Source organism: Spermophilus citellus (genome assembly GCF_964194105.1).
Source record: "Spermophilus citellus genome assembly, chromosome: 15".
In the NCBI taxonomy this organism is placed as follows: domain Eukaryota; kingdom Metazoa; phylum Chordata; class Mammalia; order Rodentia; family Sciuridae; genus Spermophilus; species Spermophilus citellus.
In genome coordinates, this window is record NC_138195.1 from 77,665,808 (window position 1) to 77,737,896 (window position 72,089).

Genomic DNA, 72,089 nt, shown 5'->3' on the forward strand with positions numbered 1-72,089 from the left:
AAACAATGTGTTCTTGTTTTATTTCGTTTTTGTTTCAAGCTGCCTGTCCCTAGAAATTTCTCAGGCAAACTGGGAAAAATGGTTAGCTCAAGGTTTGAAGTTTGTCAGCCCGGAGAAAGAGAAAATTGATACAGCGAATTTTTATTCAGTTTTTGTTTCATTCAGTTGCGGTTTTGTTTTGTGTTATCTTATTGGGTTGTGTTATCTTTATAGAAGATTAGAAATTAGTAAAAAAGAAACCGAAAAGGTGTTAAGTAAATTGTTAGAGATTCAGACCATGGAGAAAGACATTTTAGATCAAGCAAAAGAGAAGGTCTCTCGAGCTAGTCAGAGAGAGGAAGAAAATTTAAAGGAATAGGGGTTATTAGGAAAAAGGCCATAACAAGAGGCTGTTACTAACTCCGTTTTATTACCAGAGGGCGTAATTCAACCAACAGCCTCACTGATGGAGACAGCTGAGTGGCCCTCAAACCCCGTAGTTGATAAGTGGGATCCTGAGACAGGACCTCAAAGATTAGCATGCCCTGTACTTGAACAGGTAGGAGGGCAGCGAATTCACTGTGCTTTAGATTTTAAAACAGTGAAGCAGTTAAAGGAGGCTGTAACAACCTATGGTCCTCAAGCTCCCTTCACGGTAAGCATGGTCGAGTCCATTACTAACTTGGACATGACGCCAGCAGACTGGGCTAGCATGTGTAAATCTGTGCTAAATGGAGGACAATATTTGTTATGGAAGGTTGCCAATGAGGAATTTTGCACGGAGACAGCTAGGCGAAATGCAGAAGCCGGTTACCCTCAAAGAAATCTAGATATGCTGTTAGGAAAAGGACCTTATGAGGGTCAACGGCAACAAATTGAATATGATCCTGCTATATATGCACAAATTGCAACAGATGCAGTTAGGGCATGGAAGACTTTACAAGGACATGGAGATTTACAAGGTCAGCTATCTAAGGTAATACAGAGACCTAATGAACCTTACGCTGACTTTGTAGATAGGCTTATTCAAACAGCCGCCAAAATTTTGGGGGATACAGATCAAGCAATGCCATTAATAAAGCAACTGGCTTATGACCAAGCAAATCGTTGCTGCAGAGAGGTTATTAGACCATGGAGACATGAAGACTTAAATACATATATTAAATTATGTAGAGATATTAATGAACAAGGGCAAGTCTTGGCAGCTGCAGTACAACAGGGTTTAGATACCAGGCCAGAAACATGCTATAATTGTGAACAAACAGGACATTTTAAAAGGAGTTGCCCCATAAGAGGAGGTTTTAACAAAACTAGAAATCAAAGGAATAGAATACCGGGTATTTGCCCACAATGCCGTAGAGGGAGACATTGGGCTAATGAATGCCGTTCTCAAACCACCATAGAAGGTACTCCCTTATCAAAAAACGGACAAGGATCAGGTATTTACCCACGATATCGTGGAGAAAGGCATCAGGCTTCATTGCCAAAAAACGGACTGGGGGGCCCAATGCTCCGGGGCCCACAACCACAAATATACGGGGCAGTGGAGGAACCCAGCAACACAATCAGGGTGGTGCCCAGGACACATTGTCCATTAAATCCCTCATCAGACAAACCCAAGGGAGTGCAGGGTTGGACATCTGCGCCTCTGCCAGAGCAGTACTAACTCCAGAGATGGGAGTTCAAATCATTCCTACAGGAGTAAAAGGACCTCTTCCCCAAGGAACAGTAGGCTTATTATTGGGACGTAGTTCATCTACATTAAAAGGACTTATGATAAGTCCTGGGGTAATTGATCCCGATTATGTAGGTAAAATAAAAATTATAGCTAGTTCTCCAGGAGGTATATCAGTAATTTCACCTGGAGATAGAATAGCACAGTTGTTAATAATACCCAGCCTACATAATAAGTTCTCTAGTCGTAATATAGAAAGAGGTTCTAAGGGATTAGGCTCCACAGGTGTAGATTGGGCTATGTTGTCTTTAAATTTAGATTCTCGCCCAATGCTAAAACTAAATATTCAGGGTCATGAGTTTAATGGGCTGCTGGACACAGGTGCTGACCTTAGCATCATATCTCTTCAAGAATGGCCAAAACATTGGCCATTACAACAAGCCACTCAAACACTTCGAGGCCTAGGAGTGGCAAAAAATCCCCATAGAAGTGCTATGGTATTAGATTGGAAGGATCCTGAAGGATATGAAGGAACTATACAGCCATATGTATTAGATCATCTTCCCATAAATTTATGGGGACGAGATGTCCTAGATCAACTAGGTTTGATATTAACAAATAACATCAATCCTAATGCGCCCACTACTAGGGCTAGACAAGGTGTTAGGAAAGAAAAAAGATTAGGAAAACAAGAACAAGGTATAGCAGCACCAATTCAATTAGATCAAGGAACAGACAGACATGGGTCGGATTTTCAGAAAGGCCCCTGAGACAATCAAAATTACTTGGAAATCAGAAAGACCAGTGTGGGTTCCTCAGTGGCCCCTGACTAAAGAAAAGATACAAGTAGCCCATGATCTGGTCAAACAACAATTAGCAGAAGGACATTTACAACCTTCTATATCTCCCCATAATACTCCCATTTTTGTCATCAAAAAGAAATCTGGTAAATGGAGATTATTACAAGATTTAAGAGCCATTAATAATGAGATGGTTATTATGGGACCTGCTCAATCAGGGATTCCTCAATTGTCTGCTTTACCAAAAACGTGGCATGTTTTAGCTATAGATATTAAAGATTGTTTTTGTTCAATCCCAATTCATCCCGAGGATAGTCCACGTTTTGCATTTACTATCCCTGCATTAAATCATGAAGGTCCTGATGAGAGATATGAATGGAAAGTACTCCCTCAAGGGATGGCTAACAGTCCAACTATGTGTCAAATCTATGTTAATAAAGCAATCCAGCCACTTAGAAATCAAAAACCTGAACTAAAAATATTTCACTATATGCATGATGTATTATTAGCACATAAAGATAAAAACATATTGCTGGAATGTTATGCCACACTTACGAACTTGTTAAAAAATTATAATCTAGAGATAGGAATAGATAAAGTACAATTAAATTTTCCAATTAATTATTTAGGAGTTCTATTATCCTCAACCATGGTCCGTCCACCAAAAATTCAAATACGAGTAGATCAACTCAAATCACTTAACGATTTTCAAAAGTTATTGGGAGACATAAATTGGATAAGGCCTTATCTAGGCATACCAACAGGAGAGTTGGGACCTTTATTTGATATTCTAAAAGGTCCATCAGATCCAAATTCACCCTGAATGTTAACTCCTAAAGCTAGAAAGGCATTAAAAATTATTGAAACATATATGGAAAATATGCATCTAGATAGAATTGATATAAGTTTGCCTTTATTATTTATTGTACTACCAACAAAAAATATTCCTACAGGAGTATTTTGGCAAGAAGGTCCATTATTGTGGATACATTTATCTTATTCTCCTAATACTATTCTTACTAGGTATCCTGAGGCTGTAGGACAATTAATACTCAAAGGAATAAGAGCATCAAAGGGAGTGTTTGGAATTTCTCCCAATAAAATTATTACTCCATATACTATGGATCAAATTGATGAGTTAGCTAATGAGTTAAATACTTGGGCAATAATCATGTGTAAATCTAATGTTTCATTTGATAATCATTTACCATCAAATCCTTTGTTGTCTTTTTGGTCTAAGCATCCTGTAATTTTTCCTAAAATGACAAGGAAAACACCTATCATGAATGCTCCAAATATATTCACTGATGGGTCTGATAATGGCACAGCAGCCGTAGATACCCCTGATCAAACTTTTACATTTTTAGTACCCAAACAATCAGCTCAAAAGGTAGAGCTTAATGCAGTTTTACAAGCTTTTGTGATGTTCAAAGATTCTGTATTTAATTTATTTTCTGATGGTCAATATATAGTTAATGCTATTATATCCCTTGAAGATGCTGGTAGGATTTCCCCTTCCTCTACTGTTTTCTCTTTGTTTTCCACTATACAAAGTCTAATCTGGGAAAGAAAAGATCCATTCTTTATAGGACATATTAGGGCACATACAGGATTGCCTGGAGCCCTCAGTTTGGGCAATGATGTAGCAGATAAAACTACACATGACGTACATATTTTCTCTACACTAGAAGAAGCTACAAATTTTCATAAAAGGTTTCATGTTAATGCTAATACTTTACAAAAGCATTTTAAAATAACTAAGGAACAAGCCAGGCATGTAATAAAACAATGTCAAAATTGTGTGACCTTTTTACCCCAAGTTAATCTTGGAGTTAATCCTAGAGGACTGATACCTAACCATATTTGGCAGATGGACGTCACACACTTGCCAGAATTTGGAAAATTAAAATATTTACATGTTACAGTTGATACTCCTTCTGGATTTTTGATAGGCTCCCTTCATGCCGGAGAAAAAACTAAAGATGTTATAGCTCATTGCTTACAAAATTTTGCCACTGTGGGTGTTCCTAAACAGTTAAAAACTGATAACGGTCCTGGTTAGACTTCTACCTCTTTTAAACAATTTTGCTCATCATTTGGTATTACTCATATAACAGGAATCCCATACAATCCACAGGGACAAGGCATAGTTGAAAGAGCTCATCAAACTATTAAAACGTACCTATTAAAGCAAAAAGAGGGAATTGGAAAGGGGTATATATCCCCCAAAGATAAACTTAAAATAACCCTTTTTACTCTAAACTTTTTAAATTTGGATTCATCATGACTTAGTGCTGCGGAAAGACATATGTACCCGAAAAATGTACATAAGCCTAAGGTACTTTGGAAAGATATTCTAACAGGACAATGGAAAGGTCCTGATCCAGTTATTGTCTGGAGTCGGGGTTCCGTTTGTGTTTTTCCACAGGGAGAACAGCAGCTGATTTGGATTCCAGAGAGATTAACTAAAGCAATTTCTACAGAAAAAGAAGATGATTTGACTCAAATCCATAACAGCTGATATCCAGAGCTCCAGCTTGGCTATTCTTACATCTGCGACAGTGATTAACCATGGTGCTTTTTTCAATATCTATTTTATTATTGCATTTTTCCCACATCGTAAAGCTCTATTTTATTTTTTGAGCTCATACAAACCTAGGTTAATGTTTTTCTGATCAATTTTATTTTTTGACTGTGGAGTTTTTAAACATTGCAATGGAGATTTCACCTAGGTAAAGCTACAAGGCCTTTATTGTCTTATGTGTTGTATGTTATGTGTGCACTGTTTTGTGTTGTATGTCTGTATGTGTGTATGTCCATATTTCATATATGAGGAGCGCTCATGAAAAAATGGATCTGAATTTTTTTTTTATTCACATGATTTATATGTTTTAATTTAATTTAGGTAAACAGCTGTTAAGGATTGTTTTTAAAGGTGGTTAACAGATCTGTTTGTTTACTAATTTAAATTAGGTAAACAGCTGTTAAGGATTGTTTTTAAAGGAGGTTAACAGATCTGTTTGTTTACTTTCACCTTCCTTTTTCATTATATTTAATAATTCTGTTCAGGATAATGTCTCTTTAGTGTCATTGCCAGAATTCCCATCTCCATCCCAGTGCCGGTGAAGACTAAAACCAAACTACAGCTTCTATGATAGCTATCACAGTAAACTGTATAAACTGATGCATCAATGAATATAACTCAACAAGTAATGCTCAATCAAGGACTCGATTTACTTTGGGAAGAAATGGACATATTGATAGACTCCTCCGATTTGAACTGCTTGCAAAACTTGCCTGGACTATATATCAGTTGCATGCATTGTGAACTATCGTCTGGTGCAGCGAATTGTGGTACTGCTGGCATATCTTTGCTGATGGTGTCACCAGTGATGCAATTTCCTTGCCAGCTCACCCCATGTTAATTGTGGTAGTGCTGGTATATCTTTGCTGATGGTGTCACCAGTGACGCAATTTTTCCAAAGGAGCCATCAATTGGCTTGGTGTCGTGGCATTTCTGTATCCTCCTCCCTTCTACTAGTGATGGTCTAAAATTTGGGGGCCAACAGAGGTGAGGCAAGAACCTCACCCCCCCACTGGTGCATAGGCCTATCCACAAGCATGGCTGAATGCTGGACCAGTAGTCAGTGACGAGTTGATCTGATTGCAGTGGTATCAACCTAAGACAGGAAGCTGACGCCTAAACGTCAGTTCTCCCATGACGGGTAAGAACCATATGTTGAATTGGACAACCTACCAGGCACGGTCCTTAAGCCACATTGCTTGTTGTTTAATTAATCAGAAGGGGGGAGATGCTGAGGGCCATTGCCAAGTAAGAATGACGCATCAAAATTTCCTGCTAGCGTACCCCATGTTAAATGGATTTCGCTGTTGACATTGCATGTAAGGTGACCTTGCTCAAGGACCAAGGCGGATCCGGGTTTAGAGCTGATCAGGTTTGAGGAAGTATCCTGGTCCTTGGGTTTAGGGCATTCCGGGTTTAAGACAATAGGGGTTTTAGGGAAGTTGGAGGTCGAAGATTATTGCTGCTGGGATTAGGGTGTTCCTGCTGCTTGTTCCCGTTGAGTTCTTGTGATATTCAAATGGGATATTGGAAAAAAGCCTCATGGAGTAGGTGAATTGGGCAGAGGAGAACTGGGATTGCCCCAGAACGTGTGTGTAGAGGCCGGTGTGAGTTGGGGAATAAAGAATTGCTGTTTGAATCTACAAGGTGTGTGGTGGCTCGTGATCTTGTGCCCAGCTAAGACATTGGCACACCACAGCGGGAAACAGGCAAAAGGGAAAACAAGAAGCACAGGGAGCGTGAGTCCACACACATCAGAGTCCAACAGAATGCCGTGGATTGTGTGCCACCCCTCAAAATCCAAGTGCAGAGCTTATACATGATGCAAGAGGGCAGCCTCTGAGAAGTGATCAGCTGGGAGGGCAGAGCCCTCATTCATGAGATGAGTGTACTTATGAAAGGGACCTGAGAGAGCTTATTACCCTCTCCATCATAGGAAAACACAGCTGAAGGTGCCATCTGTGAGAAGGAGGGCCCGAATCAGGCTGGTCCTGGTACTGAATGTACCAGTGCCTTGACCTCGAACCCTGCAGCCCCCAGGACTGTGAAAAATGAACTTCTATTTGTTTATAAGTTTTCCAATTTATGGTGTTTTCATTAGAGCAACTTATACAGACGAAGACACACAGCTAGGTTTGAAATACTACCTTGTAACTAATCAGATTATAAGTTAATGTGCAAATTTATTATTTTGGGGTGTCTGCACAACATTCCAAAGTGCAACTGTTCTGTGACTAAGCCATTTACCATTGGAACAAAGAGCATGATGACATAGGAATGTCACAAGAGAGTACTTCTGGCACACTCCACTGATGGATGCTCACTTGTGTCCAGTTGTTGGCCAAGAAGTACATGCTATAATAAACCTCCTTGTGGATACACCTCTAAAAACCCAAAGCTTTCATTTTCGTGGGAGAGATTCAAAGAGTGGGCCTCTTTGGACAAAGGGCTTGTGTAGTTTTGAATTTTAACAGCTGTTAAACAATTGCTTTCAAAAAGTTCTGAGGCAGTTTGCATGCTCATCAGAAAGTATGAGCATTCTTCTTCCCAAATCCTGCCACCAGTGTTAGCCTTGTCTATTTGTTTTTGTTTACTTTTTAAACACCTACATAATATTTAAAAAGCAATATAAAAAAGCTCTCAAACACCTATTGCCCAGTTTTAGCAATTATTAATATTCTGCCATCCTTTTAGACTTTAGCTCAGTTTGTTGAAATATCATTTATATCTTTAAAAAAATTAACCTTTTGAGTGTACATTCCATAAGCCTTGAAGAATGCATATTGCTATATAATAACCATCACTACAGTCATGACAGAAGCTTTCCATCATACTAGCAAGTTCCCTCACCCCCTTTGTAATCAAGCATTCCCCTCCACTCCAGGGGCTGGCAAGCCCTGATAGGCTCTTTCCCGCTATGTTTGCGTTTGCTGAATGGTCATATAATTGCAATCATAGAGCAGGTAGTCTTTTGAATCTGGCTTCCACAATTGAACACCATGCATTTGAGATTAATTCACAGCATTGCATAATCAGTAGCTTATTCTTTCCTCTTGCTGAGAAGTATCCAACCATATATGTGTTCCAAGGTTTTCCCTTCTTTTGCCAGTTGAAATTTTGGAGGGGTTATGAATTAGCTTCGGTAAATACTGATAACCATGTATTTGTGAACAAAATTTCTACCAACATCTCAAGAGAGTACTTCTGGCAGAAGTAAACTCTTGGTGGAAAACAAGAGTCAATAAATGGGACGGTATCAAACTAAAAGCTTCTTCACAGCAAAGGAAATAATCAAGAATGTAAACAGAGAGCATACAGAATGGGAGAACATCTTTGCCACCTGCACTCCGATAGAGCATTAATCTCTAAGATATAAAAAGAACTCAGAAAACTTAACACCCAAAAACAAATAACTAAACAATAAAATGGGTAAAATAAATAAACAAGCACTTCAGAGAAGAAAGAATACAAATGGTCAACAAATATATGAAAAAATGTTCAACATTCCTGGCAATTAGAGAAATACAAATTAAAACTACACTGAGATTCCATCTCACTCCAGTCAGAATGGAAAGAATACAAGTAACATTAAATGCTAGTGAGGATGTGGGGGAAGAGGTTAATTCTTACATTGCTGGTGTAAAGGCAAATTGGTGCAACCATGCTGGAAAGCAGTATGGAGATTCCTCAGAAAACTTGGAATGGAACCACCATTTAACCCAGTTATCTCACTCCTTGGCATATACGCAAAGGACTTAAAATCATCATACTATAGTGATGCAGCCACATCAATGTTTATAGCAGCATAATTCACAATAGTAAGCTATGGAATCAAACTAGGAGCCCTTCAACAAATGAATGAATAAAGAAAATGCAGTACATATATGCAATGGACTATTACTCAGCCATAAAGAAGAATGAAATTATGGCATTTATTGGTAAATGGATGGAATTGGAAGTATCATGCTAAGTGAAATAATCCAATCCACAAAAACCAAAGGCCAAATGTTCTAATATGCAGATGCTAACATACAATAAGGGAGTGGGAAGAAGAACAGAAGTTCATTAGATTAGACAAAGGGCAATGAAGGGAATCGGGATTGGGAATAGAAAGACAGAAGAATGAATTGGATATAAATTTCCTATGTTCATATATGAATACACAACCAGTGAAATTCCACATCAAGTACGATCACAAAAATGGGATCCTAATTAAAATGTAATACTCCATGTATGTTTAATATATCAATATACACTCTATTATCATGTATATCTAAAAAGAATTAATTTGCTAAAAAGTTTTCATTCCCATCAACAATTTATGAAGGGCTCCAATAGCTCCTATACTTTATCAGTTCTTGGTATTAATGCCAAATGTTCGAGTCTTTCTCATAGATATGTAGTAGTTTCTCATCAGGCTGGGGAGATAACCCAGTGGTAGAGCACACACAGAAGTCCTGGGTTCAGTTCCCAGCACCAGAAAAAATAAATTTTCTTGATTTCAATTTGAAATTGTTAATGAACTTTGTTTTTGATTCCTCTCTAAATTGGTTATTCAGGTGCAGGCACAAGAGGAGACAGAGATGAGGCTCAAAACAAACAGTCATTACACAGAGCCACACGGGGAAGACACCAGGGTAGCCAGGAAGCAGAGGACAGGAGTAGGGGTGGGGTAACAAGGGATGGAGCCACTGTGTTTATTAGGGTTGTCACTGGAAAGGCATGACAGAGAAGAGTAAAGAGATCAGCACTACCTAGTAGGAACTTCAGTGGCTTTCTTTCTTTTCTTTTTCTTTTTCCCATACTGCGGACTGAATGCAGGGTACTTTACCACTGAGCCACATCCCCAACACTTCTTATTTCTTTGAGATAGGGTCTCCTGAAGTTGCTGAGGCTGGCCTTGCACTTAAAACTATACTCAGGCCCCTGAGAAGTTTGGATTACAAGCAAGCATCACCTTGCCTGGATTTTCAGTGGTTTATAAGCTATAGAGATGGTCCACAGTTTGCTGATCTCAGACCCTGAGATACTCAAGGTGGAGAATATTGATTCCTTGGTAGTGGGCGATGGGTCAGACAGAGCTTTGACTCTGGATCAATTGATCTGTATTAAAGGCACACTCCTGGCTGAGATCTAAGTTCTAAAAATTGACTAGAGACAAGACAGATAGCATTTTCTCAGTAAAGATGTCAAAGTATCAAATATTCGAAAATTTTCAAATATACAACTGTTAATAGCTTTGGAAATGTGTATTTCTTCCATATTTATGTTTTCTCTGGAGAAGGAAAAGTTCATACTATTTTCCCATTTTAAATTGTTCTTTTATTTTCTTATTGAGTTTTGAACATTCTTTATATATACTGGTCAAAATCTATTGTAAGATACATGCTATGCAAATATTTCTCTTAGTACATAGCATACCTTGTCACTCTCTTAATAGGATCTTTTGCAGAATTAACATTTTTAAAATTTTGATGGAGTCCAATTCATTATATTTTTGAGTGCCATGTCTAAGAACTCATCACAAAACCCAAAGTCGATCAGATTTTCTCTGATGTTTTTTTCTTCTAAAATCTTTACAAGTTCACATTTTACATTTAAACCATTAATCCATTTTGAGTTCATTTTTAAAAATTGTATTGGTTCTTTTCAGCTTAAAGTATGAGATTTAAATAAAGGGTTTTTTTGTTGTCTTATTTTTTAATTGCCTATTGACATCTAATATTCAGCACCATTTCTTAAAAATGTCATGCTTTTAGTTGCTTTTATAATTTGGTCACAAATCTGGGGTCTGGCAAAGTAGATCCAGCGCTTGCCTAGCATGCATGAGGCTATGGGTTCAATCTTTAGTACAGCTTAAATAAATAAATGGAAAAATCTGCATTTCTATGGATTTATTAATGGGGTCTCTTTTCTGTTTTATTGAGCTAAATGTCCACCTCCATGTCACTACCACACTGCCTTTATTATTATAGCTTTATGGTAAATCTTAAAATTTACCATACATTCTTTTCCAAAACATTTTTTCAAATTTGTTCTATATATTCCAGTTCCTTACCTTTACATATAAATTTCAGAATTAGCTTAATTATATTTACAAAATAAACTATTGCTGGAATTTTACTGATATTGAGTTAAGCTGACAAGTTCATTTGGTAAGAACTGACCTCTTTCCTATAATGATTTTCCAATTCATGAAGATACTATGTCTCTCCATTTATTTAGAGTTTTTGATTACTTTCATAAGTGTTCTGCAGTTTTCAGCCAAAATATAAAATTTTTGTTAGATATATGATTAAAAATTTCACTATTTTTCAGCTATAGTAATTAGTATAACTTTAATTTTGGTTTGAAATATACATTGCTAATACATAAATAAATATCCAATTGGTTTTTGCACTTTGACTTTATCCTGGGACTTCACTAAACTCATTAATTCCATATCATCTTTTTTTTTCCTTTGTAGATTCCTCATAGATTCATATTGTCTACTTTTACTGTCTTTCCAATTTATCTGTTTTTTTATCTCTTGATGTACTACACAGGATAAGACTTTCAGTTCAATTTTTGAGTGGAATTGGAATAGGCTTATGTCTTTCATTAAATAATGAAGATTTAAGGCAAGAAAGGACATCAAGTACATTGGATAAGGCCCTTTTGGAGGACCAATCTTAAAAACACTCAGAACATAGTAAGGCCACCTGCAAAGGACTGTCTGAAATATGCAACAAAAATTAGGGGGTAACAAGGACATCCTGGGTGCCAATTATGGAGAGTATACAGGGTAAAGGACTCCTGCTGTCAACACCAGCCTCCACTACTGTTGACTATGGGCAGCAAAATATTCAGAACACAGGCAAGCAGTCACACAAGGTGGCTTGTGCCCTGTGGTCAGTGGTGTATTCCTTATAGCCCCAAACTGAAGTCCTCTAGTGTTCAATAAAAGCAAAAGTCAACGAACAATTCCACACGTTCAATGTGGTCAAGTCAACAAAACCAAGAGTCGGGGTGTTGGCACTTTGCCAGAAGCATAATCTCATGTAGTCTTGTGAAAGACATAGCATGGTGTTCAGTAGAACATTTCACTTGCCAAGTTGCTTTCCTAAAATCTAACCCTGACTCTTGACATTTGGAACAATCTGGCCAGTCCAAGTTTTGGGAACTGTGGTCAACCTCCCATTCAGGGAACAAGGTTGTAAAGTTTCCACAATTAGAAAGGATGACAGCCTGCATGGGTCCCAGTCCAGATTGGAGCATCCTTTCTGGGTGGTACTACTGCATTGGTTGATGCTCCGCATCATGCTTGAGCCTAAAGGTGACCCTAGTTCCATTTTTGAGAGTTCCAACAAGATCATATACAATGTAGAATTCATGACTGGCCCCTAAAATTAAAGATTATTCCAAAGCAAAGGGAGATACTTGGCTGTCATAAACAATAGAGATTGACTGCAGAAAGTAACATCAATATGATGATAATAGCCAACATTCATAGAATAAAAGCATTCATTCTGTGCCAGGCACTATTCTGGGCACTTTTCATGCATTAACGCTTTTGATATCAAATATTGTGAGGGAAATAACAGAACCCATTTATAGCTAAACAAATAAAAGCACAAAGAAATAAACAACTCATTCGGTGTCATAGGTGGTACCATTCAACTCTACATTATTTTAAATCTATGTTCAGTGGAGGAGTGGAAACTATGTTCAGTGGAGAAAGCAAATGAAATAGTTTAAAGAAAAGGAAAGAAAAACATCAAAGCATTGAGTTTTTCCATTGTACCATTTTTTTTCTATCAACTGAAAGATATTTCAAATCATCGTTTGATAGATTAAAAGCAAATTTATGATCTCACTTTCACTGAAGACTGGGAGATTAATCCACATAAATGCAGTCACAGAAATGGAGTAGTTTTTAATCATTTCACACATGAAATAGGGATTTCGAAATCTGTTTTCTAAAAGTTCACTATCTTCTCCAAATTCTGAGGGTGACAATGCTGATGTCAGCACAAGATTTCTTCTTTTTATCCAAAATCAGAATCTTCTTGAAATCTGGTGTGATCACTAATACCATGTTAGTTTTAAGTCTCATCAAAGTATTGTTAGAGTCACATAAACGAGCAGTTAGCCAAACACCACAGGAATTAAATGGTGACAGTAAAATCGTATGCCACCATTATCTCTGTGCTATAAATTAAGGTACTTCACACGGGAAAGGACTGACCAGACTTCAGCAGGACAAAGAAAAGATGCCTCAAAAATAGAGTATTTGCAATAGCTGGATACCAGGACCCTTGAGAGGTTGCACCAATAATCAAGATTCAGTCAACATATGCCAAGGACACACAAAAAATAATATCAAAAAGGCAATTTTTATTGGATTGGGCTCTAAAACAGATTCTTGATAGCACAGCTGATATAATAACATAATCTATTATCTCTAATCTTCTAGCAGTGAGCACTCATTATAAATTGTGACCTAAATTTTGTACTTGCTACTCCAATTAAAAATCATCTTTACACATGGAAAGCACTGATATTCTTGCCCCAAATCCAAAAGCTTAATAATAATTCAAAACAACTTCTGTTCTTTTATTTAAATGCTATTCACCTTCATGATATTTCAAGATCATTATATATCATTATATTCATATTATCCTATTATGATTATCATCATAACAAAAACCACAGCAGAATCCCCATAGACCTTAACTAAATCTGCTTACTTGAGAGAAAATATTTAAGAACGCTTAGTGCCAAAACATCTTCTCAAAGTCATTTCCATATCCATGTAAATCTCCTCACTTGTACCCAGTGATATGTGTCTTGGAGGGCAGAGTCAGCAATGTTTTAAAAATAAATGTTAGAGAATTGCAGTGCAGATGGGGATAGAATGATGGAAAGAGGATAGCATTATGTTGAAAAGCACATTTCATGTAAGATTATAGAAAACTTATCTGACACAAACATACACAAAGGTTGGGAGGGAGAAAGATTAACTTTGGTTTTTCTGTTATTTTTCCAAAAGATTTTTTTTCACACATATAAAAAAAATCTTCCCCAATTGGGGAGCAAGAGAAGATCTCATTTTTGGAAGACAGAGTAACTAGTTAGTTAGCACAGGAAATATATTCCATTGGTCTGACATAATTCAAGGAAACCACACGATCAGGTAGTATTTTCATTGTTTGGAGTTTCTCATGTTATCAATGTAAGCTCATTGGAATCTAGATTTATATTCTAGAAAGAAGGAAGATGTGAAAGAGAGAGGAAGGAAATTCAATGAGTCATAAGTCTAAAACTGGCAAAAAAGAAATGCAAAATTTTATAATACATTGTATACATGATACACATATTTATTAAAAGAAAGTGTGTCAGAATAAAAGCAAAGACAGGGTCAGGAAAAAAAAATTTAGATAAGAGATGCAGAAGAAATCCACAGGATAAGGAGTGAATAGATATTGGAAATGTTAGGTTGGACATTTAATGAATTCCCTGAGTAACTTAGTAACCATAGAGAAAACAGAGTAGGAAACATTGTCATCACCCAGTGTGTAACATCTTAAAAATCAAGGGGGAAAAAAGAATAAATCACCTTTAGGAGCATCTTGGCTCCTGGAAGCAGAAGTGCCCATTCATTCAACTCACATGATGTTATATTTCACATTTGTCAGGTGGCAGCCACCATGTTAGACACTGAAGATTAAACAATAGAAAGGTCCAGATTTGCAGTCTCATAAGATTCAGAAGAATGGCCTGATTGTAGATAGGTTAGCTATGGGAATACTAGAAGAAACAATGGGATGGAAAAACAGATTACAAATGGAGTCCATTCTCTGCCGTTTCCCAACAGATTCTATGAAGGGTGTGTCAAATCATGTCATTTCTCTGCTCCAAAACCTCCAGTGGGTATCATTTTCTTAGAGTAAAATGTTCTTTCTTTCTTTTTCTCTCTTTTTTTTTAGTACTTGGGATTGAACTTAGGGGCACTTTACCAACCACTGAGCGATATCCCTAGCCAGCTATTTTTATTTCTATTTTGAGGTAGGGTCTCACTAAGTTGCTGAGGCTGACATTGAACTTTAGCTCCTCCTGACTCAACCTCCAGATTCACTGAGATTATAGGCATGCACCAATGCACTTAGCTACAATGTTCTTAAAGAACTTAAAATGAACAAGAATGAATGCCTTCCCCAGCCTGGTCCTCTGTTGCCCCTGTGGCTGCAGCTTTTCCTAATCTCCCCTTCACTTATTTCACCTCAACCACGTAGGGCAAACTACACACCTCCATATTTTATCTGGAACACTTGTCTGCTAGACATCCCCATGGCTCCCTATATCTCTGTCAGGTTTATGCTTAAATATCACAACTTAGCATTTACTGAAAAGCCCACTATAAACTCTACACTCTCACCATCTAGCATTTCTCTTCCTTTTACTCTTCTCTGTTTTCACAATGTGTTAGTCAGCTTTCTGTCACTATAACAAAATGCCTGATAGAGCTAACTTGTAAGAGAAAAGGTTCATTGTGGCTCACAGCTTTGATGGATCCACTTCATGTTGGGTGAATCCATTGCTTTGGGTTGCCAGATGACAATGGCTAGGAGCCCATGGAGGGGCAAACTCTTCATCCCGTGGCTAGGCGAGAATCCCAAAATCTCCTTCAAGGCTATGCCCCCAGTAACCTACCCACAATGAACTACCTCAAGTCTCTACCTCTTACAGGTTCCTTCACTTCCCAGGCCTGCCACTCTGGGAACCCAGCCTTTATCACAGGGGTATTTAGAGGACATTTAACATACAAACTACAGCAGTCAGTATCTTCTAGCACAGTACATGCACGTGTTCATCTTCTTCTTACCATCCCCTACCTGCCTCCTGTCACCGGAAGGCAAGGTTCAAGACAGCAGAGGACTTTCTGCTCCTTCTCCTCCCACCACAGTCCTGTGAGGACCCTTATGGTTCCCCTTTCACAGATGAGAACACCAAGACTCACTGGTATGGAGGGACTTGCCCACCAGTCCACAGGCAGAAAGCAACAGAGCTGGGAAGTGCACTGTGGTTTTCCTGAGACCAGAAATAGAAAATAGAGACAAAAGTCTACACTGTGCTTCAGAAGCCATTGTGCTACCTCCATCCACCTTGGGGTTGAGAAAAACAAGCTTGCTTTGAATTTTTTCTCCAAAACAAACTACATATAAAAAGACCCCAATATAGTCTTCAAACTCTGGAGGGGTATTTCACTCTTGCTCCCACCAACTTCCTTTCATCATCTGTTTTGCCCCCCATTATACTGAGTGCTTTCAACCAGAGGTGTCCGTTTACCGTTCTGGTTCATCAATTTGCTTCCTTCTTCCTCGGCTACTTCCCACCCCATTTCTTGACAAGTTCCAGGTACAGGGACGCTCTGAGATAAAGCCATGTGCTCCTGAGAGGCTCATAGGGCCTCCATTTGTATTTGAGCAGAGTCACTTCTGATTTTTAAATTCTGCCTCTCAGTGCTCCTGGAAACAGAAACAACACTCTAAAATTCAGTTTGATAATTACAGTGATGATCACAGATGAAGGCTTGCATGAATTCCAAACAAAAGGGGATAAGGACAGGGCCTGAGGCACTTTTCAGATAAGAAGCCAAAGGACACACAAACCTGAGAGCTGCAGATACCTAATACCACTTATTCTGTTTGTCTGTAGGCGGCAAATATTTGATTAACGAATGCTAGAAGGAAAGGATATGTATGCGCACTCACACACACACACACCCCATGGGACAGAGGTCAAAAAAGTGGAAGAGGCCTAATAAAAGCTGCTGAGTAGCCAAAGGAGACATGGGGGAAAGGGAGCAGCAGGTGGGTGGGCACATAGGGCGTGGATTTTCTCAAATCGATCCATATATTCTTTGAAGCTACAAAAAGCAAATGATGTGCCTAAAACCAAAGATGTGTCTAAAACCAAAAAATAAAGGGGACAAATGCAGAGGAAAGGCAGGATAACATAGGCCTGCAGTCCCTAATTGAAAAATGGCCCTAAATACACATTTCCTTAAGCCCCTACTAGGCAGCAGCTCTTTGTGCTAATTGTCCCAAAACAACTCTACAGAAAGGAATGATTATGCACTTCAGACAGGTGAGGAAATGGGGAGGAAGCCACTGTCTACACATTACTTCTAATCACAAGGGTCAAACTCAGATCTACAGAGTTCCAAGTCCCTCTTTCTTATGCAATCTACTGCACTCTGAAGAAACAACCCTTGTCCCTCCTTTTCCTTATTGGAATTGCTGCCACAGGAGAAAAGAGGGCTCCCATCCCGGGAGAGGCAGCCTCTCATCACCTGCTGTTTTCAGATACTCTGTTCTATAGTCACATAATCTTTAGCTACCAGGATCTGTTCCATTCTTTCTCGGCCAGAAGTGAGAATCTATTTAAATATGCAATTGAGCTTTATTTTTATTTCTACTGGCCCCATCAACACATCTTGCATTCTAAAGCAATAAGGCAAAAAAACAAGTTTAGTAGGCTTCAGGTTATATGAAAAAGTCTGTGTTGGCGGAAGACTCTTCAATTACAGTCAGCAGGTAAAGAGACATTTTCTGTAATGATGCTAAATCTCTCCCTAGAATGTGCTGGAGAGCCATGATTGCTAAGGGCTGTTTTGGAATTGGTAGAAAATGGAGAGAGAAGGTCTGTTGCTTGGTTACATGTGAAGCCATCATACAACTTACCCAAACTGGAAAACTTTAGAAAGGAGATCCCAAGTGGACTAGCTGTCAGGTCAGAGAGACATAATCTCACTTTGGATTATACACCTAAGAAATTTATGCTTCCTCAAATCTGTAAGAATGTTGATTTTTCATCTTCTTTAGAAGGCAAGTTCTACAAAGGCAGAGTGAACATTCTCCACTACTTGGAAAGCACTCGCACTGTTGAAAGCATCCTGCGGTTGAAAGTTAGCCCAGTGTAGTGAAAAGCCTGAGTTTTGAACCAGACAGAAACAGACCTAACTATAGATACCACCTACTGGATGTGTGGCCTTCAGGCAAACCCTGAGTTTCTCCAATCCTTACAGGGAAATGTCAAGGGAGACAATGTAGGTAAAGCACCTTGCCCTACTTGACACAGGGTAGTTACTCACAAATGCTAAATATAAATAATCCTCTTCATCATCATATGCTACCTCTCCATTGCAGATTGTGTTATTATTTCTAGATACTGGATCTCACATGTGAAAACAGGCCTCATTATCCCCATTTGATGGATAGTGAAACCAAATTTCAGGAATACATGATTTGTCCATCACTCAAAAATTTAATGGGGGAGGGAAAGGAACACATCATTAGGCAAGAAATAAATATGACCTTTTTTTGTGATCTTTTTGTCTATGATCGTTTATGTGGTGGAAGAAATCATGCAAAAAGTGTCTTGACATTATAATTGGAAGTATTAAATAGTTGAAAGAGATAAAAAGAGTGTATGTCAAATAGCACTTGATTTCCTTTGGAAGCACACAGAGGGCCAAGCAAGATAAAGAGTCCCAAGTGTCCATTTATAGGATGATGACTGTTGACTTGAAAAGAAAAAGAAAACACTCTCTGTAGAAGGACAAAGTAGATAAAACTAGTTTAAGGAATTAAAAAACAAAAATCCAAATCCAAACAATTCCCATATTTATTTTCATCCCTGACCTTGAAGCACTGCAATGGAAGCACAAATGGTTTGAGCATCTTTAAAAAATAAAGGCAGCTCACTGTCATTACAGGGAGACAGAAAGGCAAAGGAGTTGGGCAAGAGCCTCCAAAAGAACCTGTCAGAAAAGGCCATCTATGCCGACAGCCATATCTGGAAGAAAATGTACTGGATAAAATTGACAGAAGAGGCCAAGAGCATTATGATAAAAATAATTGTGTAGGAATCAAATGCTAATGCCAACATCATCAAATACCACATGTTAGTGCCCACTATAGGTCCACTTTCAGCTGCTTAGCTCACCATATTGAAGGAATGAGAGGGGAACATGCACTTTTGGGTTGAGCTCTGTATTCTCTGTTCTCCAGAGAAAAAGAATACAGAATAAATGTACATACACACATATAAATATGTATGCATATATATACATGTGTGTGTGTGTTTTAAAATAAGAAACTGACCCATGTAATTATGGGAGCTGAGAAGTCCCCACATCTTCAGTGGGTAAGCTGGACACCCAGGAGAATAAATGGTGTCAGTGGTTTAAGTTCCAGTTCAAGGATAGAAGATCATGTATTCTAGTTCAAGCACTCAGGCCAGCAAAAGTACCTCTTCTGTTCTTTCTATCAAGGTCATTAAATGATTGGATGAATGCAAGTCACATTACGGAGGGCAATCTGCATTATTCAGCCTCAAAATTAATCTAATCCAGAAACACCCTCAGGCACATCCTGAGTCATGTCTGACCAACTCTCTGGGCCCAGTCAAATTGGTCATCACAAGAAATTGACTATCACAAGCTCCCATATATGAATATAGCACAATGAATTTCACCTTTATGTATATATATATAAAGCACTAATTCAAAAGAAATTGCAAATACGTACAAAAAGGAAATGGGGAGGGAATAGGTAAAGGAAAGGAAAGTACTAGAGATTGAATTGCAGCAAATTATACTCCATGCTTGTATGGTTATTTCAAAATGAATCCCAATATTATGTATAATTATAATGCATTAATAAAAGAAATATAGTGGGATCTGCAAGAAGCTGGCTCTGTCTGCTTATAGAAGTAAGATGGGGGCTTTAACAGCCTGTGAACTTCCATTCTTTATAGTTAATTTCTCTTCAGACTTTGAAGAATATTTTCTGGAAATTAGTGAAGCATATCCAACTCTCTCAGGATCATAGTCCTTCAAAAGTAAGTCATATGCTCTCTGTGGTCCTGGAATGGAGTATCACAGCTGACGGGCCCAGTATGGGGAGGCAGATACTGAAGGACGGTGACTTAGTGCTGCCCTTACTACCTGAATGACAGGAGATGCCTAATGGATGCCTAATACATCAACATCAGTGGGGAGGGGATGGAGGAGACAATGTGTGAAAGAGAATGAGAGATCAGGAAAAGAGGAAAACAAATGGAAAGAGAGAAAGGGATAAGAGAAAGAAAACAAAGTTTCCTATTTTCTGCCTACCTATCAGGCATTCCCCATTGTCATTCTTAATGGCTCTGATTTTTTTTTTAATTGAATAACAAACACATTAGCATCAGGTATGAACTGTATCTGTGGAACAGAGACAGATGCGCAAAGCTGAGGCTGGCTCTGTTGTCTCTCGGCATCATCTCCTCCACACTGCCAAGGGGTAAACTCAGGAAAGGGACAAAACCCAGGGATCGGCCAATCAGAGAATTGCATTATTTTGACACCCATGTGAGTTTAGGTTGTTTCCACTAGTTTGAATCTTAGAATTCTAATTTTTTTCATAATGATTATTACAAGGAATACTTACAAGTCCCCAGATGTGAAAGAGAATTTAGTCTCAATGTCCACCCACAGCCAATCTACAACAAGGGGAAAAACCAGTCTCACGCCGTGTCAGCACGTTGAGAAGGGTTCTTCTGAGAACTGGGGCAGGAATCTTGATCCTTTCCATGTTGCTTCTAAGGCCCACCTGGTATCTAGCTTTTCTGGTTATGAAAACTGATAGTTTATTCCCTCATGCCTACTGTGAAGGAAGTCTCTTCTTTCTTCCCTCCTTTGACCCAATTTACAACCCAAATCATTCTATTGCTGAAAAACAATAAAATTCCAATGAGGCTTCATTGACCTAAATTACTTCATTGGTAAAATAAGTAAAAAATGATTAAATACATAGTATATTTTCCAAAAAGGCCTCTCCCAACTTGGCAATCCCATAATTCGATGGCTTTAATGTTGTCCCAGCAAAATGTCAAGATCAGCAACACAGGCAAAAGTCATCCATGAAGAGGCCCATCCTGGTGACAGACATGATGAACCAGCAAACCCTCTCCCTGATTATGGGCTTTGCATCACATAATTTGTCTAAGCTAAGAGCTCATTTTCAGTCTATTTTTGCTTAATTTTAAGAGACACTGCCTATCTTTGTTTAATCTTAAGAGCTCAGGATAACCTGGGAACTCTTTTATAACCTACACAGCACACATGACATATATATAAACCATGGTCCTCACTTTCTCAAAAATACCAACTAAGATGGCAAAAAGATGACCTCTCAGAAGCACCACATTATTGAGACAACAAATCTGCTCGTCTTCTCTAATCCTAATAAAATACATTGGAAATTCAAAGCTAACATCCATATTCCTAATTTTTAAGCTTCTGTACACATTCCTCACTCTAGACCTTTTAGGAAAATTGCTTCCCAATTTACCAATGAGTTCATGCTAGGAAATCTAAACTACAGACTTGTCCAATCAAATCCATTTTGAAAACTACATTATTATTCAAGACAATTCAAATTTCATAAAGGAATCCACCTATATGAGCATGCTGTATCAAAATATAGACTTTATGGTCAAGCAGAAAAATGTTAGAGAGCTCAGCTTGGCATGCCACTAGCTGTGTAATCCAGAGATGTCCCTTAAAATTTTCTATGGGGGGGCGTGTTTGGAAGTATTGGGGAGAATAACTGTAATATATGCAGCAGAGCATATGGTGATAACTACTGGGGAAAGTTGGGACCCTAAGGGCTCAGGGAAGCAGCGCCAGAACTGGGGAAAGACAGGCACGTAGAGAAGAGGACTTGGGAATGATGGAGATAAACTAATTCTTCCAACCTTGCATCCTGGATAAGGTCAATCTGAGATGGGACACTAGACCCCTCAATGAGTCTCAGAGGTTTGGTGAATGCACACCTTATTCAGCTCAAGTTGTCTGAATTGGTTTCATTGTCAATCAACTATCACTTTATGACAGTGGCCTTTTTTCCTTTCTGTTGAATTTTTAATATTCATCTTTATTATTCTATTATTATTGGTGGAACTTGAGGTGTTCTGGATCTGAGGCTGAGTTTCATTATTAATGTATTGCAAATAATTAGTTGTCATCCCTGTCTTCCACATTCCTTGCACAAGTCATCACTCCTGGGACTACAATGGGAGACAACAGACATGAGTGCCACACACTCCTTACAGGAGGGATGAGGAAGAGTCATTTTAATCCACTCACATAAAAGGCATCAACTTTTCTTTCCTAAAATTGTCTCCTTTGAAGTGTAATTGACCTGAATTCTAACTCTAGTCATCTGATATAAGTAGAATCTTGAGAAAATTTCTTTCATAACTATATCCTATTCCATCACCAATTCAAAATACGTCATGGGCATGTTTAATCTCTTAATTTCTTACAAAGGGCCTGTATCATCCCAAGGGATCCTAAGAAGCTGAGGAAGGGGAGGATCCCTTGTCTAATGAGGACCAAAAATATGAGCAACAGCTGAGTTCTCATCAGAAATAGTGTGAGAAAAAAGAAATGTGATATATTTAAGATGTTGATAGAAAAAAATGTGAACCTACAATTCTATGTCTGGCAAATTATCCTTCAGAAGAGAATGAAAAATATTTAGTTTTTCAGTCAAAGAAAAGTAATGATATTCCTCACTAACACATATATCCTCCAAGAAATATTAAAAGTAGTTCTTTAGACCAAAAAAAAAAAGATATAAGTAAACATTTTAGCAGCAAGAGGAAGTGAGTGTCACTGATCTCAAACTAACAGAGAACTATAGTAACAAAAACAGCATGTTATTGACATCAAAATACACATGAAGACCAATGGAATAGAAAACATCTATGTGGAAAGGAAAAAATCCATATAGATATAGTCACATGACATTCAACAAAGATGTCAAAAACAGATGTTGGGGAAAAGATAGCTTTTATAACAAATGTGGCTGGTAAAACTGGATATGCATACAAAAAAAAAGTGAAACTATGTCCCTGTCTTTCACTTTGCACAACAATCAACTTGAAGAGGATCAGAGACTTAGGAATTGGATCAGAAACTTTGCAACTAGGCTCAACATCCCAACATACTGAAGAGGGCAATAACTTTCTGAATGATAAATGCTCTCAAGGATGTAGGGGAAAGGTACACTCATACACTATTGGAGGAACTTGAACAACCACTTTGGAAAGCAGTGTGAAGATTCCTCAAAAGAGTAGAAAAGGAAACATCAATATGATCTAGCTACCCCACTCTTTATTATTTATCCAAAAGAAATAAAATCAGCATCCTAAAGTGTTTTAGGCACATCAGTGTTTATAGCAGTGCAATTCACAATAACCAAGTTACGGGTGTTGTGGAACCGTATGGAACCAGGCCAGGTGCCCATCAACAAATGAATGAATAAATAAAATGTGATATGTACACACACACACACACATACACACACACACACACACACACGAGTGTTTCACTCGGCCATAAATAAAAATGAAATGAGGGCATTTTCCAGTAAAAGGATGGAACTGGAGAACCTCATACTAAGTGAAACAAGGTAGACTCAGAAGCTGAGTCAAATATTTTCTCTCATATTCAGAAGCGAGAGCAAAATAAGAGGACTAAAGGGAAATCATGAAAATAATAGGAAGGAGCTCAGTAGTGGAGAGGAGGATTAGGGGATGAGAAAAGGGATGAACTGCTGAATGAAACTAACTAAAATATGTTGTGCTCATATATAAATATAACAAGCGAATTTTACCTTAATGTATACCTATAAAATATCAATTTAAAAAAATAAAAAATGAATAGAAGGAAGACCAGTAGAGTTGAAAAAGAGGGATCAAAGGATGAGTGAATGGGAAGGAAAGAGGAAATACTGGGGACTGAAATGCCACAAATTATATTCTACGCATTGATGATTATGTCAAAGTGAACCCCACTATTATGTGTAACTCTACTGCACTAATAAAAACATAATTTTTATGTATAAAAAGAAAGGAAGAACATCAGCAGTGGAATACATAAACTAAAATATAACCTTCTATTTTTCATATTCTTTATTCATCTAAAAGATAAAGCCTTGTTTAAAGAAATAATAGTAACAATGTATCCGTTGCTTATAGGTTATCTGAATGACAGCCACTTCACAAGAGGAAGGAGGGAAAGACTGGAATACTGTGATACAGTGTCTTCACTACATGTGAAGTAGAAATGGGTTATTTGAGGTCAGAGTTAGGTTATTTTAAAGCATTGTTGTAAACCTAGAGCAACCATTAAACATATATAAAGGAAATATAATTGATGTACCAAGAGAGGAAATAAAACAGAATTATATAAAAAGAAACAAAGAACAGATGCAGTTAAAACAATTATATAGATGGCAGATTTTATTCTACCCTATCACTTTAAATGTAAATGGTCCAAACATACCAATTAAAAGTCAGATACAGATTAGAAAGGAAAGAGTTCATAATGGAGCTGTATGCCATCTATAAAAAACTGACTCAGAAAAGCAAAGGGAATTAAAAAAAAAGATTATACTCCAACATCACTGTCATATGAAAACTTGGGTAGCTACAACCTCATCTGTAGTGAAAGCCATTCAAAATCAGAAGTTAAGAGGAATAAAGAGGGAGATTACACAACAATGGTGAAGTCAATTCTGTAAGAAGAGTGTCAAAATATATGAGTGACACTACAAGTAAATAAACACAACAAAATCGACAACTCTCAAGAACATAGATGCAAAAGTCCTCAGCAAAATAGTGGCAAACTAAATCCGGCAATGCACAAAAAGAATTACACACCTCTACCAAGTGCAATTTGTACCAGATATGCAAATAAATGTACCATATAAGTAGCATATAGAAGTAAATTGACAGTCATATGAACAAATACGAAAATGACAATCCAGCACCCATTCATGATGAAATGCTCTGCAGTCTTGGAGGGGGGAATTCTTTATTTTGATAAAGAACTTTATATATATATATATATATATATATGTATATATATATATATATATATACACACACACACACATACATACACACACACACACACACATACACACACACATACATACACACACACATGTGTGTATGTGTGTGTGTGTGTGTGTGTAACATCATCCTTAACCATGAGAGACTATTTGGCTTCACTCTAAGATTAGGAGGGAAAGAATATACTCTCTCAGCACTCTTATAGATTGTCACATTAGAAATCACATGTAGTGCTTTAAGAATGGTGAATAAAATGTACAGAAATTGAAAGGGAAAAAAATGAAACTTTTCATTCACAGATGACATAATCATCTATATAGAAACCCCAAAGAATCTGCAAAAAAAACTCAAAAATAACATAACAGGAAATAATAAGGGAGTATAGAAAGGTGGTAGCTTATAAGACCAATATGCAAAATCCTATTTTCCCTGTATACAATAATGCGCTATTATAATTTAACTTAAAAAAATACCATTTACAATAGTCCTTTAAAAATACTTTGGTATAAAAGTAATATGGCAGAGAATACAAAATTCTGATGGGAAAATTTAAAAATATTTAACTAAGTACAATAATACTATGTATTAATACATCTGACCTCATGTTTAGATTAAAATAAATAAAAAGGGAACTGTATCTGTAGAAATATAAAAATATTTATAGACAGTATACATATAAAGGATGGTGTGCACACACATATTTTCTTGCTCTGACACCTAAGAGTGGTTAGAAGCAATGAAGTTCCAGTGGCAACAAGCCACCCAGCTCCGTAATCTACATCCTAATACCATTCTTCAATAATAGGAATTGGGGCTCCCTAGAAAAATAGCTGGTTCTGGAGCTGCCACAAGAGATGCAAAAGATGAGCCTGAAGCACTTGCACTCCCAGAAAGTAAGTGAAACATTAAAAAAAGATACCAAGATGACAGAGGCTTTTCAGAGCCCACCAAAAGAGTTCCCATGGCCAAAACTGAAACCATTTGAGAACAAAATAGAGTAGCCTGGATCACAAACCAAGGTATAAAATAAACTTTGATAAGTTCATACTTATATAAGTGAATGACTGAATAAATAAATTAGTGAAAAAGAATAGACAACTGGTCTACCAGGAGAATTTCCAACAATTTTTGCAAACATTTCACCATCAGGGATGTGGAATATAACTGCCCATTCTTTGGGCAGCACACAGTGACTTCCTGCTAGAGCACATATCATGGAAAGAAGGGGAGAAAAAAGCAATTTACATTGGAGAAAACTGGAAAACGCCACCTCAGTATTCATAGACTATGCCCTTCTATATCATCTTCTCTTATCATCTGATGAGGGTGACACTTTTATGGCTTCCTTTCAAAACTCAACAGGTCTACAAAGTAACTGATTATAGGAAAATCATCAAGCCTTAGTTGAAGGATGATCTACAACATATCCAACCAGTAATCCTCACAACTGTAAAAGACATTTAAAACAAAATAAACAACACACACACTCCTGAAAAGTCTGAAAAATGGTCAGAGCAGAGAAAAGCCTATGATTGCATGATGACTAAATGTAATATGGAAGTCTGTATGGGATTTGGGCTATTATGGTTAAGACACGAGGTGTCACCAAAAACTCATGATTGAGACAACACATACACAAAAATAGAGAGGTTAAGCAAATGGGTTATGACAGCCTTAACCTAATCAGCACCTTAATCTACTTGCATGGATTAACTGGTTGGTAACTGTAAGCCAGCAGGGTGTTAGGAGAGGTGGCTCATTGGAGACATGCCTTTGGGGTATATATTTTGTCTCTGATGAGTGGAGCTGTCTTTCTGCTTCCTGATAGGTGTGTTCTGAGCTGCTTTCCTCTGACACACCCTTCCGCCATGATCCATGATGTTCTGCCTCACCTTGGGATCAGAGTAATGGACTCAACCACTCATGGACTGAGACCTCAGAAACCAAGACCCAAGTAAATTTCGGTCCTCTAAAATTGTTCTTCTCGGGTCTTTGGGTCAAGGCAGTGAAAAGCTGACTAAAACACTGGCACAGAAGAGTGACATTAATAAAAACTAAAGAAGGCCCAGTGAAGTTTAGAATAGTGAACAAGAATATACAAATGTTGGTGCATTTGTTATAACATATTTGCCAAGCATATATAAGATGCTAATAATAGGGGAAACCGGGTATGGAGTATTTGAGAATATTATTATGTACCATTGTTGCAATTTTTTATAATTCTAAAACTCTAAAATAAAAACTTAATAACGAATAAATGTTTCCGACTGTTGACATTTCATTTATAAAAATATACACAATGGAAATCTGCTAAATTAACATTTATATCAAGACCTCATTTCCCTTGCTGAGCAGCCTGTCAATTACATTTGTTTCTTGAGAAGAATGATTCCTCCCCAGTCATTCATACATTTTAACAGGCAATCAGTGCCACTAAATCAGAGTGTCTCAGTCAAGAATATAAATTATAAATTTATCTGGTGGGAGAAGAAACTGCCAAATTTGATACCCTGTTGTATAACTATATAAAGTACTAGGAAATTAAGACAATGCCCTCTAACCTTATATTTATTAACTGTAATAACAGATAAGAAAATCCCATAGTTGCACTTACCTGGAAACCAAGACAAGATGTAAAATTAACAATGAAAATGGGAAAAGAATCCCAGGTCAGAAATTGCATAGAGAGAAAAAGACCATATGGACTCTTTTCATACAAAAATTATTGTACAGTCAAAGAAAACACATAGGATCAGAACCTAAATCTTTTAAAGCATGTTGCCTTAATTACAATATTTTCTCACTCTGAAGAACTCAAACCTTCTCCCGCAAAATTTAAAAAAAATAAAACTTTGGAAATTATACTTAATCTTACAACTCAGCAATAGTTAATGAGATTTCTCTTAGAGATACATATGGAATATTATATATACATATATGTACATATATGCTTTTTAAAATGTGTTTTGTCAAACAATAACCATATTCCAGATCAATGAATAAAATTCTACATTTTTCATTAGATGAAAAGCATTTCATTTACTTTATGTATGGCAATTTATGAAATCTATTAGGAAATTTAGTTCATTTCCAAATTTTGCTATTAAAATCTACACTAAGCACATAAATGTTTTGTACTTTTATCATGTTCTTTGTATAAAAATATAGCTTTTGTCTCTATGGAAAAATGCTACAGTAGAAAAGCATTAGATTAAGAATCTGAAGAACCAAATGCTAATATTCTGTAGATGTATATGGGCAGAATTTCCTCCTAAACATTGAAACAACTAAATGAATGTGCATGAAATATCTCCTATTCATGTTCTTTCATTTCTTTGTGAAAAGATTTGTAGTATTCAGTATACAAGTATGAAACTTCTATTGTTAAATTTATCCCTGTGTGTTATTAACTTGAATTAAACTGTACTCTTAATTTTATTTTTGAATAAAATTGTTATAGAAATTTTGTTAATATTATCTGTTGATCTTGCATCCTGCAAAATCATTGCACTCCTTTATTATTATAGTAGAGTGCTTTTGCTGTTGAGTTTGTAGCACTTAATACCTGAAGGATCCTGTCATTTGAAAATGGAGTTTTACTTCTTTGTTTCCTCACTGGATTGATTGATCTATCCACCTACCTACTTACCTATCCATCCATCCACCCACCCACCCACCCAACCAACCATCACTGTCATTGTGCTTCTTTGTACTGGATAGCTCTTCCAATAAAATGTTGAACAGCTTTGATAAGAATAATATCCCTGCTTTACTGCAAATTATAAGGGGGAAAACACTCACTCTAATAACATTATGTATGATATCACAATTTCTAAGTATATATGCTTTATCAAGCATATTGATAAAATGTGCGACTTCTAAATGTATATCCTTTATCAAGTGGAGGAAATTACAAACTCCTACAATAATTGGTTTGAGACCTATAATCATAAATGGATTTTTTCAAAGTCCTAATCTACATTACTGAGATAAATGTTTTTCTCCTATGTTCTACTAACAGTGTATATTATATTAATTGAGAATCAAATGTTAAGACAAATTTTGCATTTTGGGTATTAAATTATATCCGATCAAGGGACATTAGTTTATCTTGCTGGGCTTGATTTGCTAATATTTGTCTTAGTATTTTTGTATCTATGTTCAAAAAGAATGCCATTCTGTAATTTTGAATCCTTTGGAATCAGGGTAACATTAGCCACAGAATGAATTTGAATGATTTCTGTCATTTCCTGGTTTATGAGCAAAATTAAAACATTTTAAATTATTTCTTTTAAAAATATTTAATAGAATTCAATCAGGAATGACTTCAATTCTTGCTTTGAGGGAGAGTTCTAAAAATACTAATACATCCTCTCCCCACCATAACATTCAAACCTTTCCCTACCACAAGCAAATACAGTGAAAGAACCCACAGATGGCATGTCTTAAAAATATCAATTTTCTTACTTGTATAGGTCAATTTAGGTATTCTCTTTTTGTGTGTCAGCTTTGATACTTTGTGTCTGTTTAGATGTCTGTTTCATCTTATGTAATCTAATTTTTGGTATAACATCATTCAAGAAACTCCCTATATTCACTTTAATTTCTGTAGCATTAGTGATGACAACTTCTCTTCCATTAATCATTTTGGAATTTGTTCATTTATTATTATTAATATTATTATTATTAAATTATTATTTTGGCCTGTTTAGGTAAAAATTTGCTAGTTTTGTTTCTTTCAAAGAACTGTTCCAAATTTTTTTTTGGTCCTCTTGCCAATGTGGAATTAGCTCAGTTGAGTTGTATTTGCCCAGCTAATATTTGTAATATTTACATAGGTTGTTTGCCTATCCAAATGGAATAGAGGTAACTAAGAGATACAGAAACATAGTCATATAAAACCCACCATGAGTCAGGTTCTCAAATTATTTAGTACTAAAAGGTGTTTTTTTAAAAACATGTTAACCATGAAGTCTCCTCATTTTGAAAATTCCACATATGGTCTTTATTTATACAGTTCATGCATTTTCCCTAGTTACTAATATGACTTTTTTATAGTTACCAACTTTGATATGTACCTCCATTGACACACTATATTTCCTTTAATCAATCTGCCCACTCAACACTTTTGTTTGGAGATACAGTATAATTTCCAATCATTCTCTTTACATGCACTCTATCTACATCTATGTACCAAATTTAGCTTAATAATTTTAGCCTCTCTCCTTCTAACTACCTGTCAACTAAGATGTAAAACACTCTCCAACTATTTTTCCAATAAAGTTCCATCCTCTCCCCACCACAACATTCAAGCCTTTCCCTACCACAAGCACATGCAGTGAAAGAACCCACAGATGGCATGTCCTAAAAATACCAATAGTGCTGACAAGTAAAATTGGCCAAAATGAAGGAGAGCTGGATAATATGTAAGGATATATTATGGAATTGAGATATATTAAGTAAAAAGACAGCAAAAACCATACGATCAATTTCTAATGAATGTTTTATTAAGAAATTTTGAGCTAGAATGACTTTAAATCATCTAATACAAAAAGAAAAAAGAAAAGAAAAGAAAACAACCACAGCATACTTCTTCTATGTAAATGTAGAAGGCCACTCTAAGACCAAATTAAACTACTGGGGAGTCATTTAATTCCTAAGAAAATTCATGGAACTCAGAATTATCACCAAGTGAAATTTTTATTTAGGCAGAGGTTGGATGGGCATAATTGAGGGATGTTGTAAGAAGTGTTTATACTGGATGGGAAGTTGGACTTAATGACATTTTAAGGCTCATCCCATATCACAGAATTGAGGTTAATTTAGTGAGAAATTGAGCCATCTCCACTTCCTTTCCTGAGGATTAGGGGTTCGGGAAAACTGTCTATTGGAGGTAGAATATCTCTTTCAACTAGGGTTTTTGAATAAAGGAGACTTAGCATTGTGATCGTAAAAAAAGCAAAGAGAACTAATTGAGAGGCCAGAAAACTTGAATTATTCCATATAAATTCTGTGTACCTCAGGTATCTCATCATGGAAATAATAACAATGGTAATTATTGTATCTTCCTGGTTTTATTTTCAGGATTATTGTCACAATGCTCTTAAAACTATGAAATGGGATTTAAAATAAAGGATCATAATTACACAACCTTTTCCAAGGTCAGCTAGTTGGGGAATATGATTTATTACTATTAAATTTATTTGCAAGGATCCAATCCTTTAAGAAGCAGAAAGACAACTTCCCATACCAAATGATAAATCATTAGTCCCAAAACTCTGCAAATGCTCCTTCCTCCCTATTCAACACAGTGCTTCAGCTGATAGATGGATCATATTTATTCCAAACAGAAAATAATCAATAGGAAAAGGCTACTTTCACTGACTGCAGAAATCCATCGTTGGCTTTTATTCCGAAATTTCTCCTTAACATCTGCAAGAGCAATAAACCAATTATGGAAGCCATCTGGAACAATGCAGAGAGGAAGAATCATTTTTAAAGACTCTACTCTGAATAACTGGCACTGTAATGGATAACATGTAAGAAGAACAAAGATATTAAGAAAACCATTATCATTAAGAGAAAGAAGATAGAGATTTTCCCAAAGAAAACTGTGATTGTTCATTACTATAATAAAATGGAATCACGTGGAGATCCACTGCTAAAGTAGGCTAAACATCCATCTTCATTGCTTCCTGTGTCTCGAGCCAGAGACTCTGGAATGCTGGGCTCATTCCTCATGGGAAGCAGGTCAGTCTAATGTACTGAGTGAAGCTGGTGAGCAGATAACTCACTCAGACACCTTGGGCAAATTACTCGGGGCACTTCAGAAACTGGATTCATCAATAAACACCAGGAGTTTTTATCATCAACCCATCGCGTGGCCACAGATTACTGAAGGAGCACAGTTGGGGGACAGCTTTGTGGCTGCATCAACCAAACTATGGCAGTTCCAATCCAACCTCACTACCCAAATGCACAGCAGAGTAGATGAACCTCACCCACCCTCTAGAGTCAAGAAAGGAAGCAAATACAAAATCCACAACCCAGAATCTGTCCCCTTTAAGCCCAGGCACTTTTACAACCATCTGCTCTGTTCAGTGTTAGTCGAGGCACAGTGAGTTGGGTGGTTAAATGTTAAGGGTTTTGGAGACTGGCTGCTCTATTTTAATTCTCATCCTTGCTATTTAATACCTTTTAGATCTTTGGAAAACATGTTCACTCTCTAAGCCTCAATTTCCTCACTTGTAAAATGGAGTTCTTGAAAATTGTCGTATTACTTTAGATTTGAGATTATTCATAGAAAACAGTCCAGTGTCAAGCAAATCAGAGGTAACTAGGGCCCTCCTCTTTCTCACTCTGCTCCTCCTCCATAAACTAATAGGATTGCTTGTAGTTGTGTAACATTATTATAATAGCATGATGTCTATTTTGTTCCTTCCAAACAAATTTGAAATTATATCTTCCCTGATACCTACTCTCCAGTATGATTAGGTAAATGTTTAATTATTATAAAAGTCCTGAGGTAACCCATAAAAAATGGAGAATGGAAATAAGAGACAGAAACAATCTCCATATTCTTCCTGGACCAATGAGAAAAATGCCAGGGCCAGCCGGCAGTTCTAAGCCTGACTTGGCTTCTTACATTTCTTCTGCTCTTAAGGAATCACTGAATTGTCAGAAAGCCTCAGTTTTTCTATATATAAACTGGGGAAGCGATATGTGTCTTTACCTCCAGGACATGTTTGAGAATGATATTCTAAAATTTATGGGAACACTCTTGGTCGATTTAATCTTTTCCCTGTGAATTTATCTTACATATGTTTCTTAAAAGCATAAAGCCATGAATACATTTGCCATGCTTTTCTCTTGTTAAAAAAAAAAATCAAGTGCAAAAATAAAAGGGCACCCCAAAATGTTATCATTCAAAAATAACGATGCATACTATATTATAATACCACGCAAATGGGCAAATATTGGCAAAGTGAATGTTGTGGTTTAAATGTTTGTGCTCCTTCCCAATTCATGCTCACACTTAATCATCACTGTGGTGGCATTAAGAGGGTTCTGCCATCATCAATGGGAGCAATGCCTTTATAAAAGTGGCTTCACAGAGCTGCCTGGCCTTTCAACTCTTCTGCCATGTGAGGACGCAGAGTCCATACCTTTTGTGCTTCCACTAGTCAGGAAGGTCCTTTGTGGGGATACAGCAACAAGGTGGCATCCATGGAGCCAGAGCGCTCCTCAGACTTGGACTCTGCCATCCCCTTGATCTTGGACTTCTCAGCTTCCAGAACTTGGAAAAGGAGGTGAGTGTGGGTGCATGAGCCAAGTGAGCCAGAAGGGTGTCTAGGAGGACTGAGAATGATAGTAAACCAGTGGCCATTCAGTGAACGGTCAGAGAGGAAAGGGGCATGGCTGGGAAATGTCGAGTGTCTAAACTTGACATTCAGTTGAGGACAGGGCTTTCAGTTGTAAATAGATGTTAAATTTCTTTTCTTTATAAGTTACCCACTCCAAGGTATTTCGTTACAGCAGCAATAACAGACTGAGAGAGTATACTAAAAAAGAGTTGTATTAGCCAATGGACTTCATACTATGAAAGTGTATCATAAAATTAAGTTTGAAAATATTCTTTGAATATAACAAATGCTATATATGAAAATAAGCTCCCCTAATCTTCAAATCATTTCATAAATGTGTTTTCTGAGTTTTGCAAAGTAATGATAAGTTTAGCAATTTCTTAATCAAATAATCTGGGCCAATAATATTTAAACTTGACTTGGCAACAGGCTTGCTCAGACAAGTACAAATACATAGTTTTCAAAGTCCATAGAAATTCACACCATGTCTTGCTCAGAGTCACCCTACACTGGTAGAAAGTATTGTACATCAGAAACTTTAGGCTGACGCCAGCCCTCCCTGTGAATGTACTCATTACTGTGTTTGATGTGGCTTAATTTTTTTGTTTGCCAAGATTCACAGGCTTTAGTCTTCCTTGACCTCATTTTAAGCTTCCCAAAGCTTATTATGATTGTCTGAATTCTCAACCTCTGATAACTTTAGCTTTCTAAAAGCATACACTTCTGCACAAACTTTCTGGCTTCCTGAATTCCAAGAATATTGTGTAATACACACTTTACTTCTTCACTATCATTGAAACCAGAAGTGATCATTCTACATAAACATCAAAAATGCATTCCTTTCTTGGTTTGACCCACTGTGTTAGTCAACTTTCTGTTACTCTAACAAAATACCTGAGATAATAAAGTTATAAAGAGGAAAGTTTCTTTTGATTCATGTTAGGGAATGCATGGTAGAGAAGAGCCCTCATCTCATAACCAGGAAGAAAAAAAAAGAGAGAGAGAAAGCAAATGGAGTTCCATCATCCCCTTGGAAGGCAGACCTCTGTGACCTAAAACTAGGTCCCTCCTTTAAAAGTTTCAACCAGCTTTCAATAGTACTAAGTTTCTAACACATGGGACTTTGGGGGACATTTAAGATTCAAACTACAACATATCCTGTTGCCTCTGAGGAGGAAATTCAAGACAACATGGGATATAATGATGGAATGGGCAATGAAAGATGGAAGAGAAGCTTGACTCTATTGCAGGGCTAGTCCATGGGCCATCAATGGGTTTCTGAGCTTAAGTGCCCCAAGGTTCAGACGAATAATAAAAGAAGACAGAGAAGTCGCTGAGATGCAAACATTAGCAAAATGACTCCCACTTGCTGCTTTGCTACTCAAGACATTTTGTGAGCCAAATAAATTAGCAGCCTAACACATAGCTGTAAATGACCAGCTTGTTCTAATTTATGCCTAATGTCCATTTCAGTGTGGCTAGAAGCACAGGAATTTAACACATTGAGACAGCATGCTCAGCCCAGAGGAGATGCCAGCCCCTTGACCTCACTCCTGTCTGTCTTACTCCCTCCCTTGCCACAGCCAGGGCCACTGTTCTCCACTGAGACTGAGCCTGCAGAAGACCTGTGACCAAACTCAGCTTGAGACAGAAAAGCTTTCAGGAGCCCACCCTTGCTCCTTTACCTGCCCCCAATTCAGCGCATCTTAAGTATTATTAGACCTTTCTTCTAACCTTACTCCGACACTTCCCAGCCACACCCCGAGCCCCCCCATACACACATCCCGCATTGAATGGTTACTGGTTTACTATCTTTCTCAGTCCTCCCAGACACCCTTCTGTGCTCAACGCGGCTCTTATGCACCTACACTCACCTCCTTTTCTAAACTTGTGGTTCAGTTGAGGGCAGGACTTTCATGAGTCATTTTAGAAATGAGACGGAGGCAGTCTCTTCGGAAGTTGTGCAGCCATGTCTTGAAATCCTAAATCAAATGGAATGTCTTGGGGGAAGTGTGACTGAGTTCTAAAGAGGGGAAAAGGGCTCTATAGGCAAAGGTTTTCAGTGGCTTACACACAGCAGCTCCAGATGTCCTAAATGGGCCAGAATGTGTACAAGACCTGAACTGCAAATGACAAGGACAGAAAAACCAGAGTACCTGCTGGGTCTGCCCGTAAACCTGATGCTCTTTAGACTAAAGTGGTGACTGACAAACTCTGTTGTTATCACAATCACTTGAGGAACTTTGAAAAACTTGTAGGTCACTGTACCTTAACCTTAGAGATACTGATGCAGTTGAGGCCTGAGCTTTCAAGTTTTTCTTTTTTTTTTTTTTATTCTTTGACTTATTTGGTCTGGGTTTATTTTTTTTTTATAATTAGTTGTTCAAGACATTACAAAGCTCTTGACATATCATATTTCATACATTTGATTCAAGCAGATTATGAACTCCCATTTTTACCCCGTATACATATTGCAAATTCACATCGGTTCCACATCCACTTTTTTACATACTGCCATACTAGTGTCTGTTGTAGTCTGCTGCCCTTCCTATCCTCTACTATCCCCCCTCCCCTCCCCTCCCCTCCCATCTTCTCTCTCTACCCCCTCTACTGTAATTCATTTCTCTCTCTTGTTTTTTCCCCCCTTTCCCCTCACTTCCTCTTATATGTAATTTTGTATAACGATGGGGGTCTCCTTCCATTTCCATGCAATTTCCCTTCTCTCTCTCTTTCCCTCCCCCCTCTCGACCTTGTTTAATGGTGATCTTCTTCTCATGCTCTTCCTCCCTATTCTGTTCTTAGTTGCTCTCCTTATATCAAAGATGACATTTGGCATTTATTTTTTAGGGATTGGCTAGCTTCACTTAGCATAATCTGCTCTAGTGCCATTCATTTCCCTGCAAATTCCATGATTTTGTCATTTCTCAAAAAAAAAAAAAAACCTATGTGATTTTAATGTCAATCATGGGAGAGAAATCACTGCATTCAACCAGATATCCATATGGACCCCAATTTCTAAAAGGCAAGTCTAGAAGAAAGAGTACTCCATAGTTGACAATTTATATCAGGTATTTAACATATAATTTCCCAGCAAAAATGCTTCCCACCTAAAAAGAATCAAATGATAAGCAACTTTATCCAATGTCATAAACTGATAATCTACCCTGTCATCAAATTTTCGTATTAACAAAATTTGCAGATAACATTAACAATATATACGTAGTATGCACTTTAGCACACAAGGTGTGCTCATATACACTATATCCTTTACTGGTCACAACAAAGTGTAGGTATGTTAGGAAAGAAAGAGAAATCTGCACCCTAGAGTGATTATGTGATTTATACGGAAGGTCACACAGCTAAGGAGTACCTCAGGCTGGTACTCATTTCATTACACTACTCTGATTTTGCTGTTTGGGTGCCATTGTAACTTTGTGGCACCTCTGAAAAATAAAATGGAATATCAACTACACACAGAGCAACTCACTGAGCAGGACAAAGGAACAGATACATTTAAAATATTCTCTTCCTAAGAAGCACTCCTAAAACTCCTATAGGAGAAGCAACCCACCATCACTGTTAAAGTCATCCCTCCAAACCAAATAAATGCTCAGATTTGAAATGCATGTCCATTAGCTCTCTGTGACAAACACGTTTCTTCCTGCGCTACTTGCTAAGCACATTAATATGCATTTTCCTCCGATGTCATGAATGGCATGTGTAGAACATGAACAGGTTAAGCCATTAGCAAAAAGCCTTTCAAGTGTGGGAAAGCAATGAATTCGTTAGTTGCTTTTGAGAAATCTGCACTATCTGGCCTGAGCTTCCAGCACATTCTTTCAGAATACACAGCTTCAGGGAGGTGACTACACAGATTAAAGAGCCAAGTGAGGGGTCCAGGTAAGTGCCCTGCATGCCATCAAGGAACAGCAGATGTTTGCCTGTGAGAGAGAGTCATCTGCTTTAATTCACAGAGAAAAACACTCAAAGAGTATAACAAGCCCACTATTGTCAGTTACTCCTGTGGAATCCCTGCAGATTCAGGAAGTTAACTCTGTGTAAAAGTCCCCTCCAGTATAAGGTGGCAGGGGGCAACCCGCTCATTCCTCTTCCTGGCCTGCTGTTGGTAACTTTATCTTTCTAAACATCTTCTAGAAAATAGGGATGTAATCCAGAGACTCTCAAGAAAATCTTGGGAACTGAGAAGTGAGGGTGTTGAAAAACAGAAGTAGGCAAGGGAAGAACAACCTTTTTCTATATTCTTAAGATGGCTTTAACATTAAAAAACAATGTGAAAATAAAATATTTAAATCTTCTTTAAAAATCTATAAGACAAACTGCATTTTATCCTTCAAAACAAGTGTTCATATGTTTCATTCCTTAAAGTATTTACAGAGAACACATAGATATGGGTTCAATCTCTACAACTACTTCATTTTGTGTGTGTGTGTGTGTGTGTGTGTGTGTGAGAGAGAGAGAGAGAGAGAGAGAGAGAGAGAGAGAGCGATTTAAAATTAGATTCTTTTGTTCTTAAGTAACAGTAAAGAGATCCTGGATACCTCACACTGGCTGGAGGCCATGGCACAAGGGGCCCCAGTCCTTACAGGTAGGCTCAATGGACTTTAGGTGGAGGGTGTGCCATGTGCTTCTCTTCTTGAGGACAGCCCTGTTGAGTTTAGTGTTGAGTTGAACCAGGTTATATTTACCTCTAGAAGGTCACAGACACAGAATTGTTAAAGGACAATTTCAACACCTGGGAATTGCCAGTTCCACAGATTTTCACAACACTCAGGCTGAGATGGACACTTCATGTTGTATCTTGAATCACATATTCTTACACAGTAAAAACTTATTCTCTTAAGCTAATGTGTATGAGTTTGATCATTTCCTCTCACTCCAAATACTCAACACACACCTGTCCATAACTACTGCCAACCTGCAATATCTGAATGGTCTGACTCAAATTACAAAATCCCCTACGAGAAGCTATGTGACTGTTATGGTTTAGATGTGGTGTCCCCAAGAAGCTCAAGTGTAAGCAAATGCAGGAAGGTTCAGAGGAGAAATGATTGGGTTGTAGCCTTAACCTAATCAGTGACTTGATGGGATTAACTGAGTGATGGCTGGAAGCGGGTGGGTGTGGTGGGAGGAAGTGGTTCAAATTGGGGGCGTGGCTATGGGATATATAGTTTGTATCTGGAGAGTGAAGAGTCAGTCTCTTTCTGCTTTTTTTTTTCTTCTTTTTTTTTATTGATTATTTAAAGCATTACATAGCTCATGATATATCATCTTTCATACATTTGACTCAAATTGTGTTTTGAACTCCCATTTTCACCCCAAATACAGATTGCAGAATCACATCTGTTACATATTCACATTTTTACATAATGCCATATTAGTGACTGTTCTATTCTGCTACCTTTCCTATCCCCTACTATCCCCTCTCCCCTCCCCTCCCCTCCCATCTTCCCTCTCTACCTCCCCTGCTGTTGTTCAATTCTCTCCCTTTTTTTCCCTCCCCCTTGCCCCTCATAACCTCTTATAATTCTATGTATCATTGAAGGTCTCCTACTATTTCCATGTGCTTTCCCTTCTCTCTCCGTTTCTCTCCCCCCATTCGTCTTTGTTTACTGTAGTCTTTTCCTCATGCTCTTCCTTCCTGTTCTGTTCTTAGTTGTTCTCTTTATATCAAAGCAGACATTTGGCATTTGTTTTTTAGGGCTTGGCTAGCTTCGCTTAGCATAATCTGCTCTAATGCCATCCATTTCCCTGCAAATTCTATGATTTTGTCATTTCTTAGTGCTGTATAATACTCCATTGTGTATAGATGCCACATTTTTTTTATCCATTCATCTATTGAGGGGCATCTAGGTTGGTTCCACAGTCTAGCTATTGTGAATTGTGCCGCTATAATCATTGATGCAGCTGTATCCCTATAGAGCGATTTTTTAAGGTCCTCAGGGAATAGTCCGAGTGAGCTGCTTTCCTCTGCCACACTCTTCTGTCATGATGTTTAGCCTCTCCTCAAGCCCCATGGAATGGAGCCAGCTTTCTATGGACTAAGAATTCTGAAAACATGAACCCTCTAATAAATTTTTTCTCCTCTCCAGGGTAGTACGGGTTGGGTCATTTTGTCACAGTAGCAAAAAAAAAAAAAAAAAAAAAAAAAAAAAGCTGACTAAAACAGTGACGGATCTCTATGGGACAAATTATTATTCCCATTCCAATCCAAAGTGACTATGTTTGACAGCACATAACATGAATATAGCTATTCTCTTTCCTTCTTGAAATTCCCCCCGAAATGGGCTCATTAGCACTTTGGAATATGCCTTTAAAAACCTTGACCATAATTAAAAATTGTCTCTCCTTGTACCAGACTTTATAGAGATGGGGGAAATCACATCTGCAACCTACCATGTCTACTTATTAATTTTTCCTAGTGTCCTAATCTGCCATATATCTTACTTCTTTATTAATATAAAATTTCTATATTTTTCTGAAATGGAATGTAAGCTTTGTGAGAGGACAGCTTTGTCCGATTTATTCAGTGCTAAATTCTCAGAAGTGCCTTAAGAATGTTTGGAGCAAAGCAGGTGCTCAGTAAAGACAATGGAATGATTCAGTGATGTGAAGAATAAAGCTGAGGAAAATAACTGCCATTATATAACACGATATATGTTGTTATTATATAAGATAAACGGTGACTAATAATATTCTTATTAATGTAAACACTAAAATAAATTAATATTCTTACATTTAACATTTCCAAAATATTTTGCCCTATCACAAAAATATCAGAAACACTTAATATCAATTGAAGATCTATTACATAAAATGCACTGTTCCAAACATGTTACAGACATTAAGTCATTTGGTCTCCATCACAACCTTATTATCCTCCTAAACTCCTAAGGGGCAGTGCTGAGATTCAAATCAGGTAGTCTGGGTTTAGATCCATGATACCTTCCCGAGACCCAAACTGCAGGAAGTAGATGAAAAAGGCATAAGCAAGAATGAATGGGCAAAAATCTCATGTTAGAATAGGTGGGACCTGTGCCCAGAAAAGTAACAATAAGAAAGCAACAAAAAACACAGTAAACATCAGAGTCAATCCCACAGGGTTAAGAAAAAATGGAAACGACATTTCATGTTGTTACTACTTATTGACCAGTGGAAAATCAAGATTCAGGAGATTGTATTTAACAGGATCCACTTACACACCAAAATTTCAAAAGGTTCATTAATATAGTTTTAATTTGACAGACTTACATCTTAGAGTCAGGCCAATTTTATTTTTTCTTGTGTGTGTGTGTGTGTGTGTGTGTGTGTGTGTGTGTGTGTGTGAATATCAACTTCCTAAAAGCACTCTGAGTCAACTTTCTATATTCATGTACTGTAGCCTCCTGTCCTCACTGAAAGAATGAAGCAGGCCGAGCATTATCCATGAACGGTGGAGGTGAGGACTGCAGGAAGCAGAAGAATACACATCTGTAAGAGCTTTTCATCTCCAGGTGATTATTAAAGAAATTCAAGCACACTGGTGCCAGATCTCTCATTTTCAATATCTGATAATAACCGACATTTTCAATAAAATCTTGATTATTAAATGAAGCTAACTTAATAATACAGACTACATCAGCCAAAAAAAAAAAGCTGTCAAATTAACCCAAATTTAGTATTTTTGCTTAAATGAGCCACAGACTTTCTGAGAACAGGAAACTGTCTTCTTCATCTTTTCCCCACTACCACGTGGGTCTCCCTTTAGCCTCGAGAAACACTCCTGGAGCTGACAAGCTCAGAGAGCCACTGTTCCCATTCTAGAACAGGGCAAAGTCATTATAGCTACCAAAGGAGAAGAAACCATTGTGCTGTGTCCTTTCCTTCTGCTGTTGGCAGGGGGACAAATTGGCATTTGGTCTCACTTCCCTCCTTGTGGTCTGACCACTGAGCAGAAAATTACTTTGTCTCCCCACTCCCTTCTCCAGCTGACTGTCCACCACAGTAACACATGGCTTCCTGCTTGAGCAACTCAAACTGCTAAGACCCCGGAAAACCATTGCATTCCCATAGGCGGTGCTTCTTTTTAAAAACTGGTGGACATTTAAGTCAGAAAAGAGGAATCACTTACAAAGTCTAAGTATGGGTGAAAATACTGGGAAATACATTAGCTCTCCTTCAAACAAACTGCCTTATTCCTTCTCTCATGATTCCTGAGAGTGTCAAGTCTTCTCAGTATTCTGTCTGTGAACAGGTTCCAAATTGTCCCATGAGAGCCAGAGAAAAGAAAGGCTACCACTACATATAAAAATGTAAAATGTGTGTGGTTTTTGATGCAGGCAAGTGGAATATAAAATCAGAAAAGGAACAAAAGACTTTATGAATGACTGATATTCAGATGTACATGTAAAGGAATGATACTGGTCCTTTGAAAGAGTAGGTTTAGACGGAAAAAAATGGAAAGTGGGCACTGAGTGCTGAGGTGGTTTTAATGGACTAAGTCAACTGGGGTGAAGCAAGAGTCTGGGGCAACATCTGGTACAAGAAAGCAAACGCAGAATCACAGTATGAAGGATGATATATCATGAGCTACGTAATGCTTTAAATAATCAATAAAAAAATAAAAAATAAAAAGCAACAGAAAAAAAAAAGGATATTAGAATTTAGCAAAAGACCCAACCTGGGTCAGTCTAAGCCAATATCAAAATTTGAATGACCAAAAATAAAAAATAAAAAAACAAAAAAAAAGAAAAAGAAAGCAAACGCAATCAACTGAGTGCTCCTCTCTGGGCACTGTGATTGCAGGCCCTGCAATTACTGAGATATTCATTCCACAGATGAGAAAATTGGGCTCAGAAAGTTACAGTCCTCAACTATGTTTCTGGCGTGAATTTGACTCAATAACTAAAAGATGCGTGTATCAGAAAAACGAATCACTATCAGTGAGTCTCCACAGGGACAGGAGAGCATTAGACACATGGCCCTCAGAGTGAGGTCACAGAGATTCCAAGATGGCATATTGTGAGTGCCACTCTTTCTCCTGAGAGTCTCTGAATTGCAGCAGGAGTAAAATGTGATCCTTTTGAGTCTGATGCTAGAGTCCTTTACACCATTAACAGTGGGCATAGGCGCCAGAAAATCATTTCACTCAAGAAAACTCAGCATTTAATTGATTCCTTTGTCAAGTTCAACAAATGCCATATTGATAGCCTCTAATAAAGACTGAGAACATAATGAACTGTTAGATTTATGAACGCACATACTTGCCCATTTTCTCAGAGAGGAAGCGTTCCCTCCAGAATACAGGCGTTGCCCATGTGATGATACTAAAAGATGGGTCTCACAGAGGCCACATTTCCCTCTTGAGTGGAATAAAGGCCCTTCTAAAAGCGGCTCCACACCGCATTAGGCCAGCTCGTCTTTCTGTCTTCCAACATGTAAGGACATAGCTCTGACCCCTCTCAAAAACATAGCAGCAAGGGCCATCTAGGAAGCAGATGTTACCTCACCAGGTAACCAAACCTGAAATACCTTGATCTCGGAATTCCCAGCCTCCAAGATTATAAGAAACTAATTTCTGTTATTAGAAAGTTACTGAGTCTCAGATGTTTTTATTATAGCAGCACAAAACTGACTAAGACAATGACTGGGTCTTAAGTCCATCTCTAGCCAATGCTACCTAGCCAGTGGATTACAAAAATGCTTATTCTGCTTATTCTTCTGCAATTCAAGGTTGAGTCAAGACTTTAATATGAATTGTCAATAATAAATAAAAAATTATAGAAAATTGGTGACTAGCAACAGAAAGAATTCAAAGCTCTCTTCCAATTCCTATTCCTTAGACTTCTTGCTGTCTTTTAAAGAGAAAGCTAATTAAGCAAACTTTAGTGAGCACCTGTCACCTGTATGGCATTAGATACTACACAGGAATGAAAAAGAAAATGCCAATGTCAATGCCCCCATCACTGTCATTATCATTATAACTATCCTCATTAACACAGGTAACATACAATGAGGTTCCAAGCATGGTGCTAAATATCTTACACCTATTACCTCATTTAAACTTTTTTTTTTGGTACCTAGGATTAAATCCAGGGGTGCTTAACCACATCCCCAGCCCTTTTTATTTTTTGTTTTGAGACAAGGTCTCTCTAAGTTGCTTTGGACCTCAATAAGTCACTGAGACTGTCCTTGAACTTGCAATCCTTCTGCTTCAGTCTCCCTGGTTGCTAGGATTATAAGCACACATATCACATTCAGCTCATGTAATCCTTATCATACCCGAAAGGGCATTAAATTAATCAGGACACTTCTAATTACAGGCTAGAGAAGACCAACTCAAGGTGACAAAAAAACATCAATGACAGTAAATATTAGTTACTGCCATTATTAATTAAAACAATAGTAAAGTGAATTGGGATTTCGTAGTCCAAGGACATGGGAACTGCAGAGTTAGATTGGGTTTGTTTGCTCTGTCTCCCCTAGGTCACCCCAACTTTTCTTTATGCATCTGGCTCAATCTCACCTTCTATGGATGTGAGTTCAACTACAAGTACCTGTACTTGTAGTTGAAAGAGGCAAGTGAACAGTTGTGACCTTGCTTTCTCCCACAGAGAAACCTTAAGGAGCTTACCTAATCATTCTATCTTGGGTTCAGATTTATCTTTTACCCTTCACAGTGACCACAAGGATTGAGTTCAACTGGACAATCCCTTGTCAATATGCTCAGTCCTCAAAGCCAAGGACCAGGGTCCTATAATTAGTTGCATGGAATTGTAAAGGATTCAGATAAAATTACACCAGAAGTCAACTGGAGAAAGCTGTATTATCTTGCCATTTAACAGATAGGAAAACAAAGCTTAGACAGTTTAAATAACTTACTGAAGATCATCCAAGTAATGCATGTCCAAGTAAATGTATGTAACAAAGCAGAATTTCATTCCAAGTCTAGTTCCAAGAACTAACTTTAAAGCCCATGTTCTCTAAAAATACCTAAGCCACACTGGTTACGTAGTTCAGGCCCTGGAGCTATTTACAGCCTGTGGGAAGGACCACTGGCATTACAGTACAAACCTTCCACTGCCTTAATGCCCTATAACCTCTAATCATCACCTAGAATCATCAGTATGGGAAACACTTACTTGGATTGCTTTCATTGTTGCTGTGGTTATACAAAAGTTTTCACCCCTAATTTTGCAGGGTTCAGAACACATTTATGGGCTCACTTTTTGCCTGTTTTATTCAGTGCAAAAGTAAAAATACATAAAGTAGCACTTCTCAAAAGGATGCCCCTGGAGAAAGAAAATTGTGCTAAAATATATATAAAAGTGAGAAAAATAAACAAGTACTTCAATCACAGTTAGTGGCATGGAACTAATAAAAAGATTATATTATTAGCCACAGGAAAGAGTTTATTTCACACCGACCAACTTTGTGGAGTAGATAATACTCCTGAGGCTATTTGCAGGGGTGGCTATGTATTTGCAAGTTTCCTGACTGCCCTGGATTTGATGGCTGGAAGCCTACAACTAGTTTTAGAGCACTTTTATTGTGGCCTATTATCAAATGTTTGCTCATAAATTATCCCATGCCTATTTCAAAGAAGGATCTAAAGTTGTTTAAAGCTTGCTTGCTTCTGTACCAAAACTGTGATTTACCACTGACCCAGGCAGGGAAGAGCAAGAGCTGATCTCTTCATCCCACTCCAGCGCAGCTGTGCAGTGGCTTGGGGAGAAGGGGGAAGAGGGGAGAAACTAAACCTCATTGCAATAAGTTCTTGAGTTTAGTTTTGTTTTGTTTTCTTATTAGCAATTCTTTCGAAAGGATTCCAATGCTCGGCACATACACACCCTGGGGTTCCTGGGATCACCTGGGAAACTTTCCAAATAGAAAATTCCCAGATTCCCCCCCACACACTTGAAGAATGACTCAATGGCCCTGCAGTGAGGTTTAGGAATCTGAGGGAAGCCTAGTAGGCTGACCCTACATTTTGACAAAGAGTATAATAAATGATATCCTCCAAGAGATTAATATCCTCTATATAATGTATTTAACAATCAACATCACCTGTTCCTTTCTCCCCACTGACATCTCTTACCCTACCTTATCCCTATTTTAATCCTTTCCTATTTACCCCACAAAGTGGATTCCCAGAACCTCTGCTGAATAGAAACAAGGAAGGAACATGAGGGCTCAGACTGAAAAGCACACGTAGGTGAGGCTGTGTGAGAGAATGTGAGTTGGGAGTTGCCTGGGAGTGTACAATAAACCACCAAGAAAATATATTATTATCCCTTCCAATCAAAGATCAGGATGGACCAGGTTAATCAAAGGCTGGTACCAAAGATGAGTCTTGATAATTACCTGACCCCATCTACTCCATATATAAATATTTTTGGGTTTTTTGGTTTTTTTTGAGAAGAGACAGGGTTAGCATGAGTTGCTCAAATCACATGGATCGATTCCACCTTATTCTGATTTATGCCCTCCATTTATCTCCAACACATCCTGACCCTTCAAAGCAGTGTTTAACCCTCTGACCTCTGGTAGGGACTAGATGCTGTGTCCATGAACTACAATCATTAAACCAGTAGGGTGAAAAAAAATAATATTTTATATGTTTAAAATTTAATCTATATGTAAATTTAGCCAATTTGCTTTTAAAACAAACAATTTGTGGATATTTAAGTTTACATTACTTACCAAGAAAGATTTATAACTTCAATTAATTGTTGAGAAACAACACTGTTTTATAAAACCAGGGGATTGTCTGAGGAGTTACAGAGCATTTGAAGATAAACAAGACCAACTAAACCACACCTGAGCTAATAAGAAAGAAAGTGAGCTGATCTGAAAACTCTCATTTTCAGTACATTAATATTCAAAGAGTATTTGAGAATCTTAAGATTTATCTTCCAAGTGCATAATGTTCTAATTACTAAGTTCTCAATCGACATACAATATATTAAAAAAAAAACTAATAATGGCTGAAATGTTACATTGTTTAGACATAGGTTGTGTTACTTGAAACAAACAGAAGACACCTTTATTGTTTGTATCCTCAGGCTGAACACTGATGACGTAGCTGTAACATATGTATTTCTTCACTGGGTTTCATATGCTTCTTCCCTGAAGGAACAATTCCTACAGAGGAGCAGTTAGGATGACACTAGATCTTATAACAAAAACAAAAACAAACTACATTTCTGTTGCTTAACACATTGGAAGTTCATCTCTTGTTTATGTAACGGTTCACTTTTCATGACTTGAGGAATCCTACATTCCTTCCACCTTCTGGAATCACCATCCTTTCGGGCTCAGTTGTAGCCCCCGCCAGTGAGCCCAATGGAAAGAAGGAAATGGAAGGGGAAGACAACTTTGTGCCTGGCGTTGGCTCCACCCACACTTCATTCCTGTGTAAAAGCCCTGCTTTACAAGGAGAGCACACATTTCAGTGGATTTATAGAATCTCTCTGAAATAAAAAGAATATTGGGAATGATCATATAAAAACGAATCATCCAAGAGAGTATTCCCAGACCTGGGGGATTTGCTTTAAAAAAAAAAAAATCGGCATCCCCAGACCCTGGGAATTTTACTTTACAAAATAGGGATTTGCTGGTCTCTAAAGTCAGAGGTTATGATTTCATAATTTGGTATTGTCTAGGGATAAGAACTTCATACCAGGTGGCACTGATGTTGCCTGACTAGAAGCAGGGAACTGGGTCCCACTGTCTACCTCCATACAGAAACTAGGCCAAACCCACAAGTGCACATGGATCCTAAAAGAAGATGTGCCTAAGAATCCTAGATCAGGATCTAGGAATCTGTATTTTAACGAGTTCCTGGGATAATAACAATAGCTAACATCTACTGTGTTTTTAGTAATCATCTGTTATTAGAGACACATTTACCATCAGATAACCATACCAGCCCAACATTGCTGTCCCTGTCTCGAGAGAAAGAAACTAAGGCTCTCTTTTAACAAAGAGGTTAAATAAATTTCCCAAGCTTATAATAGTCATTGGAAGAGCTGAGATTCAAACGTGAGCAGAGCCTTCATCGTCCCCACTAGACTACACCAAGGGAATTGTGTGTATAAGAAGGTATGAGGACCCTTGAGGTACAAATGAGACATGCAGAGGCTTTGTAAAGAAGTGCTCCAAGCCACATTTTGAGAACTTTATACTAAACAGCAATGTTTCTTTTTGATGCTCTCAAATTAAATCAGCAGTGCAGTTATTTCTGCTGAAATCTATGGATATGGACCCCTTATACTAAAAATCTCAAGCATACTTCTTCATAAGTTAGAATGAATCACATCTGCCCCGGCTGATTGCTCCTCTTCTTGTGTTTCCCATCTTAATGGGCAACGACGCCACTTTCTATTTAGTCATGCAAGTCCAAAATCTAAGAACCATGTACAAGGCCTCATCTTCCTCACCTCTCTTCCCTGTATTCCAATGAATAAAGTCACCTATAGGTCTTACCGGTCTGATGTCACTCAATTCTCCATCTCCCTGTCAACACACTGGTCAACACTATCATCATCTCCCAGAAACACTGCAATGGGTTTTGCAGTCCTTTCTTTATACTATAGCAAGAGTGGACTTTCTAAACCACAACCATCAAAACCCCATGTCCTTAACAATCCCAAGACAATACTACATGGGCCACCAGTGTCCCTAGCAGCCTCACTTCAAACCATGACCATACCACACACCCAGGCTCCAGCGTAGTGTCTCGCCTTAATTTCCACCATATTCCTTTGGCTTCACACCTTCATACACCTGGCCTCTCCCACTAGAATGCCTCCTTCTACCTGCTTTGGGTAACTTACTTGATTACTCTGAGCCTGGGGCCCCTTAGGAATAATAGAAAGCTCAAATAATGATTGTTAGAAGGACAGAACATATAAATACAGGGTACCTAATTTGAAAAATCTTTTGATTTTTCAATATAATACAGCATTTTAAAGCTCTCCTATAATCTTCATATCAAAATCATGTAGTCATCTCTTTCCTTTCTCTAGTTATTTTTCAAAGAATCTCACATTTAAAGTGTACAAGACTTGTTTACTTCACTTGATAAATTCATGAAAACCATAATACATATTCCAATGCAAACTGGTTTTTAATTACTGTCAAACTAATATTATCCGTTAGCAGGCAGCACCTTGCACATACCAGATGGTTAGACAGTTTCCAAAGCTCCTTATTAGAAAAAGTGTAACTCTTAATAAATGCATAAAAATAGATAATAAAATGTACTCACTTTTATGAACCCTGACATGAGAAAAAAAAGAATGAATATAAATAAATGAGCAGGTCAAAGAGCATTAATTAGCATATAATTTATGAGCAGAGTGCAATGCTCTATAATTTGACTATGAATTAAACCTTTATGTGATGTTTAGGTTGGAAGCATAGCCAAGTAGGTATATGCGATTAGTGTCACCCTAATAAAAGAACTTATATTAAGTAAATTGGTTTGTGAAAGAACAAATGTTTATTATGTAAAATAACATTAATGGAAAGATATCTTGCCTGGTTTTGTAAGAATAAAAGATAAAACAAAGTTACCTTCTGTGTAAGAAAACTTCAGAAGTAGAGAGAGATTCTGGAGAAAAAAGAAATTAAAACACTATTTATCCCCCAAACAGTAATGTTATTTAAGTCCTGAATTAATAAAAATAATTATGTCACCCTGAAATATATTTTTTAAATTTTATAATGACTATTGCATTTAAGAACTGGAAGTCCTAGGTATGCAATGATTTTCCTAGCAAAAATTGTTGTAAAATTTTAACATTAACCAGCTAACATTTCATAGTGTTTTTTACTTCTCTTATGGGATCCCATGTAATTCTCTGTTATGTTCATTATGAAAAGCCCCAGGAAGACACATTGGCAGTTTCAGCAGGAGGGTATCATTCTCAGATGAAATAAATAAAGGAAATAGACTCAGGCCAGCAGCCACAAGCATCACTTACCACCTGAGCAGCTCTAGGACCAGGAGCCTGGGCTTTGACGAAGATAGACCTGGTCATTGTCATCACTGCCCCTTGCTGCCATGGATTGGAGGAGATTAGTCAAACTTTATAAACTTCAGTTTCTTCATCTGTAATGAGACAGTAATATCTACTTCACAAGATGATTAAGAACATTAAATAAGGTAGAGATTATGGGTCAGAATTCAAATCTATGAAGTCTGATTCCACAGCTTTTTCTTTGAATCAACACTTTCTAACTTAGACCCAAACTGGCCAACCAAGATGAATGACAGAATTAGGCCCCAAGATATCCTGCTCAAAGAATACAACTGCCAGCAAGGCCCAATGGGGGATCAGGTGGGAATTGTGGGGAGGGCAGGGAAGAGTAATGGGGCTTTGGTAGGGGTTACAGTCTGATGAAGTCCTGGGTAGAGGCACACAGGATATCATATCTGGACCATGTTATTCTTCATTTGATCTCTGCATCCATTGCCAACAAAGACCAGCCTCTCAAAAAATCAGTGGTGTAGGGAATCCTGAAGCTCACCTCTGTCCAAGGGATCCCTGATCTTGTGATGGGGTTAGTTTTCCACTCAAACAATTTCAGGAATAATCAATGCTTTCCAAATCGGCCTCCCTTTCCATGTGAAAGGCTCAAAGTTCTTCATTTCAAAGGAGTTTTATTCAAAAATATAAGAAAATTCTATCAAAGACACACTGGAGGAGATAACTAATTTCAAAAGCCCTCTGATATATTCTTGGTAAAGCAGGAATGTTTATCATAAAGAACTCACATACTCTCTAGGATTCCAGTCAAGAAATGGAAACTCCAACTTCTTATCCCAGTTTTTCATTACAGTCATTCAGCAATCATTAAACACCAACTGCATGTCAAACATGGAGACACAAATGGAGGTGGAACACACTGCCCTGAGGATGTCTGAGGCAAGGACAGACTGTGACATACTAGATGATGGATGAGGCTTAAAGCCAGAGTGGAAGCCTGCAGGACTCAGAAGACAGGAGGCACGAGTGCTTGCTTTTACCTGGAGAGAAGTAAGAAATGGTCATAAGGACCATCTTCCCAGTAGAGGTAGTTACTGATGGAAGCTAAAAACAGAATGTGCTTCCAAACTAGTTGGGAAATGCATGTGCTTCCTCAAGTCCTCTGTTTTCACTTCCTGGATGGGCTATATAGCAGCGTTCTTGGGTCAGATAGAGTAGGAATCACTATTCACTGGCTGTGTGAGCAGGAACCAGTAAATTGCCTTTCTTGGAGTCCTGAAAGGACTTTTACAATTGCTTTTACATTTGCAAACATCCCACCTCATAGTGTATTCTCTAATCCACTCCCCTGATTTATTTTCTGACACTTTATAATAGACCTTCTACTCTATTTAAAATATTTATCTGATTCCATCCATTAAAATGTAAGCTCAATGAGAACAAAAGTCTATGATTTTTATTCTCCTATCACCTAGAACAATTATTACTTGTTGAAGCAATGATTAAATAAACAGATTAAGTGTGAAGTAGACAGAATAATACTAGCTATTTCATATTTTGCCATGAAAGACATAAAATGCATGAAAAATTTAGCAAGGCACCAATTATATAGTAAGTAATCAGAGTTTGCTATTATTATTAAGTAAATAAGTATGGTAAATTCCCAGTCAGAGGTTAAGATGTGGAGGGGCAAACAAAAGAGGCATGGAGATACCCAGGTCATATTAAGGAGTTTGAGTGAGACTCCTGTTATCTGAACATCAAACCTTCAATTCAAGAGCAGAAGGATGATTGAAAATTCAGTGCCAGTCAGTGCCACTGAGAATCAGTTTTCAATTTCAAGATGGATAAAACAAAACATGCCCAATAAACTCACAAAGAGAAAATTACATAATGAGCAAAAAAGAGTGTTGATAATTATAAAATGATGGGACAATATGCTCATCACATTCAGGTCCAATAGGGCTTGCCAGAATATTCTTCACAAGTGAGCAGCTTCAATCCCCAGGAAGATAATCTCAATACAAACATTCCGGAGAATGTTTCCCTCCAAACCCTCATTTTCATTTGTGCATCACACAAATGATGACACGTTCATCATGGATGAACGTTCTATGGCCAAGGAAGAATATGGCACAGACGCATGGGCACTTTTACCAAAAGAAAAGACCTGAAAAATGGGGAGAAAAGAGCCATCCTGAGTTTCCACTAGTAGTCAACAAGGGAACTACCCTGGAATCCTGCAGATGGAACTGCAATAATGAACGGCTTAATCAGGGAGCACTTGCCCTAGAGATCAGGACCAGGGTTAGGGTGAGGAGAGGGAGGCACTAGTCCCAGACACTAAATACAGGTGGCACCAAAAGACTCACTAATGGAGAAAATAGCACTTTTTTTGTACTTGGAATGGGACCCAGGGTTACTCTACAACTAAGCTACAGGCCCAGGCTTTTTACTTTTTATTTTGAGACAGGGACTCATTAAATTGCTTAGGCTTGCTAAATTGCTGAGGCTGGTCCCAAACTTGTGATCCTCCTGCTTCAGCCTCCCAAGTCACCAGGATTACAGGCACGCACCATCATGCCCAATGAAAAATAGCATATTAACTCAATATTAAATAATATTAATGCAATAAAGACATCTAGGGAACAAAATGTCACATTACATTTAAGGAATTACTCATTACTTCCTGTCTTGTTTGTTTTGCCTCAAAGTCAATCTTCTTCTTGTTTCTACCTTCATCAACTTCTGGTGAAATAACCCCAGAATCCAGGCATCAGAATGCTTGGGTTGAAGACTTGAATTTGCCCCTGTGAAGCACTGACTCAGGATGTTAACCTCCCTGGTCCTCTTTCTTGTTGTTCTTTGAACCATGAGGGGCTATGATAAGCCCTTCCCATTGGCCCAGGTTCAGTTTCAAATAAAGGGGATTCAGAAGCCAAACATGAATTTGACTCTCACACATGGAACTTACTAACTGTGTGGCCCAGAGAAAGTAACCTTTGTAACTTTGTTGAAATTTGGACTCCATACCAGGACATACTGGGGTTAGTTATGCTCTTATTTCATACGTTGTTTTGAAGAATTCCATGAGATCCCATCAGTAAAATGTTAGAGAAGTAAAACCCTACCAACAGAAAAACCTTTCCACAATGATATGGAAACCAATGAGGTGAGTGCTTTTGGAGCAAACAGAGAACACACAAGTATATAGCCTACAAGAAAGACAAATTCAGAATAAGACTTCATACAATTTAAATAGCAGAACAGATACAAAATTCACTTGGGATTAGTTTGAGATAGATTCCCAGTGATACGCTTTTACATTTCAAGGGGAATGAGGCTCATGACCTTGAACATATCTCTGCATTGTATAATTGAAGACTCGGGCTTTGCTGGTCCCTGGAGAGATTATTCTACATTGCAAAATTTAAAGAGGAGATGTAGTTCAGATCCTTGTTCCCCAAACAGATTTGTAAGAAAAGGAAAGAAGTGAAGAGTGGTTTCTCTTCTCTTTACTCATCTTTATTCAGCCTTACAAAATCTCCCCCAAAATGATATGTTTTCTTCAATTTTATTCTTAGACAATTTTGTTCTGCCACGCTGATTCTCTATTTGCACTCTGATCCTAGCAGCAGATTTTGTTTCTTCCCTCCCCAAGGTTTCTGGGTCACATGCAGAAAATTTCCCAGTAGGATCTATTCTTCATTGAAAAAGAGTTGGTACCCTCCAATGAGACTACCACTGCCTTCCTACCTTCCTAAAGTCTACCAGGGAAATTAGCCTGGGCAAAATCACAGCAAATAACCCCACAATAGCACACAAAGACCTACAAGTTACTCCATGTAAGCTAACAGATAAGTTTCTATTACCATACCCACACAGAGTGCTCTAGTTATGTGGGTATATGTATACATATGATTCTGTATATGTGTGTATGTCTAATCTAAAAAGATGCAATTAACTTAATGTCCATATAAAATTTTCAAAAGCCACTGTAGTAAAGAAAACCAAAAGAGGACACCTTGGTATAATAATCCAAGCTCATCACTAAAAAAATTAATGTATATTTTGAACATTATCTACAGGGTAAGGGAGAGCTTTGGGATGAAACATGGTGTTTATTGGAAGAGATGCAGGAGTATCTAAAGAAAGCAGAGAGCGAAGGAAAGAAAAGCTCAGATGTTTAATGCCTGAGAGGAAAGCTCACCTCATCCACGAAGCCACTTTTGTGGATTTAAAGAGGTCTTGCTCCCCACAAGAGGCAGCTCCCACTTGTTTCTGAAAAGGGTGCCCAATTACAATTAACAGATCACATGACAATAGGCACAGTCAGGGAGAGGGTTGTATGGAAAGACAGGCTGTCTGTCTGTCTATGTGCCTTTTCCTCACCCCATGCCCAATCCCACCTATTCCTAAAGAGCTTAATTAAGATGAAGTCTTCCATCTACTTCTTATTTGTATTAATAAATAAACTTTAGGTCAAGATAAAGGGAAAATTTCTAATACACCTTAGTCTTAACTAATGCACAGAGCAAAATAACTATAACACAGTAGGTACTCAACTAGAAGTTTTTAAATTGCTGACTGAATTGCTTTTTAACAACTGAAAGGGACTGACTAGACAACTAAGTAGACTATCTTTGACAATTAAAGGAAACACAAAGGCAATAGTAAAACTTTTTTAGGTCAATAACTTTGTCATCAAGGACATATTCTGGGGCACAAAGTAAGACAGAGGTGAGAAATGTGGACTGAAACCAAAACTTTCTGATATATATCTTAGGAGAAATAAATATTTTAAGTACATTTCTTAATGGCTGCATTCCTCTTATCATATGGAAATCACAGCCTGGCTTTGAAATGCCGTTTCTTAAGGGTTTTTGGATGGACAACTCTAATGGCTATAATCCATTGTGTTTCCACTACATACCAGATGTTGTCTTTTATGTGCTTTGTCTCATTCAATATTCTGAACTACTTGATGAGGTTATATTATCATAATCCCACTTTATGATTAAGAGACCACAAATGCCAAGAGTTTAAATAACTCATCTAAAGTGACCCAATTCATAATGCAGAGAACAGAATTTCACCCCAGGTGAGGTGATTCAGAATCTATGATTTTATCCAGTATAATATGCAAATATGATCCTCTGCTCAACCACAAGAGTTAGGTGTCACCCATTCACCTATTCATTGAGGAAAAGGAAAGTCTAACAATTGCCAAATGCAGTGGGGAGACAGAGACGAGGCATGCTTTAGAATCTTCAGATCAACCTCTTCTGCCTCCCATAAGAGAAGCTACTTAGGTACAACATGATGCATCCTCATCCGATAAATATGAGGAAAGACTTAATGAGGAAAGTAGACATTTCTATGCCTAAAGAATTAAACAGAAAATCATGGCTGGCTCACCAAACTTTAAAGGACACACTGGACTAGGGACTGTCCAGTCAAGCCCTCTCATATTTTAATTAAGAAATTAAGTGCCCAGAGGCAGGAAGAAGCATGTATCATCCCTCAGGAAATCAGTGGTAAGAGAAAAATGAGAACTCAGTGGTATCTGCTTTTTTTTTTTTCCAGGTGGGGAGGAGTGGGGGTGAACTCAGGGGCACTCAACCACTGAGCCACATCTCCAGCCCTATTTTATTTAAAGACAGGGTCTCACTGATTTGCTTAGCACCTCACCATTGCTGAGACTGGCTTTGAACGCATGATCCTCCTGTCTCAGCCTCCTGAGCTGCTGGGATTATAGGCATGTGTCAACACACTCGACTATTCCTAGGTATTTTAACTTGCAAGGATTACAGGTATGCAATACCACACCCAGTGGTATCTACTTTTTATCTACAGTTCCCTCCATGATATGGGGCTACTTTCCTTTGAGTGTGGCCTGCTGGTGGAGGAAGTCCTGTTGGCAGCTGATTACTAGCTGGATGTGCTCAGCCATAGCAGTTTTGCTTCCTTGATCTCCCAAGAGTTTTTCATGGGAAAATAAAAATCTCTTTTTCCTGGGAGGACTAAGAAGGCAATGTCCTTGGTTATGTCAAATGCACAATTTATCACATGGACAACTGGTTAGGAGCCTTATGCAACCTAGTCCTTAATGGGAAAACTTCTAGACCAAATCTCATTATGAATACTGGCATTTACTTCAGAGTGATGGTTTTCGGAAAGAAACCAAACAACTCAAAACTGAAATATTCCCAGAATCGAAAGACACAATTGACATTTTTAAAGTTAGTCTATCATATCACCAAGCAATCACTCATCCAGTTGAATAAGGTCTAGAGATGTTGATAGTCACAGCAAGGTACAATTTCACATACAGAAAATTAGTAAAAACAATCCTGCATGGAAGATCTCTCAAGCTCATATGAATGTAACAAAATCGTCACTTCCATATACTGCTTGCAACATAATTGTTACAAACTTTCAAGGAAACATCATAAGACACATAATAAGTGATGCTTCTTGACCTAGTAAACATATTTCTTCTAAGGACCATAAATAACAAAAAAAGTTATATACACAAAAAAAATAGCAACTACATGACTGAAATGAGTTGTGTTTCTGACAGTAGATAATGGTTACACCTATCAATATGCAGTAGACACAACTAAATCACACCCAGTAGTTCTAAACCATGTCAGAATGTGTAAGCAGCGTGGAGTTTACTTGCGGATATAATGTTAATTTAAAAAAGAAGGATACTGCATCATCTAGGTGTTAGTTACAATCAGTAGAACAAACTCTAGCCCATTCCTGCAAAGAAGGAACTATGTAAACAATGTAAGTCACAGAGGATGCAAAAATAACTCTTTAGCTACACAGCCCAGAAGGTGACAGACCTAGTCCAAGGAAAATACCCTGCTGTGGTGGCTGGGTGCAAACCACTCACTCACTTTGCTGGCAGTATCAGAGCTGGGTCAACATAAGCCCAGAATCACCTCTGCTGCCCCTCAGAAAATGAAATGGAACAGTCCCATCAACCAGTGCCCTCATCCTGGGAGTCATTTTTCTCAATCCCCACAACATCAAGTCACTGGTTTCTTGACTGTTCCTGGGCAGCATCTTGTATTCAAAGGATGTTATGAAAACAAGGATGTCACATTTCAACTACCCAGTGGAAGTTCATCCTGTCTAGTAAGGAATTTTCCAAAGACAATGGTTGGATGTTATATATTCAGAAACAGCTACAGATACCCACTAGAGATACAAAATAACATTGTCCTACGGTTATGACTCGTAAAACTATTGTTATTAGAGAAAGGCTAATAATAATACTCAAAATTAGAATTGGGGGTCATTTTCTTTTCTTTCTAATTACCAGTGTTGTATGTTTTTCTGTAAGTCATTAAAATACACATGACCTAGAGGTCATTCTCCCTTCTGTTCAAACATATGCTTTCTCTTATAAACCTACTCCTGTGTAGGACACAGCAAATGTAAGGCATTAAATGATTCACAAAGAGAAAACAGGAAGAAAGGCAGGAGGAAGTAAGCACATGAATGAAGACAAGAATATGTGAGTGAATGATTCAATACAGAGTTAGCCCAAAATCTGCCTCAAGCTTAGAGATACTTTCTTCCTCTACTTACTCCTCTTCATCCATTTCTCCATCATCATCCTCACTGTTATCATTATCATCACCATCATCATCATTGTCATTATTACAATCTTCATCATCATTAGTATGATCAGTATTATTTATTTCTTAAAGAGTCTGAGACAATCAGATGGGCTCATACATCTCTATGGTTATTTCCTCTGGACTAGTAATATAAAAAATATGATCTATAAATATTTCCAGACTCAAGGTCAAAGTAATAGTAGTTAAAATCTAAAACTATATGAAGAAAATAACTCAGTTTTTTCACTAAAATGATCATAGTTTAAAAACGGGGAAGAGTGGTAGGTAGACATGTAAGATGATTGAACAACAAAATGAATAAGCAATTTTTTTTAAACTGGGGAAAATAAGAAGGTAGGCAGGCAAGATGAAATTTCCCCAAGTCACTACCTCCCATCTCTAGCTTCTCAAATTCAACAATAATAGAAATGATGATCTCAAAGGACAAAGAGTGGGGCATGTTTACCCTTTGACCCAGTGGGGTTTTGGAGCCTGAACTCAAACTAACTGTAATAGGAGGCCAAGAAAATTACATCAGTCACTGCACTGTCCATCAATGGAAACTATTTTTAAAAGCATACCCTTGCCACACAACACATCTTGATTGCTCATCCCTTTAATCCATAATTACCCATCTCTGTGTGATACCCTTGATTCCATGTAGTAATTCCCTTAGCTTCAAGGGAATCTGCTATTCAGCTCCTGGGAACCCTCTTGCCAGACAAGCTGCCCAGCTGTTTGGGAACAAAGCTCAGCAGCAGGGAGCGAAAAGGCCAGACATCAATCAGTTCAATTGATGTGCTCCTCACTGGTTCTGGGCAACCTCAATTTTGCTATTAACATCCTATTTGGAATGTTCCCAGGAAGATCAATGTTTAACCCAGCAGTAATTGCTCTTGGATAAATGAATAATAACTCATTTTTTACCTACCTGTATATATTATATGCCATCAGGGTTTTTGTTGCTGCTATTTTTATAAACACAGGTCCACCTGAGATGCTGTAAAAAATTTCCCTATAAGTCAGGAAAACAAAAAATAACAATCCAATATAGAGCAATTTTTTGCCTATGATCAGTAAAAATGTATGTTCAGATGCTACACAAAATATTTAGAGAGGACCTTTCTGCCCTGAGGCATGCACAATAAGATGGAACATGCCAGAAGTCAAAGAATTTAAAATATGTAGCAGTTAGAATGTACAAGTGCTGTGCTGGGCAAAATTATGCCCGTGCCCGCAGAAGTCCACACCCTGATTCCCAGATCATGTGCATATGTCACCTTACATTACAAAGGGACTTCTCAGATGTGATTAAGTTAAGGATCTTGATAAAATGATATTAACCTGGAATAGCAGGTGGGCTGAACGTAGTCCCTAAGGTCCTTAAGAAAGGGATGGAGAAGGGTCAAATTTGGAGAGATTAAAAATATGAGCATAGACTGGAGAGGAGAGAAAATGCTATGCTCTGGCTTTGGGGATAGAGGAAGGAGACACCAGTCGCAAGCCTCTAGAAGATGGAGAGGCAAAGAGTTTACTCTCTGGAACCTCCAGAAAGAACACAGCCCTATGGACACCCTGACTTAGCCCCATGAAATAGTTGTCAGACTTGTGACCTCCAGAACTGACAGCTCATGGTGTTGTTTTAAATTCCTGCATGTGGTAATTTGTTACAGCCGTTATGGGAAACTAATGTGCCTGCCTGTCAGTGACTTAAATCATGAGGACACATGATTTCCAGAGAAGTCTGGAAGTAGACAGTTCCCATATTGGGGCAGTGGCTACACAGTATCTTCAGAAAATCGAGACTTTTTTGTGTGTGTTTAGCTGTTTGCCATCCTCAAAGTATTGGTTTTCATGTATAAGCCCGTCCTCTAACCAATGTAAGATATGTGTCATGGTCCTCAACACCTTCAAGTCTAAAGATTTCTTCCTAAACATCAAAGATATCAACAACTACCACAAAAACAAATAGATGAATCACAACAAATATCTCTGGTCTTAAAATCAAAATAAAATTAACAACTCTCCCTACATGTTTGTTTTTTTTTCTTCATCAGTAAACTTCGTCTTCTCAAAAGCCTCACTGACAGGTATCCTTTCTTCTTTTACAGTCCAACACCTGGTCACGAGGCCACCTCCAGCTGCAAGGGAAGTTAAAGCTCTTAAGAGTGAGCATTCCCCCTTCCCCACCCTAATTAAAACATGGTGTGTTAGCAAGAAAGAACACAGCAGAGCGAAGACTGGGGGGAGGGGGAAATACTGCCACCACCCATTCATCTCTGGTCTGTCCCTCAATGATGCCAAGCAGCAATTATTACACTGGGCCTTCAAACGATGTCCCTTTCAAAAGGTAAGGATCACATTCCCACCTAATCTGTTAATCTGAAACCTACAAACATGAAAATATGTCCCGTAAACCAGCTTTTCCCAAATAGGTTCCTTGGAAGACTGGTCCTCATAAGAGGTCTAGGGTAAAAGATTCCTTTTGTTTCATATTGGGGGGGAAAGTGAATTTCTCAGTGAATTTGAGCAAAATTGTTGATAGTCCCTAAAAGTTAAAATTGATATTTCCTTCCCTGTACTGTCATGTGTAACTAATTAAAACAAATTTAAATTTTTTTTTAAAAATTGATATTTCCTAAATAAAAAATTATGAATATTATATATTGTCTGTATAACACTAATATCCTATCAACTATACTTTTAGAAAATTTGATAATTTTTTTTTTAGCCTCTCTTTCCATGGGAAGCAGATAAAAATATGAACGGGGGAGAACTGAAGGTCTTGTGTTTATTCTTCCCTCTCAGTCAGACCAAGCAAGGTACAAATTGGACTTTAATGAATAAACAATCCTACATTTTGTCAGCTAGTAGGGCCCTGATAGAAACCGATGAGTTTAACCAAGCAGAGGCAAAACCAAAGATTTAGCAGCTGCATCTTGAATGGTAATGGGGAAATGTTTGGTATGATTCAGAGTGATTATGAAAATCAGACAGAGCCAATTTGACTTGTGTGTATTTCAATGGATGATTTTCATTTTAGTGACTGTGCAGATCCCTTGCCAGTTCTCAGATCTGCAAATAGCTTTGAAGAAGAGAAAGTCATGGAGTTAGAAGAGCCTTGAAATTGCATCCTATCACCCTATCTCCCTCTCTAGAGGTTTGCGAACCCTCTCTCACTACTCACAGTTCTTCTTCCCACAGTGCTCAATCCCTAGCCAAGTCAGGATCCAGAAATGAGAACAGGCTGCCGTATATTTCAACAGGTCCAAACTATCCACTCCAGACTTCATGGGTTACCCACCAATACAGAGAAAAGTGGGAGTTTGAATCTTCTAACTGCACTTCTCAAAGATGTTTTCTCACTGATGTTATTAACTGTAAAGGAGAGAGGAGGGAAAAAACAACAGAATCACAGACAGTGGATTATTTTACAGGAATTTGAGGGTCCTCTGTGTTTCCCACAGAAAGCATCCCACTACCTTCAAAGCTCATGGCCTTGGAGAAAATAAACATTTAAAATCCTCTGAACAGAGACTTCAATGCACACTGAGACAGCAAAACTCTTCCAAAGCTCAAAAGATTCACCCTACAACTGAACCACTCTGCAGTCAAGAAAATCAACATCTCCCAGCTTCACGACACTGTCCTATAGATGCCAAGAGCAATCAGGCCAAAAAACCGGAGTTTTGAAGCTCAGACTCCACGTGTGGAAACTCACTGTGTTAGTCAGCTTTCCATTATTATGACAAAACACCTGAGAAAAACAACTTAAAGGAAAAGTGTTTATTTTGGTTAACAGTTTCAGAGGCTTCACTCCATAATTGCTTGACCCACCTGTGTGAGGCAAAGCATCATGGTAGGGAGGGTGTGATGGAGCAGAGCTGCTTAACTCATGGTGACTAGAAAGCAAAGAGAGAGAAAGGAAGGAGCTGGAGATGATATACCCTTCTAGAACATGCCCCCAGTGACCTACTTCCTCCAAGTAGGCCACACCTCCTAAAGTTTCCCATAATTAATAGTACACCAGTTGAGGGCCAAGCCTTCAGCACAGGGGACTTCAGGGGGACATTCTAGATTCCAACAATAGCACTCACATATCCACTAAATCTCTCCAGAAACCATGAGTTCCACGGATGTGTTAAAATCATTTTCTCTTCCTCCTTTACATGGATTGGTAAATTCCCACCTGACTTTGGCTCTGTGGCTGGAGTCCCTGAGAGTATTGGGGGAACATCCATGGATAGACACACATCAGAAATGAAAACACAAAGAATATAAGAATCCAGTTCTTAGAGGTCATGGTGGTACAAGCCTGTAATCCCAGCAGCTCCAGATGCTGAGGAAGGAAGATTGCAATTTCAAGGCCAGCCTCAGTAACGCAGCAAGGCCCTAAGAAACTTAGCTAGACCCTGTCTCCCAAGTAAAGAAAAAAATTAAAGGGTTATGGATTTGGCTCTATGGTTAAACTCCCCTAGGTACAATCCTCAGTACCTCCCCCAAAAAATCCAGTTCTTACCACTCAGGTGACCAGCCTTCCCAAACACTATTCACTCTCTCTCCCTCTCAGAATACCAACCAACCAAATTCATCTATATAGTGACCAGATACCAGCTACAAAGACACAGATACCAGCTACAAAGTGGCAGAAAAAGGGTTTGAACACAGGTCTGACTGCCTGAATACAAAGTCCATTTTTGCCCTTCACTGCTTCTAATAAGAATGACTTTGTAGCTGCCTTTAGTGAGGCATGAACTGGGATTTCTAACCAAGGAATCCTGAGCTGAGACTTAGAGCTATTCTTAGGCACTGGCAACAGAAATCAGATTCATCATAACACAAGCTCCCTTTTTTCAGACTTGTAGCACGGAAGTATTTTTGTGATCAGAAAAGGGTCACTAAAAAAGAGATGAGAGTAGACAGTGTAGTTGGGACAAGAGGAAATTTTTCCAGCAAGGAGAAGACCAGCAATGAGATATTCACTGGAAAACACATCAAGAAAAAAAATATTCTCACATCTTACATCCTAGAAAACTATATAATCTTAAAAGGGACACATTATTTTTCTAGAAAGCAGCAGATGATAGAAGTACCCTGCCCAAGAGCAAGCCCACATCCTGTCTTGCACAGGTTGCCAAAGACACTCAGAGAATAACTTGAGCGGAGAGCATATGTCAAATCACACTACAGAGGCCATCTTCCCATACCTAAGCTTTCTTGGGATCCTGTATCTCTGAATCAAAAATACCTGGAAGGAGAATTTAAGCATCTGCCTCAAAAATGCCTTCAGGTATGTGGGTCTGCCACAGCTATCTAACGTAGCTGTCTCCTGGGGCACCCAGCTAGCATAGTATTCTTTGCAATGTATTTGATTCTCTTTCTCATCTCTCCACTACCAGCTCATTTCATCTTCATGATCCTTTTACCTATAATACACTACAAATTAAATTTTATAATTTACCTTGGGTCATTTTTAATGACAATCTAATGGATCAAACCTAGCTTCTAAATTGAAGATGGTTCCTAAAGTCTCAATTTCACAATTATACTATTGCTTTCTTTGATCATTCCAAATATCATGAACTGGAAAAGCATTGTTCAAAGGTCCTCTTCAACACCAGAAAGACTCCTCCACTCCTCTGGACTCCTATAGCTCTTTTTTTTATCCTTGTTCTATACCATTTATAATCTGCCTCATTTTAGAGTTATTTATTAGCTACTTATTTTCCTCCCCCCCCCCATAGCATTTTAAAAATCCTTATTCTATGTAATTTAGGATCTACTTCATTTTAGAGTTACTTATTTATATCAGATCTCCACTACCAAACTGTCTTCCCCTTAGAAACATTTTGATATGGATTCTATTTTTAACTTTCCTGTGTCTAGACCAGAATGTTATACACTGAAGTCTTAAAACTTCATAGAGATTGATGCTCAAACTAATTCAATCCGTCCCTGTTACATAAAAATATGAGTTAAAAGTCTTAATTATTTGGTAACAAACATCTTATAGGTAATTAAATACCACCTAAACAACCCAAAATCAGAGAGGCATGATGATATTGATATTATAGTACAAATATGAAGATATCAAGTACAAACATAAAGATCATACAGTTAAGTAACTTACTAATCATAGAAACATGAATAAATACAAATATTCTAGATCTTAGTTTCTTAAAACCTGTGATATGGAGGTATTACTGGACATGCTTCACACTTCATAGTGCTTTTCTCATATGTAATAGGACAATTTCTTTTTAAGGAGCTCAGAATAGCAAATTCTATAGCAAATGCTACCCCCATCCCAACCCCTGTTTCTTAAAAAGAATTTCTTTTTGCTCTTACCTCAGCATTTCTCAAGTGTTCAATCATCAAAACTATTGGGGAAAGTACCCGGTCCTTATTTTCAAGACCATATTGCAACCATACATCTAACTGTTCATCCTTCCTTCCATCCATCGACGTCTCCAACTACTCATTCATCTGTCCATCTATTGGTCCATATATCCACCTACCCACCCATCAGCCAAGAAAAAAAAATCAATTAACTAGTTTTAAGTGAAAAACTCCTAGAAGTACCCTTCCCAACAGCAAGCCCACATCCTAAGATCTATACTAGGTGATGGATATTCAAATTTAAATAAGATCCAGTCCTTGTTCTCACTTAAGATAGTTCAGAGGCTAGGGGAAATGATTATAGCATAGAAGTTCTGACATGTGCAGGACTTTGATGTTCATCAGGGCCATCATTCACCTGTTGTCTGTGTCCTTATAGAGAGATCAGGGTGGGGCTCTTGGTTCAACTTGGGCTTGTGTCCTTATAAGGACAACAGTGTGGACCCTTGGTTGACCATGCCTTGTGTCATTATAAGGAGAGCAGCACAAACTTTGATTCAAGGTGACTTTCTTTGTTTTATGATTATCTTCCCTCCTATTTAGTAGATGATTGCAGAGAGACATTTTAATTCCCTTTCCTCTCATTTTGGGCATGCTCTACAAGCATTTCTTGGTGGTTTCCATGGGGTTCCATTTAACATGAGAAAGAGATGCCACTGGCGTAAATCTATAGCTACGTGACTTCAGTAGTGTACAGATGCAACGGCTGTATGTCCCCGACCCCTTCCCCTCAGTCACTGATGTCACAGTGTTATATGTTCTATTTATTCAACACCATAGAATGGAATTGTGGTGTTCTGATACATTATTTTCTTACATTGTATAGAAAACAAAAGTGGCACTAGCTTTTATAATTTTCATAAATTTGCTTATCCAGGGATCATTCTGTCTTCATTATAGATGGAAAATGAAATACCCCAACATTCTGTGGCCAGGAAAAGGGGAGTAAAATAGAAATCCATACATTGATAGCTTTCATCTCTTTCAAGATAAATTCTTTCCCCTCATTTCCAAGCAATTTCCCTTCTCTCTCCCTGTCCCTCCCACCTCTCATCCCTGTTTAATGTTAGTCATCTTCTCATGCTCTTCTTCCCTACTCTGTTCTTAGTTACTTTCCTTATATCAAAGAAGACATTTGGCATTTGTTTTTTAGGGATTGGCTAGCTTCACTTAGCATAATCTGCTCTAATGCCATCCATTTCCCTCCAAATTCTATAATTTTGTCATTTTTTAATGCAGAGTAATACTCCATTGTGTATAAATGCCACATTTTTTTTATCCATTCGTCTATTGAAGGGCATCTAGGTTGGTTCCACAATCTTGCTATCGTGAATTGTGCTGCTATGAACATCGATGTAGCAGTGTCCCTGTAGCATGCTCTTTTTAGGTCTGAGGGGAAAGGGAAAAATAATACAAGGGGGAGAAATGAATTACAGTAGAGGGGTAGAGAGAGAAGAGGAGAGGGGAGGGGAGGGGAGGGGGGATAGTAGATGATAGGAAAGGCAGCAAAATACAACAGACATGAGTATGTCAATATGTAAATCAGTGGAAGTGTAACTGATGTGACTCTGCAATCTGTATACGGGGTAAAAATGGGAGTTCATAACCCACTTGAATCAAAGTGTGAAATATGATATATCAAGAACTATGTAATGTTTTGAACAACCAATAAAAAATAAAATAATAAAAAAAAAAAGATAAATTCTTTTCAGGTGCTGGCCATTGGTGGGGAGAGAGTGTTTCATCAAACCTAGAATGATCGTCTCTAGGAAACAACTGATCTCCTCAAAGATACATCATCTACAGGTGCTGGCCAGTGACCCCCAAACCAAAAACCCAAATTCCTGAGTGCCCAAGCTGACATGCTCATGAAATCACCTTTCAATATAACCTATATAAGCTCAAACTGCTCCTACATCCAGGGGCTCATTTTCCACCAGGAGAGTGGGTCTGTTCACTTGGGTGTTATCCCGTTGTTCCTGAATAAAAGGCTGAGATGATCCATAAAGTTTGCATCTGGTCTGTTTTTTTGTGCTAACATTCTTTAAGATCTGAGTTCCTATCAAATGTCCTTCAGTGCAACCTGAGGGATTCCCCTCACACAGGGCCCATCTAATGGGGATCAACACCCTGGGCTCTTGTTAATCACATGCTGGGGTTTGAATGGGTGGATCCCTCCAAATCTCCTGTTGACAGTTCAGCTCAATTTAACAGCATTGAGAGCTGGTTAGGCCAGGAATCCCCAACCCCAGGGATGGAATGTGCACATTAAGAGAGCTTCCCTAGCATGTAAAAGGACCTGAATCAGTTCTCAGCAACAAAAACACACACCCACAAGTACATTTGTCAAGGTGGGCACAATGATGTGTGGCCGAGTTTTATTTATTTATTTATTTTTGGTCTGTGTGACCAAAACGCCCAATAAGAACAACTTGGAAGAGGAGAAGCTTCTCTGAGGCTAACAGCTTCAGAGGTCTCAGTTTCTAGATGCAGTTGCAGATATCTCAGTTCCTAGAAGGCTGACTTCATTGCTCTGCCCAAAAGGTTAGTTCATCCTGAGCTTACAGCCCAGTGGAGGAAAGCTGCTCAGTTCAGGGCAGCAAAGAAGCAGAAACTTTGAGCATAGATATGATGATATCTCTCAAAGTCACAAAGATATTGCAGATTTTCAGACTCAAAATGAAAAGACTGCTATAGTATCTTACAAATTTTAAATTCTAAACAAGTTAAATCGGTCTCCATAACCCACTGAAGCAAAGGGGGAAAAAAAAAAAAACCTTCCAGAGCCCTTTCTTATTCTTATTGTGAAAGTGAGAACAGTCCTGGAGGCCCCAAATGTGAAATGACCACTGGGGGTTAGGCCCAGGTGCTCTGACCTCACAAGGAGCCATTTCGAGGGAATTTCAAACGGTAGTGATATAAGAGTGAGGCCACAGCTGGGTTTTTTGTCCACAAGTACAGGAAGCTCTTGGTGGTGACCTGTCGGACTCTCAGATAGTTAGCATGTTTGGTGTTGGTTTGGGGATTGGTGGTTGTGGCCTCTGGGTTTTTTGATTTGAGGATTTTTTTCCTATTGTTCTTTTTTGCTTTTGTCTTCTGGGGTTTTGTTTTGTTTTGATTTATTATTATTATTATTATTTTTTAGCTAGCATCCTTGTTCCGGTTCAGGATGAGCAACCAGAGTACTGAGAGCAGAGTAGCTCCTGCTGTGAGCCTGTCTTCCCAGACCATTATATGGTCCTGCAGGACATTGGGGCAGGGGGCTTCACCCAGGTGAAACTCTCCTGCTGTCTTCTTACTAGGGCAAAGGTTGCGGTGAAAGTCTTGGAAAATAATAGGCTCAGAATCCCTGCTCCTCTCTGAACCAGAGATGATGGCGGCCTTGAACCACCAAAACATGATCCAGCTTTTCCAGGTCATCAAGACCAATGAATATATCTACCTTATCATGGAGCATGCAGGTGGGGGACAGCTATGGGACCTCATCCAGGGACCTGATGGCATTCAGGAGGAGGAGGCCCACAGACAGTTCAATTTTTAAAAACTTTAGTCTTATAATAACCTGGCTCTGTTAACAAATTTTGTCCAGAGTGAAATGATTCCAAGGATGTCCTGAAGAGTTGGTCAGAAAGCAGCCCTAGCATGGACCAATTACTATTTCAGTTGAGAATGTTGCTTGCTTATGAAGACCATGGTCATACAAATGACAATTTTACTAGTAAAAGGTTTGTTTGTTGAGAATTTCTTGTTAACACTGAAGACTCTGGAAGCCAGGCTGTGTGAGATATAATTCCTGATTTAACCTCCAGTGCTTCACTTTCACAAATGTGAATATGAGCTGTAGTAAGTCCCTCAGAGAGGGCTAAAGGTTCAACTAAAGATGTAAGTTGGATAATGCTCAGACCCAGGCTTGCCACCATCCCATACATGTTTATGAATATATAATTTAATGAATACATAATAATTTATAACATGATTATACCATTTTCAAAATAAGGCCAGCTTTAGGATAGTGTTGTATTTAACTAAGACAACCTTTACACTATGATAAGAAAGTTCCTTCCTGATCTGTCCCAAGTCCTAAACATATGGTCAATTTTAATCTGATCTGAATCACTAGAGAGTTAAGAAGATGTGAAATATTTTAATCACAAATGGAAGTTCTTCAAAGCCATTGGGTGAAATGAATATGAAGTTGTATAAAAGATGTGTAAATGTGACTGAAATATTTTGATGATATAAGAAGGAGAAAAGGAAAGAAGGGTGTCTTTAGGATGCAAATTTAGAAAAACAGAACAAGGTTTGGGTTGCAGCTTGTATGGATTCTGGGTATCAATATACCTAGTGGCTTTGGTCCTTGGCCCCATGCAGTGTTGCACTCTGGAAAGAGCCTTTCAAATTCTTGGAGAATGTGGACACAGCAGAGGGGCAGCCTGGGAACATCCAAGTGGTTTGGCATCTTTCTACTTTGCACATGTGACTTGGAGTGAGAAGCAGATAAAGCTCCTTGCTCATATGATATCATCACAGCCTTCTTTGGAGAGTTTTAAAGTAGATGCCACTCTTATGAGAATAAACAGAGCTACCTTAAGAAATCATTGGCCATCCCTGTATATCATGAGTTTCTATTTTCAAAGATAGTGGCATGAGTTCCACCATGACATATTGTCTCTTGACTCACTTAAATACCATCTCCTCAAGCTTTATTTTTGTGTTCCTTAAAATACCCAGTTACTCCAAGTTGCCCTAGGACTAAGGTTGGAAAATTTTACATGGATTCCATTTTTGTAGAATTACCATTTATATCACTGAATTGATGATCAGCATTTTTCAAACTTATTTGTCACTGTATAAAACTAATGAATAATATTTGGCAGTACTAATGTTTGGGATACTTGATACTTAAGTTTGGGATTCTTATGTTGTTTCAAATAGAGAATGCATATCCTTTCTAGTGTGTAAGACATAATAAGGGCTCAAAAAAGTACAATGATTATTACAAATCTTAGTTGAAGGTCCTGCTGTATCCTGAGAAATGAACACTTAAAGAAGACTACAGCTGGATCTCCCAGTGGCTGCTGAGTGACACTATGGGAGGGAAGATGCTTGTTTCATCCTTTTCTTCTTACATCGTAGGACATTTGGATGAGGTGATGTGAATCCAGATGCTGACTGGCTACAGCTGACAGCCTATAGGATACTCAGGCTCACCAGTTTCTGGCAGGGCAGGCAGGATGCACCACTTCTGGTACTCAGTCCCAGGTGTGTACACCAGCTGAACCAGGACACAACTCTGGTTTACTCTGAGTTGCTTTGATGTCCTGCTGGACAGGATATAGGGTGCCATTAGAATCCTGTCATCCCACACTGTGACTTCTTCAACTCCCAAGTGCCAGTGGATCTCAAGTCCCAAGATCTCTGAGCCCTGACTCAAGGTCTTGGCACCCACACACCTTATTTTCTAAAGAAGCCTGGTAAGGCTAAGAAAGAGACTCTCACAGAAGTTTCATTTAACATGAGAAATAGATGCTACTCTGGCCTGAATCCATAGTAATATACAGACATGGCTCTCCAACACTTCTTCCTCAATTACTAATGTTACAGTGTTACATATGGCATTTATTCAATACCATGAAATAAAATTGGGGTGTTCTGATACGCTATTCTCACCCTTGTAGAAAAGAAAAGTAGAGCTAGCTTTTATAATTGTCATGAATTTGCTTTACCAGGGATCTTTCTGCCTTTATCAAGATCTTAGTCCCTATCTAATGTTCTTCAATGCAACATGGACCACTCCCCTCACACAGGGCACATCTAGTGGGGGCCAACTCACTGGGCTCTTATTATGCGCTGTGGTTCCTAGGTGGCTGACTCCATTGCTCTGCCCAAGGACAGGTAGTCCATCATGGGGTAAGGGCCCAGGGGAGGAAAGCTGCTCAGTTCAGAGCAGTAAAGAAACAGAAACTTGAGTGTAGACGTGATGAGATTTTTCAAAGCCACAAAGTGATTACAGATTTTCAGACTCAAAATGAAAAGACCACTGAAGTATCCTACAGATTTTAAATTCTAAACAAGAAAATATCAGTCTCCAAAACCCACTGAAACAAAAGCCCTTTCAGAGTTCTTTCTTATTCATATTATGAAAGTGAGAAAGGCCCTGGAGGCCCACAATGAGATAACCACTGGGTGGTTGTCTGGCCCTGACCTCACAAAGAGCCATTGTGACATTGTGAGGTTTGGTTTGTTTGTTTGTTTTTGGGTTTTTTTTTTTGTTTGTTTGTTTTTTTTTTTTTTTGGTATCAGGGATTGAATTCAGAGGCACTCAACCCCTGTGCCACATCCCCAGCCCTTCATTGTATTTAGGGACAGAGTCTCACTGTACTGAGGCTGGCTTTGAACTCATGATCCTCCTGTCTCAGCCTCCCAAATCGCTGGGATGACAGGCTTGTGAGGGAATTTCAAACTGCAGGTATATAAGAGCATGACTGCATTGGTGTTTTGTCAATAAGTACAGGAAGCTCTTGGTTGTAACCATCAGACTCCCAGATAGTTACCACGTTTGTTGGTGGCTAGTGACTGGTGGTTGTGGACTTTGAATATTGTAGGTTTTTTTATTTTTATTCATTTATTTTTTGCTTTTGTTTTTTTGGCTTTAGTTTAGTAGAAACTTAGGACAATGTGCTTTCTTAGTGCCATAGTAAGCTCCTAACATTGCAATAGTGAAACAGCTACAAGAATGTTTCTATCCCCTGTAAGTTTCCAGGACACAAACAACAATGCCTCTATCGTCATTAACTTCCTGATTATGAGGCCCTGTATAATAAACTTCCTGTTCCATCTCTGGGTCATCCTTTTCTCCATCAGAATGCAGTGTTCCACCTGATGCCAGCTTTCTCTCAATATCTATGTGTTTGTCTTTTTTTTTAATTCCACCATTGCCCCTCACTAGTTTCTCAGGTTTAGCAGTGCAGGTCTTTGTATTCATGTACATGGAAACTTTTCCACTGATATAATGTTAGTAATGTAATATAAATCTATTTTCAAATACCTTAGTACTATGGAGGACATTTCAAGCAGTTTCCATGTACTGCAGGGAGCAGTGTAGCATTTCCTGTTATTTGATGGTGGTTTCATGTAGTAGATGAAAGACACTCTGCCCCTTCTACCTGTGAATACACATAGTTTTACAAGCTTGATGAAATTACAGGACACACATTTTCCCACATCTTAATTTAAGAGGATTTAATAATACATAGTAATTAAGAGTTTGGTCCAGTACAGTGGGAGGCTAAGGAGAAAATCTACTTTCAAAAATGGAAGGTCAGGGCAATTCACAAGCCCTCAGAAATGTAATGGAGAGTTAGAATCTATAAATTGGGGAGTTTTGCTGTCTTTAGAGTATTCTAAGAACAAAAAGCTTTTAGATTTCTAGGTTACGTTGTGAGAATAGAGAGGCAGTTCCCATATTATTAGTGCTAAGTTTCAATCAACTGCCTTCTGAGCCCAACTTTCTTAACAAATGACCCGGTTACATAGTACACTGTAGAACTGGCCAGTTTTTAAAGGCTGAACATATCCTCTGAAAAACTCCTCTGAAGAGTCAGATGCGACCATAAATCTCTCTACTGAAGGAACGAACATGTTGAACTCCTACTATGTGCTGTGAGTGCTCTGGATGAATAACTGAGTTTTACAGAGTTGAAGTAGTTTTTCAAGGTCACACATCAACCCAGGTTCTTAACAATCATCTGCTCAGGTAGATACTTGATAAAATATACCTTGACCAAAGCACAGTTTTATTACTCTCAGGAGATAGAGAATTTCAGTGTCAGAAGTTGAGAGGTTCCTGTAGCTAGCTACAGTGTATACATTCACTCTTGCATTCATTAATATGCTATCAGATATTATGGAGAGATGGCTATGTACCAAGCACTGTGCTAATGTTAATTATGAGCTCAAATCTGCTAGCTTTTGTCTTTCTAGCATGTCATTGGGAAGAAGAGGCTCTGGGTTTCTCTGGAGGGGTCTGTCTGTCTCTAGAGATCAGGATGGGGCTCTTGGTTCAGTGTGGTTTGTGTCATAAATGGAAATCAGGGCGGGGTCTTGGTTCAGCTTGGTTTGTGCCCTTTTAAGGAGATCTGGGTGGGGCCCTGGATCACCTTGACTTGTGCCCTTATAAGGAGATCATGGAGGGGCCCTGGTTTAAATGGCATGTGTCCTTATAAGGAGATCAGGACAAGGCCTTTGGTTTGCTGTGGCTTTTGTCCTTATAAGGACAAAAGGATGGACCCTTGGGTCAGCATGTCTTGTGTCCTTATAAGAAGAACATCACAAGCTTTTATTTAATATGCCTTGCTTCTTTGATTATCTTTCCTCCTATTTAGTTCATGATAGTGGTGAAACATTTCAATTCCCTAACCTCTCATGTTGGGTATGCTCTACAAGGACTTCCTTGTGTTTCCCATGGGGGTTCCATTTAACATGGGAAAGAGATGCCACTCTGGTGTGAATCTTTAGCAACATGACTTCAGTAGTATACCGATGAGGCTTCTGTACCTCTTCTACACCTCTCCCTCATTCATTCATGTTACAGTGTTATATATGCTATTTATTTGATACTATAGAAGAAAACTGGGGTGCTTTCATATTCTCTTATGTCTTGTAGAAAACAAAAATAGCACTAGCTTTTTTAAATAATTGTCACAAA